This window comes from Heteronotia binoei, chromosome 5 (genome assembly GCF_032191835.1).
Source record: "Heteronotia binoei isolate CCM8104 ecotype False Entrance Well chromosome 5, APGP_CSIRO_Hbin_v1, whole genome shotgun sequence".
In the NCBI taxonomy this organism is placed as follows: domain Eukaryota; kingdom Metazoa; phylum Chordata; class Lepidosauria; order Squamata; family Gekkonidae; genus Heteronotia; species Heteronotia binoei.
The window spans coordinates 36545605-36617693 of NC_083227.1; the positions used below are offsets into that span (position 1 = coordinate 36545605).

A 72089-nucleotide genomic window follows, 5' to 3' on the forward strand; every position below is an offset into this window, starting at 1 on the left:
CTAGAGTCGGAAATGACTGGTGCTTGCACAGGGCACCTTTCCTTTCCCAAATTCCAAAACAGAGGTCATTGCATGACAGGTCCAGAAAATTCTTCATATAAAGAATGTTTGACCTAGAAAATGCAGGGGGTTCATGCCAGTGGTTCATTTTGACACTGTGGGAAAGAGTCCCTTGAGACAGGTTTGTAAGTCAGTATTCTATACCTTCTTTTATTGACTCATGGGAATTTATTTTTCATTAACTTCGGAAAGTCGAGGGAGTTAATATAAATTAAATTCCCTCTCTTTCAGACAACCCAGTTCTAGTTGTTTTTCTTGAGAACACAAGATTTGTGACTTGAATCTGTTTTTAGTTTTCATTTCTCCAGTCCCCCCCCCCTCATTTTTTATTTCCCCAGGACCGACAGTGTACAAACAGTTATTCCGCAGACAAATATCCCATTGATTAATTGACTGCCTGATCACCACTGGTGAACAGGCTGAATATGCAGGTTTTCTAGCATCCTTAACTGAAATTGTCACAAAAATAGGTCAAAAAAGAGAAAAATTCCACACCTCTAATGTGCACTACATTTCTTTAGGAAGTGTCATGGTTGGGTGTGGCCAAACAGCCCTGGATGCTGCCCAGAATGCAAAGAGGGATGCTGAAGCTGAAGTTGATCGCCATTCAGCAGATGTGAATCGGCACTGGGCTGAAACCAACAAACTCCAGGCTCTGATACAAGAAGCTGAAAGAGAAATTCAGAAAACTGAACGGAGACTCTCTTCAATTGAGTCACAAAAGCAGCAGCTGGCTTCTCAGCATAAAGAAGTAGTAACATTTCAGAACACCCTGAGAAAATGTGTGACCTTCTTAAATGTGTTGGCAGGGAAAGTAGACACAGCTGAATTTTTATCTCGTGATGTTGTGATCTTCAATGAGCTCGAAGGGGTTCTCAAAGAAATTCTCAGTCATGTGTTCCCCTTGATGGGGCAGGAAAAGGAAACATGGGTGATGGCCCTCTCCACATCTGAAATTCGAGCTCTCATTGAGAGGTTAAAATCTGCTAGGGAAAAACTCAGTTTAGAAGGACCAAGGCCAGGGTGGGGAAATTTTGCCATAGACTTCTAGTCAGCCAGTCTCAGCTAGCACAAATGCCTGAGATATGCTAGCTCGTGCAAGTGTGCGAAGGCACCACATCCACGTAGGTATGAAAGTCACTTTATGCTTCTAGTGAAAATAGCTGAAATAGAGAAAACCTATAGATGCAGGCTTTTAATTCCCTTGTTTTTCAACCCTGTACTTCAGACAGTCACTGGATTTGTACTGCATAACCCCCCCACACACACTTTTAAAAAATACAATAAAGAACAAATTGATGGGAAGACTTTTTTGCAACAAACGCCTGAGGGCACAATGCAGTCCTGCACCTGTCTGAGCAAGGAGAGATCACCATAGGGCTCAGTGTATTTCCTATTACCATACTCGGAATAGCCGCATATATGGTAGATGTGTGGCTATTTCCGAATATACGGCCCCATTATATCTATACCAGCCCAGTGACTGAGAAAGGAGAGATCATTGTAGGTCTTAGTATAACTTTGTGCATCACTCCACTATGTGTGCACTACAACGTGACATGTCCAAGTAGCATCCTGAGCTATAATGGGAATCCTGTGGGTTCTTCTCCTGTTGGCTGGGTGTAAGTTACTCACCTGGTAAGCCTATAGTGAATGGTACAGAGAGAAGGGCTTCTTAGCCACGTTGGGATGGAAAGTAGACATGGCTGAATTTTTATCCCGTGATGTTGTGATCTTCAATGAGCTTGAAGGGGTTCTTGAAGAAATGCAGTCATGATGGGGAAGCAAGGGAACACATACAGGCCTTCTAATTCCCCCTGTGGCCTGGCAATCAGCTAAAAGGGGAGTGAGACTCCACAACAGTGATTACCGGTGTGAGGGTAGCTAAGGTTTTTCTTTCCACCCATTCTCCAAAGCATCAATTGCTTCCTGCCAGCAAAGGACCAATTCTGGCTGTTCTCTACCTTGTTAGAACAGGAAGTGCTTCTGAAGTGTTCAGGAGGCATTACAGCTACCTATCAAAGGACACTTGACTGGGAACCACCATACATTTAGTGATTGGCCTCGTTCCCCATGGCAGCAAGTTTCTGGTTGACTGTGCACTCCCTTCCCAGCAGCCATTTTATGGTTGCCCATTCTCAGACCCACTGCTCATTCTCCAAATAATGCCTACAACTCTCAGCAAAGATGGAGACCAAATTTTCCACATGTAGACATTGTACCCACCAGGGACCAGGAGCTGCCTTTATAATATACACCTTCCCTCTGTCCATCTTTTTTCAGTGATTCCATTAAGGTTCAAACAGTTGTAACTAGAGCCAGATTCTCCACTTACTGTATACATCGTATGTTGCTTCTTCCACCTTTCTTGACCAGGAACATTGGAAAGCATCACCTCTCAGAAACCACACAATGTACAAGATGAAACTACAATGGTCCACTCCTGGATTGAGCTATGAGATCACCGATTGTAACTGAAGATAGGTGAACAGTACTACAATGGGGGTGTCCATCTGCCCTCTACTTCTGGCCAAAAAAGAGAAGGGAGTAATGTTCAGAGGCTTCTGACTTATGGTGACTATTAAATACTGGGTATGATGCATGAGGAGGCTCTTGCGTAGTAATTAAAGCTCTTTATTAGTGATTCAGCATGTCTACTAAATGACTACAAACTACTGCTAAGCACCAGAACATGGGGCAATATATAAAGTTGGGGCAAGAGAAACCCAGTCCCAAGAAGCAGAAACGCTTCTGTGATTGTGCCCTTTTTGGGTCCTTCATTAGACTATGCATCCTCATTGGCAGATCCCAGGATCCTCTCAGTCTCTTGTGATGCACCTCAAGCTCAGTCCTATAGCTCCAGTGAGCCAGGCAGGAGCTTACATCCAACATGTCCAGGCATGCCTTCACATACATAACGGTGACCCTATGAGCTAATGTCTTCCAAATCAGCCTATCATGAACAGCCTTGCTCAGGGGAGGGTCGTGGCTTCCTTGATTGAGTCAATTAATCTCATGCTGGGACTTCCTCATTTCCTGCAGCCTCCAACTTTCGCTAGCATTACTGTCATTTCCAGACAATATTCAAAGGAGGGGTAATTCAAATCCACAGTCACAAAGTAAGTCATGTTTGGTCAGATGGTTTTTCTCAATGAACATTACAGGAATGCTGTGAAGATGAAATTGGGATGTGTGTTCTTTGCTGGTGGCTGCATGTACTTAAAACTGGCAGGCTGAAGCAGCAAGAACCAAGATTCTACATAGTTAATTTCCTTTATTCTATATTTAGTGCTCACAGACCAACACACCATAAGTAAACAAATTCAATAGTCCAATGGCAAAGGATAAAACAAAAATACACAGAGTATATGTGCGTACTTACAAAAAACCCCACACATCTCTGAACAGAAAAGAAACTCTTAAATTGTAACCGAAGATAAGCACTTGAATACAGATGCTATGTAGGCAAGCAAGACATGTGGATGTGAAAGTACATGAGTGGAAGGAGACTGGTTGTCTATTATTTATTATTTTTTTAAAAACAGACATGGATGGAATCTGCCCCATCTCAGGGACTGACTCTTCTTGGAACACTTCGTTGAGATTATTTCTGTTCATCTTGAACCACATCATGCCAGTTCTTTGCTGTGCTCGTACCAGCTTCTGAGGAGCAACACAGGAGAAGGCTGTTATTAGTTCTATAGGTAACAAGGGGATACATACCAAATCTTTTCTCTACCAACTAGACCTGGGGTTCCCAAACTTTTCCAGGCCACCCCCCCCCCTTGTCTCCCTACCTTACTCCATACAAAGCATTTTTTAGAATAGCTGTTTGAATGATTCATAACATTCAAAACAGTAGCCATCGCACACTTATTTCAAATTCACATTTCTTTCAAATCCAACTTTTCAGTTTAATTTATTCAACAACACTGCTGAACTCGATCCAGTGATACTGGCTTTTCAAAGTAATTTAGCAAGAATCACAGATATCACACTTCGTGACTACCTCACTGTTGAGTAAATTCTTAATGCAGTGGAAGGGCTTGATGAAGCGATACCAGTTTCCCAATGTATATTTTACAGTCACTTAGCAAGAGTCTTAAATCACCACATTTAAGTAATCCGACATCAATTTCTTTGCATAGAAGGAAGTTGCATGACCACACTTAAAACCGCATTCTACCAAATATAATACTGGAAATGAAACAAAGAGCTTCTTCATCCTTGTCCATAGTGCAGGATAGTGATCAGAAATTTCCTTTTGTAACCAAGATTTCTTAATCTTTGGCTTTTGTTCAATGTCCTTTTACAGCTTCTCAAAACAAGGTATGTTGGTCTCACCAGAGCTCTTGTGGCTTATTTACTAAAAATCACTAAAGGTTCTGACAGAGCTGAAATCTGGTGGAAGCTATGCAGAGGCAGAAACTTGGAGTGAACTTTGCCAGTATCAGGGCTCTAGCGTGGTCAGCTGAAAATAAGTGAAGAACACAGTCAGAGGGGCCCACCTCCAGGGCCCTCTCTGCTGCCCCCTACCTCTTAGCACACCTTAGGTAATCGTATTCCCCCAGGGGGTGGTACCACTTACCTTGGGAACCACTGATCTAGACAATGCATGAAGCACAAGATATAAGAATTCTTATATCATTCCAACACATCTAATTTCTTTGCTAAGTGGTTTCCTTTTGTTGATTATATTACATCTCAAGAAATTCCTCCTTATACCTCTTCACAAATGTCTGTGCTTTACTTTTAATCTGCGGGTATCCTAACTCTTTCTCTTTTTCCTTTTTCTTGGCACAGGAGTGGTCTCCACTGTTTCATAACTATTTCTGGTTTTGTTTTCATCTGTGTTGTTGTTGTCTGTCTCTTTTTCTTTCTTTTTTTGCTCCTTTTACAAATTGTTTATGCTTCACCTCCCTCCTCCAAATTCTAAGGTGATCACATAATTATATCTGATATAAATGAATCCGATTTTATTTTCTTAAAGGTCTCATTTTGAGGTATGTCATGCTTTTTAACGACTTACAATATGCAATGCTCTAGATATGGTTCAAAATGTTATCTTTAGTCTCATTGTACAAAGCTATTTGTCATAATATTCACATTTTAGTATTCATATTCATCATTCAATCGTCTTCTCTTTATGTCTGTATTTAGCAGAAATATCTTAATAAAACTGTTTGAAAATTTAAAAAAAAAAAATTCTGAAGCGGTTGCCTCATAGCACTGCTTTAGACTGCAAGTCAAGGATGTCTGCTTTAATGCAGCCTTGTGTAACAACAAAGCCACCCTGCACTTTAAAAAAAATGACCTACCCCATTAGGGAGAAGGCTTTAACCAAGTCTGTTCTTTGCAGGGCTAGTTTTCTGCTTATTCAAAAATGCAGTCTTCAGCCCTGACTTGGATAGCCCAGGCAAGCCCCCTCTCATCAGATCTCAGAAGCTAAGCAAGGCGGACTCTGGATGGGAGATGTTCTTGGAATACCAGAGGAGGAGGTGGGGGCAGGCTTGATTCAGCCATCTCTCTGAATATCCTCCAGGCCTCTAGTAGAGGGTCAGTCACCAGAGGTTACCATGACTTCCAGGTGCGGACACACACACACACCTCCCCCCAAAAATGCACCCCTCCACCTTCAACCAGTTCTACCACCTCCTTCTGCTACCACCTCCTGCTGCATATTTCAACTAAGTCCAATTTCCTGCCCCTCCTACCAATCTAGTCACACAATTCCAACTGTATTCGGGGCTACTCTGAAGCAGGCATCCCATGGAGAGGAAGGGACTCATATTTTACTATCCACAGCCAGCTTCAGCAATCAAACAGAATGGCCAGAGACTATTGTCATGCTGCATAGAAAATGTAGGGATGAAGATCCAGGAAAAGCACAAAATGGCAGCCAGTCCTGTCCAAAACAGCCTCCAGCCCATTAATCTGCCTCCATTTCTTACGTGCCCACACACAGAACAGTAAAGACACGCCTTTGTAGAAGGCTTCAACTGGAATATTTTGCATTTATCCATCAGCATGTTTTCTGCTTTTATTTTAAAAATGTATGCCCCAAACTCAAAACCAAAATGGGTGGCATTGTAATATTATAAAAAGAGAATAAATAAAATCCCACTGGTAGGAAGATTCAAAAAATAATAATAAACCACAGGAGGATGAAAAGCAGACAGCCACAATAGCAAGAGTCAAGGAGCAACAGCAAAGCATCCAAATCAAACATTGTCACCTATCTGAAGACAGGTGCCTGTCCCCTCCCCAACACAGGTTGAACTGCTGTGATGTCACAGAATATTCATCCACATTCTGACTACCAGTGGTGATTTGTAAAGTCCCAAAGGTTGGTACAGCTAGTGAGAGGGCTGTCTTGCCACAGGAAAAACTTCACATAGGGCTAGGACAACATCACATACAGTTTTGTCCAACAACTGCATCTGATCTTCCAACCATAATCCAAGGTAAATGGTTTGGTCCAAAGAAGCTCTACGCTTTTCATACCTGCAGAGCTGTTTGATCCCTCCATGCCATTTCTGCCTCCACGTTTGCTAACTGTGCATTGCGCCTGAACGTTTGCTACGATGATGGAACATTTGGATGGCTGTTCTCAGATCCAGAGTCCTCTTGAACTTCAAAATCTCAACACCTTTAATAAATGATATAATGTTTAAAAAAAGGAAAAAAACCCAAGCAAGCATCTTCTGACAGTAGATTTTTAAGAAATCCTTGGTTCAGGGTTAAGTTTTTGCATATTAATAGCTCCAGATTACATACCCTATTAATGAATCACTGTAATCTGGGAAAAGGCAAGGCCAGCCGAGGGTATCTTGTCAACCCAACCAAGCTGCACCTACGACCTCTGTGTATACTGCCACCAGCTGAGTTCCAGCCTGCAGTAGTAGCACGTGTCGAGGTGATACATTTCACCTCCAACAACCCTGATGATTGAGAACAAGCTAAGCTCCTATGATGTGCCTGCAATCTCCCTCATTGTGCCATCTCAGTCACCAGACCCAACATACTCCAAGGTCCAGTCTGTACCTACAACAGATGAGTTAGTAACAGACTTTAGGGGCCATAATAGTTAAAGCCAGGAAAAGGGTTGTCATTAAAAGGATCAACTGGGCTGAATCAGATCACATCCAGATCGTGTGAAGTGATGGTATTGCTTTACTCTGCTCTAATTAGACCTCATCTAGATTACTGTGTTCAGTCTTGGCCCCCACAATTTAAGAAGGATACATACCAGCTGGAATGTGTCCAGAGGAGGGTAAAAAAGATGGTGAGGGGTCTGGAGACCAAGTCCTACGGAGAAAGATTGAAGGAGCTGGGTATATTAGCCTGGAGAAGAGATGACTGAGAGATGATATCATCATCTTCAAGTACTTGAAGGGCTTTCACATAGGGGATGGTGCAGAATTGTTTTCTGTTGCCCCAGAAAGTAGGACCAGAACCAATGGATTGAAATTAAATCAAAAGAGTTTTCAGCTAAACATTAGGAGGAACTTGCTGACAGAGTGGTTCCTTGGTGGAACAGGTTTCCTCAGGAGGTGGTGGGCTCTCCTTCTTTGGAGGTTTTTAAACAGAGGCTAGATGGTCATCTGACAGCAATCTTGATTATGTGAACTTAAGACAGATCATGAGGGGGAGAGCAAGAATGATTAATCAGTGTTCAGTTTTTATGGCCCTTTCTTACATGCCCAGGGAAATGTTGATAGCCACTTTGGAGTCAGGCAACAATTCTTCTCCAGGCCAGTATGGCCAAGGATCTTGGAAGTTCTTTGTCATCTTCTGGGTAGGGAACAGGGTGTGTGTGCGCGCGCACCCGCGCGAGAGAGAGGAGAGGGAGGTATTTGTGAATTTCCTGCATTATGCAGGGGTTGGACTTAATGACCGTGAAGGTCCCTTCCAACTCTATGATTCTATATATAGAAATCTAGTATGACAGGGAAAAATTCTAAGCTACCAATAGAGTATTGTTCATCCACCTTGTCCAGAATGATAAACCTATTCTGCATTTGCAAAGGAGTGTAGGACTAAAGACCTTGGTACAGCCTCCACATAGTAGGTGCATTCTCACTGCACGGTCTCATTCCTTTTGATCTACCTCCAGTTCTTACGTGCCTATACACAGGAAGTAAAGGCACGCCTTTGTGGGAGGCATCTGTTCTCAATCCAACTGTATCTGCTCAAAAAGTTTTCAACTGATCAAAAAGATGTCAACAAAACCATTTTTGCATGGAACAACTTTTGTTTATAACTGAAAAAGCCAGGGGAAGATGGCCAATGAATTCATTGGGAAAAGGCCATCTCTTTCAAGAACTACTCCTTCCTGCATGGAGTGAAAAATGCTTAAAATTAACCAGTTAATCTTGTACATTTGGGGATGAACATATATTCAACCAGTGAGTGTGTGCAGGGAGTGCTATTAGGCTTTTCAAAGTTCCACTGTCAACATTAAACTCAATAACTCTTGCCCATCAAGTCAAACCAGCCAAGTAGCCAAGTTGATGAAAGCTTACTACTACATAAGCATTTCTTATACTGTTCCTACTCCGTGTTTATAGCCTTGGTCAACTGAGATGGGGTGTATGGATGGACTAGCAATCCCTGACTGGGAAGAGGTTGACATAGATGGCCTTCATTCCCTCTCTGAACCCCTGGTCTCCTCAAAACAGTGTGGAGTATACGGGCCCCTCCCTCAAATATTACAATGCACCGGATCTCACACCACCACTTCAGGAAAATAAAAATATTACCTTTATAGAACACACCACTTTCTTAGGCTGAAGAAATTCAGGTATTTTTGGATCCAATATTGGAGGCCACATCTCAAAGGAACAAAGATGATACCTCGAGGTACTTCAACAGGGAAAGTCAAAAGGTAAATGGTTGTGTCCCACCTGAATAGAGCAGAGAGAAAAAAACAGAAGAACACGGGATTCTATTCTGTTTTCAAAGTTAGATTTGCATTCTTATGGTACTCACTGAACTTACAGGGCAAGAACCTGCCTTGAGCATACATAACTCTGTTGCAACACTGCATAGAATGAACGTACATATGAAACAATTCACAATCAAGACCTGAAACACCACATTTCCAAACCCTGTACCCAGGAACCCCCAAATTCTATACTAAAAAAAAACCCCTTAGCTTATTTTTGTGGGCACATGTATGCTTTATTCATAATCTCTACCGAGCTTCTGCAAGAGAAAACTGTTCTGCTAGGGATGTCACAACAGAAGATATCACAGTAGAAGCAGCTCTTGGTTTAGGACAGTGGAACACATGGAGTGGAAAATATGAAAGCAAGCTGCACCCAGAAAGGTACAGACATTCTGTCACACAAAGCAAAGATGCCATGTAGATGTTTTGAAACATAAAACTAGAAACCGGAGAACAAAGCGCTTGGTTTCTAAAATATTGATGCAGCTGGAGTGATGGAAGCTGAAGCGGGAAGTAGAAAGAGGTTACTTGTGAGGATGAGACAGATGTAAGGAGCTGGGTCTGTCAGAGAATGAGAGAGAAGTTGTGGATTATTACACTCAGGGAGTGGACGAATGCCAGCTCATACACTGCAGCAGCAGCTGTGTTGGGGTTAGTATATACCGAGGTCACTATCATGCAGGTAACCCCAGCCGTAGGTTTCCCCATCTCTCTGACCCCTCAACCCTTGGCCAGCTCATGGGAAGCACAGACCAGTCTGGGTTAAGAGGGATTTAAACCAGACACCCCCATCCTACGCCCTGAGCCTGCCTTGGCGGGGAGGGCGGGGTAGAAATAAAATTTTATTATTATTATTATTATTATTATTATTATTATTATTATTATTATTATTATTATTATTATTATTATTATTATTATTATTATTAAAACTGGTGACCAATACAGCCATGATTCTGTTGCCACAAGTTTATGGATATGATAATATAACCCCAACGCATCATACGCTGGGTGGGGGGGGGGGGAAGATAAAATATAATTCAATGAATTATGCTGTTTACCCAGGACAGTCACATACCCAAATCTATATGGACAGGTATTTGTGATGCAAATGGGTTGCAGGAAGGCTTGAAATGCATCCAGGCTGCTGAGCATGGAAACACCAATGTGTTTTAAATAAACAAAGAAAGAGTACCAGGTCTGGATCTCTTATCTGAATTTCTGAGCACACAGTTTTCCTTCAAGATGTAGCTGGTTAGACAAGTTCAAAGTCTACAAACAGCAGCAAGTATTCAGCAGCCCACCAGGAATTGGCCAACAGCTACAGATCAGTCTGCTTTCAACCCTCCCTGTTTTAGGCCACAAATGATTGGTTTAAGTGTTGGGTGCAGGTGTGGGCCAGGAAACATTTAATAGGCTGGCAACTTGAGGAAACAAATCTGCAAACTTGACTGGAGCAGCAAACCATCTTTCCCTCTTCCATATACATACAACTGATTTTAATAGGGCAAGTGAAAAATTCAGGGTGAGTCCATCCTGCCAAATTGTCTTAGGACCCTTTTTACTTTTGTTTAAACTCTTGATAATCTTGAACATTTTAAATCAGAAAGCAAAATTAACTTTCAGTAGGGCATTCTTTGCTGTTTTCTTGTTTCAAGCTTGTAGCAGATAGTACTTCTGGGTTATGGAAAGCTGATAACTGACAGGGATATACAGTATGTCACAGAAGTGAGTATACCCCCTCACATTTTGCAAATATTTAAGTATATCTTTTCATGTGACAACACTGAAGAAATGACACTAGGCTACAATGTAAAGTAGTGAGTCTACAGCTTGTATAATAGTGTAAATGTGCTGTCCCCTCAAAATTACGCAACACACAGCCCTTAATGCTGGCAACAAAAGTGAGTACACCAAGTGATAATGTCCAAATGGGGCCCAAGTAGCTGTTTTCCCTTCCTGGTGTCATGTGACTCGTTAGTGGTACAAGGTATCAGGTGTGAAGGGGGAGCAGGTTATCACTCTCACTCCCTCATACTGGTCACTGGAAGTTCCACATGACACCTCATGGCAATGAACTCTGAGGATCTGAAAAAATGAATTGTTGCTCTACATAAAGATGGCCTAGGCCAAGGGTGGCCAATGGCAGCTCTCCAGATGTTTTTGCCTACAACTCCCATCAGCCCCAGCCAGCGTGGCCAATGGCCGGGGCTGATGGGAGTTGTAGGCAAAAACATCTGGAGAGCTACTGTTGGCCACCCCTGGTCTAGACTATAAGAAGACCCTGAAACTGAGCTGCAGCACGGTGGCCAAGACCGTACAGCAGTTTTACAGAACAGGCCTCGCCATGGTCGACCAAAGAAGTTGACTGTCCGTGCTCAGTGTCATATCCAGAGGTTGGCTTTGGGAAATAGACGTATGATTGCTGCCAGCATTGCTGCAGAGGTTGAAGGGGGGGGGGGTTCAGCCTGCCAGTGCTCAGACCATATGTTGCATGCTGCATCAAATTGGTCTGCAGGGCTGTCGTCCCAGAAGGAAGCCTCTTCTAAAGATGATGCACAAGAAAGCCCACAAACGGTTTGCTGCAGACAAGCAGATTAAGGACATGGATTTCTGGAACCATGTCCTGTGATCCGATGAGACCAAGATAAACTTATTTGGTTCAGATGGTGGTGGCAATCAGATGAGGAGTACAAAGAGAAGTGTGTCTTGCCTACAGTCAAGCATGGTGGTGGGAATGTCATGGTCTGGGGCTGCATGAGTGCTGCCAGCACTGGGGAGCTACAGTTCATTGAGGAAACCATAAATGCCAACATGTACTGTGACATACTGAAGCAGAGCATGATCCCCTCCCTTTGGAGACTGGGTCGCAGGGTAGTATTCCAACATGATAGCGACCCCAAACACACCTCCAAAACGACCACTGCCATGCTAAAGAAGCTGAGGGTAAAAGTGATGGATTGGCCAAGCATATCTTTAGACCTAAACCCTATTGAGCATCTGTAAGGCATCCTGAAACGTAAGGTGGAGGTACGCAAGGTCTCTAACATCCACCAGCTACGTGACATCATCATGGAGGAGTGGAAGAGGACTCCAGTGGCAACTTGTGAAGCTCTGGTGAACTCTATGCCCAAGAGGGTTAAGGCAGTGCTGGAAAATAATGGTGGCTGCACAAAATATTGACACTTTGGGCCCCATTTGGACATTAGCACTTAGGGGTGTACTCACTTTTGTCGCCAGCAGTTTAGACATTAATGGCTGTGTGTTGTGTAATTTTGAGGGGACAGCACATTTACACTGTTATACAAGCTGTAGACTCACTACTTTACATTGTAACCAAGTGTCATTTCTCCACATGAAAAGATATACTTAAATATTTACAAAATGTGAGGGGGTGTATTCACTTCTGTGACATACTGTACCTTCTTGAGTTAAAAGTCTGCTCCTGGACTTGGAAGGAGATGAGAGCAGTAGGGTCTTGCCACTCCATCCCAATGCACCATGGTCACTCACCACTACCCCTCATCAGTACCACTGAGGCCCCCCCCCCCATTCACTTGCACCCTTCTGCATCCCATAAGCCAAGTGTGACCAAACTGCAGCTCAGGAGCCACATATGGCTTTTTCCACACATGTTGTGTGGCTCTTGAAGCCCCCCCACCCCAACCTGTTGGCTGGCTTGGAGAAGGCATTTGTCTTTTTAAAGCACTTCTCCAAGCCAAGCCAGTTGGCAGCTTGGAGAATGCATTTGAAGTTGCTTTCTTTCCACCTCTCCCTCCCTCCTCTATATAGTTTCCTTCCTTTCCACAAACATCTGCCGTTCATGTCTTGTGGCTCTCAAACATGTTTATTCTATGTGGCTCTTACGTTAAGCAAGTTTGACCACCCCTGCCCTAGGCCAGTGCAAGCTTTACAGCTCCCAAGCTGTATAAGTGCTATAGCAGATCCTAGTCTTCTCAAACACTGTACTCAGTCTTCTTACCTACAGCATATGAAGCAGCCTTGTACCTAAATCAGACCACTGGTCCATATACCCTATCACTGACACAACTGTCCCAATGTCTCAGGGCAGAGGAAATTTCTAGTCCTCCTTCCTAGTTATTTGAGCTGGAGACACCAAGGGCAGAACCTGGGACAGTATACATTAAATGGTGGTATATTTCATTTTAGAAAAAGTATATCCTGCTTTTCCACTCAGATGAATGAAAACACCATTGCAACAACAGTTTTAAGCCAACCAGAAGATAAGAAGCCAGAAGTAGTCCAAACTGAAAACTCTAGCTTAAAAAGAACAATTAAACATTTTCAGAAGCTTTCTAGAATAAATGAGGCTTCAAGTTTCTCTGGAGGACATTTGCCTGCGGGCCTCGTTTTTGCAAGTTTTTGTTATTCTGGCATCATATCTCTGGTTCTATCCAATACTTCTCAATGGACAATATCTTGGCATGAGGTGTGCCAGTGCAAAAAAGAGGTACTCTTAGAGGTGTGTACACAATATTAGTGTGTAACTCTGGGCCATCTTTCATTCACAGAAAGCTTCTTCTTGGATGTGTATGCTATTTTTTCAGGGTGTCCATTAGATACTCTGTCTGCTGTTACAATTTCTGTTGCAGCTGGGACAGCAGTTCCAGCAGAAAAAAGCTTCAGCATCTCATCCAGTTGTGCTTGATTCTACTAATGGATTTCAGTTTTCTGGAATGTGTCACCTGTCTCCTTGGGCCTTTGGCTGCTTGCCAAGTTCCACAAAGCCATCAAAATAAGCTTTTATTGCTACCATCACCCCTGAGAGCGCTTTCTGCTTGCTCTTCCCCAAGTAACAAACCTTCTCAGACTTTGGGTTCTGCCAGTTCAGAACTACATGACAGGCATTCTCTGAGGGCCAAGTCATCTCATCCAAGTGGGTCAAGTTGCCAGGACAACATTGTTTGCCCCTCTGCCCAAATTACTGTTGGTCCAGGATTTTTTTGTGAGGGGGGGGGAGTTGTGCACTCTCCTGTTCATCCTACTGTCTCCACATCTACAGGCAGCAAACCTCTGAATACCAGTGCTAGGAGCAGTGTTCCCTCTAAGCTGAGTTAGTGTGAGCTAAAAAGGTAAAGGTAGTCCCCTGTGCCAGCACCAGTTGTTTTTGACTCTGGGGTGACATTGCTTTCACAATGTTTTCATGGCAGACTTTTTATGGGGTGGTTTGTCATTGCCTTCCCCAGTCATCTACACTTTCCCCCCCAACAAGCTGCATACTCATTTTACCAACCTCGGAAGGATGAAAGGCTGAGTCAACCTGGAGCCGGCTACCTGAACCCAGCTTCCACTGGGATTGAACTCAGGTCGTGATCAGAGGGTTCTGACTGCAGTACTGCAGCTTTACCACTCTGTGCCATGGGGTTCTTCTGTGTGAACTAGCTCATAGTTTTTTAGCCTCTCACACATTTTTGTCTTAGCAAACAAAAAATGGCTCCAGAACTAACTAATTTATGCAGTAGCTCACAACTTTAATGCTAGTAGCTCATAAAGTAGAATTTCTGCTCACAAAACTCCACAGCTTAGAGGGAACACTGGCTAGGAGGCAACATAATGGGAAGACCTTGGCTTCTATGCCCTTTTTGGGTTTGCTCCAGAAGTAGTTTTCCACAACAGATTTTACTCTTTCAGCTGCAGATTCACCCCCTCACACTGTTCCTGGATGTTTCCTATCCCGCTGGAACAGTATTTTGAGCAACCATTTTGGACTACATCGTGTTGGAAGAGGGGAAGATGTTCCCTTCCACTGATGTAACTCTCTTCCACTGGATATAATCCCTTATATTGTACAGAATTACACTATTTGAACAACTCATTTGGGGGATGGGGAGGATAATTTTTGTTTGCTTGAAAAAAACAACAACCTTGAATGGCAACCACCTAAAGAGCCTTTGGCTAGGAGTGCTGGATCTAAACTCTGTAAATGAAATACAATCAAATTCATGTCTTCTATGCCTGAAGTAGAGCCCCTCCTCTTTATCAAGCCACAAGCTGCCACCACCAATCCACACACATGCCCAGATGATCAGAAGTGTTAGCTACTTACAAATTCCATGTACTATTCTTATTAGTTTATTTATATTCTGCCCCTTCCCCCTTTTGGGGGGCTCAGAGCGGAGTACAACAATTTGAATTAAAATCACACTCTAGTCTGCTTTCCTCCATTTGGAAGGAGGAAAGGGGCACTACATGAAGGCTGATGGTGAAGGCTATTGCTAGGAAACTCTCTGGGAGTAGAGGAAACTTTAACATCAGCCTCTCACACACAAAAGCCCTAGCTTCCAATGTGCTGCTGAAAAGAGAATCATTTAATAATAAACAAGTGTGGTAATTTTTGAATTTTTATCCTGCTTGCTAGATAGGGTGGGATACAAATCCAAAAATGAAATTAAATTAATTCAGCAGGCTGCACTGGAGACACCCCTGAATACAGGGCTGCTTGCAGCTTGCTTTCCATGAAAAGCAAACAGTGACTTTTGTAAGATTAAACTGGCATCAAAGACAGAAAATACAAGACTGTGGCCACCCATGCACTTGTAAACAGAATGCTGGTGCTTAAGAATCCAAAGTATTTTCCCCAAGGAATCCATGCTTAAAAATTCAACAGCAACTCTTAAAAAGTCAAGTCAGGCTCCTAGGAGTTTTAAACATTTTCCAGGCCTGGATATAAGCACCAGAGATGCACTTGACAGGCAGATGATTCAACTAAGTGGCATTTGGAGAGTCAGGGTGCCAAGGTGCTTAAAGTGACACGCTGGGATGGAAAGCATGAGTTCAAATCCCCCACTCAGTAACTAATCTCACTGGGCGATCTGGGGGCCAATAATTCTCTCAGCCCACCTCAACAGGTCGTTATGAGGATAAAATAAGAGAGCATCTCTAGAAAAACTGAGATGTGAAGACTCCTCAGTGAGAGCAGTCAGAGAAGACAAGGTGTCACAACAGACACTGTCATAAGCAGGGCTTTTTTTGAGCAGGAAAGCACAGGAACGCAGTTCCGGCTGGCTTGGTATCAGAGGATGAGCCCTAATAGGCAAATGAGTTCCTGCTGTGAAATAATGGTGGCACCAGGGAAATAATGAGCCTTTAATTTGCAAGGCTCATCCTTGCCAGAGGCAGAAGCTGCAGTAGAAGAAGCTGTTTGGATCCAGAACAGAGCTGGTAAGGTGAGTGAGACTTGATTTGCTTTTCTAAAAGTGCTGGGGAGCATTACCTAGAGGTAACTGTGGAGTGCTTGGTGCCTGCTGGAGAGGGGTTTCTGATTGCTTTTGTGTGTCTTTTGTGTAGCTGTTGCTGAGTGAGGAGAGCTTGTTTTCCTGGGGGTAATTGCTGGCCCCACCCTCTGCTGTTGCTCTGGCTGTTGAATCAGAGGTGGGTGGGGGTCTGAGCCTTTAATTTGCAAGGCTCATCCTTGCCAAAGGGCTCTTAGCCTGGGGATCTAGCCTAGGGGTTCTGTAGAAAGATGGGTAGTTACTCAAAAGTAGTTTCAAGTGGTAGCTGGTAGTGAGATTTAAAGAGAAGTGAAGATAAAGAAAATTTTGAAATGGATTGCAGCAGTATGGCTGGTGAGGGAGCAGAGGCAGTGATGTGTAAAGACTGTGGGATGTTTGTATTTCTACCTGAGAGTAGCACGAATTACACTTGCAGCAAGTGTAAGTTAGTGGCCCTGCTGAAGTAAAAGATACAGGGACTGGAGGCATGATTGTCCACACTGCAGGGTATAAAGGAAGATGAGGATTTTCTTGACAAAACATATGAGGCGCTCTTGAAAGGACAAGAGAAGGGAAAGGAAACGGTATCTCAGCAATTAGAAAAGGACCCAACACAGGAGGAGGGTTCCTGGAAAAATGTAACCCAAAGGAGAAACAAAATCAGGAGATGTTCTGAGCCCCTGTTGCTCAGCAATAGGTTCCACGATCTCCCCACAGTAACTGATTCTGAGTCATTGGAACAAGGGCTACTTCCCCAGCCTCCACGAAGCTTGAAGAACGTTTCTCAGAATCCTGTGGATAAGAAGCCTGGAGCTTCTGCTCCCCAATATAGGAAGAGGAAGGTGGTGGTGATTGGAGACTCCTTGCTCAGAGGAGTGGAGCCCAAAGTGTGCCAACCGGACTTGTCATCTCGAAAGGTCTGCTGTCTGCCAGGTGCACGCATCCAGCATGTGAGAGAAAGGATTGGAAGACTTATCAAGCCCACGGATTACTATCCTTTCGTGCTGATCCACATGGGAATGAACGATACTGCCCGTCATAGCCCTGAACGTATTAGAAAAGACTATGTGGCTCTTGGTCAGAAGGTGAAGGAGCTTGGCGTACAGGTTGTGTTCTCGTCAGTGCTTCCTGTTGAAGGCCGTGGCTTAGGACGAGAAAGAAGAATACTTCAAATAAACAACTGGCTATATCGATGGTGTCGTCAGGAAAGATTCGGATTTCTGGACCATGGCTTACGCTTTTGAGATGGTGGTCTTCTATTGGGAGATGGTTTGCACCTTACGGCGGTAGGGAAAAGGGTGTTTGGTATCAGCTTTGCTAACCTAATAAGGAGGGCTTTAAACTAAATTGTATGGGGGAGCGAGACAATAATTCAAAGCCTTGTATGATGCCAGAAACTGGGGATAAGAACATTAAAGATTTGCAAAGAGTGGTGCATACGTTAGGTAATGCGAACTTGCAGGCTTGTACGGAAACGAAATCCTCGGGATGCATAAAACATGGATTCCAATGTCTCTATACTAATGCACAGAGTTTGGGAAGCAAACAGGAGGAACTGGAAGTCCTAATAAAGGAAGGAGACTATGACATAATAGGCCTTACTGAAACTTGGTGGGATGACACTCACAACTGGAATATTAGGATTCAGGGGTACAACTTATCTAAAAGGGACAGGCAAATGAGAAAGGGCAGAGGCATAGCAGTATATGTGAAGGAGGTATATACTTGTGAGGAAATATGTGAATCTGAACATGGCAGCTCAGTCGACAGTCTTTGGGTAAAAATAAAAGAAGAAAGAAATAACAGTGATATTATTGTGGGGGTCTGCTATAGACGACCAAGTCAGGCAGAGGACTTGGATGAGATACTTCTACAGCAGATTGCAAAGTTCTCCAAGAGAAGGGATACAGTGATCATGGGAGATTTCAATTACCTGGACATCTGTTGGAAGTCCAACTATGCTAAAAATGAAAAGTCAAATATATTCCTAACTTGTCTTGCTGACAACTTCCTTTTCCAGAAAGTGAAAAAGGAAACAAGGGGATCTGCTATCTTGGATTTGATTCTCACCAACAAGGAAGAATTGATTGAAGAAGTGGAAATAGTGGGCACCCTGGACAGTAGTGACCATGTGATTTTGGAATTTACAGTCTTAGGGAAGGGAAAAGCTATATGTAGTCAGACTTATAGGTTGGACTTCAGAAAAGCAAACTTTGATAAACATAGAACTATGCTGGGTAAAATCCCATGGTCAGAAATACTTAGGAGGAAGGGGGTCCAGGAGGGGTGGGAGTTTCTTAAAAGCAAAATACTGAAAGCGCAATCATAGACGATTCCTATGAGAAGAAAAAATGGAAAAAGCCTAAAGTCAAAGTGGCTCCATGGACAGCTCTCTAAAGACGAGAAATAAAAAAGACTCTTTTAGGAATTGGAAGGAGGGCCTTATAACCAAGGATGAATATAAACAAATCACCAGTGCTTGTAGAGAAAAAGTTAGGAAAGCTAAAGCTCAGTATGAGCTTCGGCTGGCCAAAGATGCTAAAAACAAAAAAAGGTTATATTCTTATGTTCAGAGTAAGAAAAAGAGCAAGGACATGGTAGGATCTGTTCTGGGACCTGTATTGTTCAACATCTTTATCAAAGATTTGGATGAAGGAATAGAGGGAATGCTTATTAAATTTGCAGATGATACTAAATTGAGAGGGGTTGCAAACACAGAAGAAGACAGATACAGGATGACCCGGACAGGCTGGAAAACTGGGCTAAAATCAATAAAATGAATTTTAACAGGGATAAATGTAAAGTTCTGCATTTAGGTAGGAAAAATCCAATGCATAGTTATAGGATGGGGGAGACTTGTCTTAGCAGTAGTATGTGCGAAAAGGATCTAGGGGTCTTAGTGGATCATACGCTGAACATGAGTCAACAGTGTGATGTGGTGGCTAAAAAGGCAAATGCAATTTTGGGCTGCATCAACAGATGTATAGTGTCCAGATCACATGATGTGATGGTATCGCTTTACTCTGCTCTGGTAAGACCTTACCTGGAGTATTGTGTTCAGTTTTGGGCACCACATTTTAAGAAGGATATAGACAAGCTGGAACGGGTCCAGAGGAGGGTGACGAAGATGGTGAGGGGTCTGGAGACCAAGTCCTATGAGGAAAGGTTGAAGGAGCTAGGGATGTTTTGCCTGGAGAGGAGGCGGCTGAGAGGTGATATGATCACCATCTTCAAGTGCTTGAAGGGCTGTCATATAGAGGATGGTGTGGAATTGTTTTCTGTGGCCCCAGAAAGTAGGACCAGAACCAATGGGTTGAAATTAAATCAAAAGAGTTTCCAGCTCAACATTAGGAAGAACTTCCTGACCGTTAGAGTGATTCCTCAGTGGAACAGGCTTCCTTGGAGGTTTTTAAACAGAGGCTAGATGGCCATCTGGCAGCAATGAAGATCCTGTGAATTTAGGGGGAGGTGTTTGTGAGTTTCCTGCGTTGTGCAGGGGGTTAGACTAGATGACCCTAGAGGTCCCTTTCAACTCTATGATTCAGGGGTGTGGCCTAATATGTAAATGAGTTCCTGCTGGACTTTTTCTACAAAAAAAGCCCTGGTCATAACACACTTCCCCATTTGCCCCCATTTTCTGAAGTAAGGTGGGTGGTCTTTTGACAGACTTTTCTCTAATAGTACCAAGGCTCTGGAACTCCCCCCCCCCCCAAAAAAACACATACATATGCTTGTAGCCTTTCAAAGCTTCAGTGTCAGGTAAAACTGTTTCTTTTTACCTAACCAATGTGGGTGGAACTGCCTTGCCTTTAAGATTTAACACATTAATATTTGCACAGCTTTTTAATGCCCTGGTAGGTTACTGAATTATTTTTGAGAGGAGTTAGCCATTTTAGTCTGTTGCTGCAAAATAGTAAGAGTCCAGCGGCACCTTTAAGACTAACACATTTTATTGTAGCATAAACTTTTGAGAAACACAGCACTCTTCTACAATGAAATGTGTTAGTCTTAAAGGTGTTACTGGACTCTATTATTTTAGTTATTCTTATAGTTCACTTCTAGTTTTACACACAGTCATGTCTTAATTACTTAGCTGCACTTCTGCTGTGGACATTACTGATTGTTCACATTTTTAAGTATTATTGGGTTTGTTGTGGGGAGAAGCTTGGTAACATTTTATCTGTAATTAAGACTCCTGAACTACCTCAGGAGATACCAGCTTGAGAGTCATGCACATTAGTGTCTTAAACAAGAAAAAGGCAGTCTGCCTATTACTAGAATATAAGGGCAAAAAAGAAGCCATGTTGGATCAGACCAATGGCTCTTCCAGTCCAACACTTGGTGTCACACAGTGGCCAAAACCCAGGCAACATCAGGAGGTCCACCAGTGGGGCCAGAACTCCAGAAGCCCTTCCACTGTTGCCTCGCCAGGCATCGCAAATACAGAGCACAACTACCCAAGACATTGTGTTTCATCTATACCTTGTGGCTAATAACCACAGATGGACCACTGCTCCATATGTTTATCCAATCCCCCCTTTATATTATTAATGTTTATCGCTGCCACCACTTCCTGTGGCAGTGAATTCCAGCTGTTAATTACTCCTTGAGTGAAGAACTACTTCCTTTTATCTGTTCTAAACCTACTGCTCATTAATTTCATTGATGGCCCATCACTTCTTATATTGAGCGAAGAGGCTGTTGTACAATATACACCTGTATGGGACCCCTGGGGCATTCCAAGATGCATTCTTAGTTCATGCAGGACAGCAAGGAGGTCTGATAGGCCTCAGCCAGGTTTCACACAAACTAATTATGAACCCTAGTACAGTGGGATTCTACAACAGGTGAACCAATGTAAAAAGGATTCCCTGAAGACAGGCAGTTCTGAACCCCTGGTATAAAAAGTATGAACAAAATCATGCTAAAGCAGGGCCAGTTGAGTGGCTGAACTATAGGCTATCTGCTTGGCATGCAAATATTTCCAGCTTGATCCCCAGCATCTCCAATGGAAATAACCAGGCAGGTGATGTGAAAGGTGTGAAATCCTGAAGACTCCACTGCCAGTTAAGAGTAGCTAATACTGCTTGAGAGACCAAAGGTCTGACTTTGGAGTCCTGATCACATTATTGTGAACACACTTACCACCCATGTACAGTATGCTCTTGTTTTTCCTCTACAAGCCCACTGAGTGATTCTCATGTTTTGTTTAATGCATCTACAGCTGAATGTCTATGTTAGAGTTCTGCAGCACCTTAAATGCCAACAAGAACTGGGGATATAAACATTCGAGAGTCAAAGCTCCCTTTGTCAGGTTATCTTGTTGGTACCTAAGATGCTACTAGACTTGAATCTAACTGTTCTACTGCAGATCAATACAGCTACCCTCTGAAACCACAGCTGAACTTGTGATTGAAACTACACCAGATATTGGCCTAGACTATAAGAATATTGCCAAGACCCTGAAACTGAGCTGCAGCACAGTGGCCAAGACCATACAGCGGTTTAACAGGACAGGTTCCACTCAGAACAGGCCTCGTCATGGTCGACCAAAGAAGCTGACTGCCCGTGCTCAGCGTCATATGCAGAGGTTGGCTTTGGGAAATAGATGTATGAGTGCTGCCAGCATTGCTACAGAGGTTGAAGGGGTGGGGGGTCCGCTGAATGAAACTGGTCTGCAGGGCTGTCATCCCAGAAGAAAGCCTTTTCTAAAGATGATGCACAAGAAAGCCCGCAAATGGTTTGCTGCAGACAAGCAGACTAAGGACATGGATTTCTGGAACCATGTCCTGTGGTCCGATGAGACCAAGATAAACTTATTTGGCTCAGATGGTGTCAAGCGTGTGTGGCAGCAACCAGGTGAGGAGTACAAAGACAAGTGTGTCTTGCCTACTGTCAAGCATGGTGGTGGGAATGTCATGGACTGGGGCTGCATGAGTGCTGCCGGCACTGGGGAACTACAGTTCATTGAGGGAACCATGAATGCTAACATGTACTGTGAAATACCGAAGCAGAGCATAATCCCCTCCCTTCAGAGACTGGGCTGCAGGGCAGTATTCCAACATGATAACGACCCCAAACACACCTCCAAAACGACCACTGCCTTGCTAAAGAAGCTGAGGGTAAAGGTGATGGACTGGCCAAGCATGTCTCCAGACCTAAACCCTATTGAGCATCTGTGGGGCATCCTGAAATGGAAGATGGAGGTGCGCAAGGTCTCTAACATCCACCAGCTATGTGACATCATCATGGAGGAGTGGAAGAGGACTCCAGTGGCAACCTGTGAAGGTCTGGTGAACTCTTTGCCCAAGAGGGTTAAGGCAGTGCTGGAAAATAATGGTGGTCGCACAAAATATTGACACTTTGGGCCCCATTTGGACATTATCACTTAGGGATGTATTCACTTTTGTTGCCAGCAGTTTAGACATTAATGGCTGTGTGTTGCGTAATTTTGAGGGGACACCACATTTACACTGTTATAGAAGCTGTAGACTCACTACTTTACATTGTAGCCAAGTGTCATTTCTTCAGTGTTGTCATATGAAAAGATATACTTAAATATTTACAAAATGTGAGGGGGTGTACTAAGAACATAAGAGAAGCCATGTTGGATCAGGCCAATGGCCCATCCAGTCCAACACAGTGGGCACACAGTGGCCAAAAAAGAAAGGAAGTTCACAAGTGGGGCTAGTAGCCCTTCCACTTTGCCCCCCCTCTCCCAAGCACCAAGAATACAGAGCATCACTGCCCCAGACAGTTCCAATAATATGCTGTGGCTAATAGCCAGTGATGGACCTCTGCTCCATATTTTTATCCAAATCCCTCTTGAAGCTGGCTATGCTTGTAGCCGCCACCACCTCCTGTGGCAGTGAATTCCACTTTTGGGTGAAGAAGTACTTCCTTTTATCCGTTTTAACCCAACTGCTCAGCAATTTCATCGAATGCCCATGAGTTCTTGTATTGTGAGAAAGGGAGAAAAGTACTTTCTCCACTTTCTCCATCCCATGCATAATCTTGTAAACCTCTATCACGTCACCCTGCAGTCGATGTTTCTCCAAGCTAAAGAGCCTCAAGCGTTTTAAGCTTTCTTCATAGGGAAAGCATTCCAACCCATTAATTATTCTAGTTGCCCTTTTCTGGACTTTTTCCAATGCTATAATATCCTTTTTGAGGTGCGGTGACCAGAATTGCACACAGTATTCCAAATGAGACCACACCATCAATTTATACAGGGGCATTATGATCCTGGCTGATTTGTTTTCAGTTCCCTACCTAATAATACCCAGCACGGCGTTGGCCTTTTTTATTGCAATTGCACACTGTCTTGACATTTTCAGTGAGTTATCTACCACGACCCCAAGATCTCTCTCTTGGTCAGTCTCTGCCAGTTCACAACCCATCAACTTGTATTTGCAGCTGGGATTCTTGGCCCCAATGTGCATTACTCTGCACTTGGCCACACTGAACAAATGTCTTCACAAATGTCTATGGTCTACTTTTAATTGCCTTTGCCCTGCTTTTGTTTCTTACTCTCCTTTCTTGACACAGGAGTGGATACTACTGTTTAGCTGTGATTTCTGTTTCTTCTATTCGTCTTATTCCTACTGTATGCTCACTGTTTCCCTCCCCCCCTTTTCCCCTTCTTCATTCCTTCTTTCTCTCCTTCCCTCCCTTTCTCATCAAACATACTTTGTGTGAATGAATTTACTATACTGAGTGAATTTACTTTTATTTTTACATACTTCAGGGTCTCGTATTAAGTTATTGAACATTTTCCTAATAGTTTTACAGTATGCAAAGCTCTATAGTTTAGTATATACGATCTCTTTCAATTCATTTCATACTGCTGCTTGACATGTTACTTGCATTTTGAATATCTACTTGTTCACTGATCATGAGAAGGAGGGCAGAAATGGTCGCATCAGTTCTTAGTTCTTGTGGCACTTTCTTACACACACGAGGAAATGCTGACCGTCACTCTGGGGTCAGGAAGAATTTTTTTCCCCTCCAGGCCAGTCTGGCCCGGGATCTTGGAAGTTTTTTGCCATCTTCCGGGCACGAAGCAAGGGTCACTGGATGTGTGGGGGGGAGAGGTATTTGTGAATTTCTTGCATTGTGCAGCTTGGACTAGAGGACCCTTGGGGGCCCCTTCCAATGCTCCCTCTTAAGTTGCAGTCTTGTGAGCAAAAATTCTACTTGCATTAAAGTTGTGAGCTACTGCATAAATTGTGTGCTCTGGGGTTACCCTTCCTGAGATAAGACAAAAATCTGTGAGCTGGAGAGTAAAAATCTGTGAGCCAGCTCATGTTAACTCAGCTTAGAGGAAACACTGGTCTCTTCCAACTCTAATTCTATGAAAAGCACAAAGTGAAATGCTCTGTAAGAGGTAACATTGAATCTAATAGGGATGTGTTTCACAGTATCACCATTTTGTTATGTGAAGCACGAAGTGGCAACTCTTGCAACTGTAGCTGCCCTCCATCCTGAGACTTCACCCTGGAAGAGCTTCAGTCACCTTCTATCAGCCTCACAGTTCCAACTGAATTTCCATTCCACAGCCATGAAGAGCATTCCCCCCCCCCCGCCCCGACTAGACCTCAAATATATCTGGAAGGTGGCCATGCCACCTGCAGCAACGCCACACCGCATTTAGTCCACTTGTATTTACTTCTGGCTTGGCTAATTATGTCACAGAGCCACCTCTCTTCCCCACATTAAAAACAAAAGAATCCTGCACCCTGGACAAAGAAGCTTTATAGGAGGTATCAAGAAGCTTTATAGAAGGTATCATAACAATACAAAGGAGACCTAGGTTATACTTGCACAAAAACAGAATGAAAAGCCCCAAGATGACAAGAATTCCAGTACATTCAACCAATATTTCAATCAGTAATGTTCATAACAACTTCGCAGAGCACAATGTCACAATATAAACCGGAGAAATCATTCACAGTATTAATCACATACTAAACAGCCCCACAAAGAGTTCGCTGCTGTACAAAAATACATTAACACAGTATCACAATACTTGCAAAAGCTGTTCTGTCAAAGAAAACAGTCCAAATTAGTCCAATATAGCCATATTTGGACCTAATATTGCGAATGGTTTTTGAGGTTTATATTGTGACATGGTGCTCTTTGAAGTTATCATGAATATTACTGAGTGAAATATTGGTTGTATGTGCCGGAATTCTTGTCGCCTCGGGGCTTTTCATTCTGTTTTTACAGGAGGTATCAGCACACTTCTGAGTGAAATAGCATTACCTTTTGTCTTGACGTGGATGGCCCAGGCTAGCCCAATCTCATCAGATCTCAGAACTAGTCTGGGTCAGCCCTGGTTAGTACTTGGATGGGAGGCTACCAAGGAAGTCCAGGGCTGCTGCACAGAGGCAGGCAATGGCAAACCACCTCTGTTCATCTCTTGCCCATAAAGCCCTGTGGGGTTATCATATATTGACTACAACTCGATGGCACTTTCTATTACCAAGTCATACTACAGGAACATAATGGTGGTGAAAGGGCCATCATGTCACAGCTAACTCCACAGGGTTATCAAGGCAAGAGACATTCAGAGATGGTTTACAATTCCCAGGCTGATTCTACACTCATTGTCGATTCTGATTTTTTGAGCATTGAATTCGCCTGCTAGAAATCCACATAGTATTATTGGATCTACATTCAAAATTTTGCTCCTCGTCTTTTCTGGAGTTTCAACTCTACATCCGAATCTGCAGAAAACCCCTGCTCAAAAGTACTCTTGTAAAGTAGGAGCAACTCTGGGGTGAAACTACTTTTGGTGCCAATTCAAGAAAATGAATGCGAACGATTTCAGAAAATGCAAAGCCAGACAGAAGTGACGGCGGTATGCAATACAGATGAACATTTTTAAATGCACACTGAGAGAATCTTCTGCCCAGAGTAAAAACAGCCCCAGCCTCTACAAAGTGATCAAAAAATTAAATAGAACTGTGCACATAGAATCCTAGGAATTTGAGAAATCCACTTGTGGGTAAACTCACACTAGCATCTGACTAATCTTTCATCCCTTGTTCAACGATATAACTGCTTCTGCCACAGCCTTCCATTCTTCTTTGTAACTGTGTATTTCGGAAAACTATATCTCTGGCCTGGATGACCCAGGCTAGCCCAATTTCATCAGATCTTGGAAGTTAAACAGAGTTTGCCCTGGCTAGTACTTGGATGGGAGGTCACCAAAGAACTCTGGGACTGCTGTGCAGAGGCAGGCGATGGCAAAAGCACCTCTGGTTGCCTCTTGTCTTGAAAGCTCCACAAGGTCACCGTAAGTCATCTGCAACTTTCCACCAATCCATCCATTTGCTCATCTTGAATACGCTGCCTATCAACTGCACTGAGTCCTTGTGAATTCTATTATTTAGGGAAGAGGCAAAGAAAAGGGTTCACTTTTTCTGCAGGAGGATTAATTTCTATCATGGGAGGATTAATCACTTTCATGGGAGGGTCTGATGAAGTGTGCTTAGAGAGTACACAAAAGCTTACATTCTGAATAAAACTAAGGTGGTTTAAAGGTGTGACTTGACTCCTATTTTGTTTCGTGGGAGGGGTGAAGCTGTGACTCCATACTGGAGAATCTGCTCTGCATGCAGAAGGTCTCCATCCCCAGCACCTTCACTCAAAAGAATCAAATGGGTTGGAGGTGATGCAGCAGACTTCGACCTCAGAACCTGCTGCCTCTCAAAGCACAATACTAAATTTGATAACCCGATAATCTGACTCAGTACAATGCAGGTTCACATACCTCTTTTCCTCTAACACAGGGATGGTCAAACTGTGTCTCCGGAGCCACATGTGGCTCTTTCACACATATTGTGTGGCTCTTAAAGCTCTCACCACTCTGTCGGCCAGCTTGGAGAATGCATTTAAAGTTAAAGTTGCTTTCTTTCCACCCCTCTCCCCCTTCTCTATCTTCCTTCCATCCCTCTCCCCCCTCCTCTCAAACATCTGATGGCCATGTCTTGTGGCTCTCAAAATTCTGATGTTTATTCTATGTGGCTCTTACATTAGGCAAAGTTAGCCAACCCTGCTCTAACATAAAGGCCATGAATGGCTTAGCCTTTCATTATAAGGAAAGTCATTGATGATTTTGGTGACCCTGCACTGCACCCTCCCATCTGTACAATACCCTTGGAGAGACCTCTTGTCTTTGATCCCTTGCCTAATAATCCCAGTCATTAAAGGAATCCCTCTCCCCACCCCCAAGTGCTGCTGAACCTTTTCCAGGGGTGGAATTTTAGCAGGAGCTCCTTTGCATATTAGGCCACACACCCCTGATGTAGCCAATCCTCCAAGAGCTTACAAAAGCTCTTGTAAACTCCAAGAGGATTGGCTGCATCAGGGGTGTGTGGCCTAATACGCAAAGGAGTTCCTGCTAGAATTCCACCCCCAACCTTTTCACTGTGAAACCAACATCTCTTTTCCAGTCAGCCACTGCCAGTTCAAATGCCCATCAGTGTCTTCCTGGGCATCTTTGGCTCCAACGTACATTACTTGATATTGAACCTCATGTGTTGTAATGCTGCCTGCTCATCCAGTCTGGAGAGAACTCATGAAGCTGTCTTTTACTGAATCAAGTGGGCAGCTGTGTTGGTCTAAAGTAATAGAACAAAGAAGTAGACAAGTTGCACCTTTAAGACCAACTAAGCTTTATTCAGAATGTAAGCTTTTGTAAGCTCTAAGCAGGCATTTGGTCCATCTACTTAGACAGGCAGCAGCTCTCCAGGGTCTCAGGCAGGTTTTTCACAAAACATCCTACCAGACCTTTTAACTGGAAATGCCAGGGATTGAAACCTGGGACATTCTGCATGCCAAGCAGATGCTCCACCGCTGAGCCACAGCCCCTTCCCCTCTTCAGAATCAGCTTTGGGTTTACACCATTCACTTAGTGTCATCTGCAAATCTGGCCACTTCATTCATTCATGCCTCCCCTTCAAGATGATTTATGAACAAGTTAAAGAGCATTAGCTGAAGAAGAGCTGCAGATTTATACCATGCCCTTCTCTCTGAATCAGAGACTCAGAGCGGCTTACAATCTCCTATATCTTCTCCCCCCACAACAGACACCCTGTGAGGTGGGTGGGATTGAGAGGGCTCTCACAGCAGCTGCCCTTTCAAGGACAACCTCTGCCAGAGCTATGGCTAACCCAAGGCCATTCCAGCAGGTGCATGTGAAGGAGTGGGGAATCAAACCCGGTTCTCCCAGACAAGAGCCCACACACTTAATCACTACACCAAACTGGCTCTCTTCTACAAGAGACCCCCAGGGGACCCCACTCCTTACTCCTCACTACTTGCCAGAATGTAAACCAAATCGGCCAAGAAGAAATTCTGCCGCTGACACCAACAGAGAGACAAGCATTGTCAAAATGGAGAGCTGCAGCTACAGTGAAAGAAGACTGTTACGCGCACACATGGATGACTAGCTGAACACAAAAGATGAAGAACCTTTTTATTATAGCTACAGACAATGTGAGAGTGAATGGAAAATCTGCAGGGAGTAAGGCAGGGGAAAGCTGCTCCTTTCACATTCAGACACACCATCCAGTACATATGAACATATGAAGCTGCCTTATTCTGAATCAGACCCTCAGTCCATCAAAGTCAGTATTGTCTAGTCAGACTGGCAGCAGCTCTCCAGGGTCTCAAGATGAGGTTATTCACGCCTATTTGCCTGGACCCTTTTTAGTTGGAGATGCCGGGGATTGAACCTGGGACCTTCTGCTTACCAAGTAGATGCTCTACCACTGAGCCACTGTCATATTCCAAATTCTTCAGAGCAGGCAGTCTCAGATTCTGCACACACCTGGAGATCAGCAATCTGGGCACATTCACAGCACACATGTCCAGTTGCTGACAGACCTGAAGGAAAACATCTTTTCCCTTTACTAGAGACCTGATAGGCAGAAATGGACAGCTGCAGCTTTTCATGGTATGGAGATAAATATATTTTATTTTGAATAATGCTATGCTGCCTCCTCAGAGTCCTATCAATAACATTATTTGGTATATAATATCCTATTAACCTTCTACTAAAAGAACAGGGTATTTTTATCCAAGCGTGCCGGCAACCCTAAATACATGCCATGCACACTCACCTCAACACAGTACTGCCTACAATTCCTATCACGAATGCAAAGTTCAACTAAAGGAGGAGGACAGCTGCACAACAAGGGAAGAGATTCCCCTTGACACTTTTTCCTTTCGACAATGGGAAAGATATCCTTGGCTTGAGCAACTAGGTTTTTTTTTAAAAAAAAAATTAAACCTGGCATTCCTGCTAAGAACGGCAGGCATCGCTATGCAGATGTATGCTGCGAACGTGCCTGGACTCTTGATCGCGAGGTGTGCAGACCGGGCAAGTTCACAGAAAACATGCAGCAGCTACGCGACGATCTTCCAGCGTGGCTAACGCTCCTACCTTCCGGATCCCAACTGCGGAAAATGCGGCTGCCAGAAAAACGCCTTCTCCTGCTAACGATCGCGCTCAGCCATGATCACCGCTTCACCCGCAGGAGTCGAACACGCACGATCCCCTTGCATGAAAAATTGCTTGTGTCCGGCGCTGAAGTTCCCCAACGCGGCTTCCTTGCACGACAGTGACACGCGATCCAGCCTTCCACTTGTTCATCGTATCGCCTTTCCGATCTTATCCGTGGCGCTGATGGGAATAGATTCACAACCGGCCGCTGGAGAAAACGAACTGCAACTCACACCGCTGCCAGGCCGCGCTCCACTCTGCAGTGCCTGCCGGGAAGTTGCAAAAAAAAAAAAAAATCCCCAAATTGCCTTCCCTCCCTTCTTATTGGCTTGCTAGGCGAGCCCTGCTATTGGTCAGTCTGAGGTCGGTAGGCGGAGCGTTCCTGGTCCAAGTTTTCCTGGGGGGTAGCTGCGGGAAGTCGTTGTTCACGAGTAAGCATTGCTGTAATGAACGCGGAGTTGCGTCTCAGGATTCGTGAGGATTTGCTTCTAAGTGTGGAAAGGAAAAATATGCTTTATTGCCAAGGCTAGGGGTGGCCAAACTGCGGCTCGGGAGCCACATGTGGCTCTTTCACACACACTCTCAAAGGCCCCCGCTTCTTCAGACAGCTTAGAGAAGGCATTTCTCTCTTTAAATCACTTATCCAATCCAGCCAGTTGGAGAATGTATTTATAGTTAGTTTCTTTCCACCTCTCCCTCCCTTCCGCATCCATTTGCCTGCCTTCCTTCTTGCAGCTCTCAAACCTCTCACATTCATGTCTTGTGGCTCTCAGACATCTGATGTTTCTCCTCTGTGGCTCTTATATTAAGCAAGTTTGGCCGCCCCTAGCCATGGCCGACTTATCCACTGGGCACAGTGCCTAAGCCCATGATACTTTTGGGGGCTCATGAAAATGTTTTAATTCCTTTCAAAGTCAGAAGGGAGAAAAAAATAAACTTTTAGGGTCAAATAAAAGGTTTTAATTTTTTTCTCACATCAGAAAAAAAAGGAAATGTTTAGGCCTCTAACAACGTATTAAATGTCGCTGTAAAAACCACCTTGTAAAAAGTCTGCCATGAAAGTATTGTGAAAGCAACATCACCCCAGAGTCGAAACGACTGGTGCTTGCACAGTGGACTACCCTTACTTTTTACTTTTTTAAAAACGGGAAAATGTTTTTTTTTCTGATAAACAATTTTATTAGTAACATATGGTAGCAAAACTATATCTACAACTTATAAAAGCTTAAAATAAAAGAAAAAACTTTCTACCCCATATCTTACTTCCCCCCTCCCCCCCCGTTACTTGACCCTCGCCAGTGTTATTTACTTAAAGAAAGTAAATATTAAAGGTACCCTTAACTGTTAAAAAAATGGGAAAATGTTGAAGCATTTAAAATTATATCAAAAATAATTTCTAATATTGATATTATGGTGAGAGGGGTCCGCAAACTGATGGGCAGCAGGGCATTGGGGTCTAACCATACCTGGGGCTGGGGGATGCCAGTCCTCCACTGGGCTGTGTGTCTGGCAACCCTAATAATACTTCAGCTGTGTTGGTATAAAGACAAATATAATCCAGCCTGGGTTATTATTGCCTTTATACAAATGCAATCGTAAGATATAATTTTAAATGTTTAATTGAGGACAGGGTGGGGCCCACAAAGGCAAATGTGCCTAGGGCTCACAAAAGTCATAATGTGGTGGTCCTGTTTTTTGCATCTGATGAAATGAGCTGGAATTGAGGAAAGTTTATGCTGGAATAATAACCAACTCCAGGTTCAGAAATACATGGTGGAGCTATGGACAGTGAAGTTTGCAGAGGGGAGAGGCCTTGGTAGGGAATAATGCCATGCAGCCCACCTTCAAACGCAGTCATTTTCTCCAGGAGAAGTGGAATAAATGTTTTAAATAAAAAAAATGGACAAGTTATTTATGTTGTCCAGAGATCATTTATAATTTTGGGAGATCTCCATCTCCAGCCCAAAAGTTGGCAACCATTGTTTAGAAGGTCACTAGAGTCCTATTTGGTGGGAAGGTGTTCACAAGTTCACCTTTTATTTTACTTCCAAGTAAGCATGCTTGTTGGCTACAGCTCTCCTGAATGGCTTTTCTTCAGCTGTAGGTAAAGCGAAATGAGCTTCATTCAGGGTTCCTAGGGTTACCAACTGCCAGAGGGGGCCCGGAGAGCCTCGTTCTCCGGAATTACAGCTGATCTCTGGATGACAGCAATTGGTTTCCCTAGAGAAAATGACTACTTTGGAGGGTGGAATGTATTGTATTACACCCTGCTGAGATCCTTCCCTTTCTCTAACCCTGCCCTCCCTAGACTACACCTTCCAAATTTCCAGGAATTTCCTATCCTGAAGTTGGGAACCCAATCACGACAGCTTTGCTCTTTTAGCAGAGCTGCTGCACCTGAGGACCCTTTTCCGCAGCTATCCAAAAGGAAGTCTAGGGTTGCATTAAAGGGCCCATCATCTTCCTTTGTATCTGGTTTTTGTGTTAGCCTTACTTAGAAACGTATTCAATTGAGTGTCTGTCGGTGGGCAGTTTCCCGGATGTGATTTCTGTGCCCTGCTAGCACTCATCTCAGAATGATTGCCTCCAATTAAGTAACAAAGCCCCAATGCCCAGACTGCCTGATGTGGTTAAAATCCAAGTGCACTCTCTTAAATGTCTTTATATAACCCCTCTCACAGAATTTGCAATGATAGCTCAGCCAGTTGATGGGAGAAAAAATCATAGAATCATAAAGTTGGAAGGGGCCATACAGACCATCTAGTCCTTTTTTTTTTTTTAATAAATATTTTTATGTTTTATTGACTTTAGTACAATTGGCCATTACAGCATATGGATGTTGAAATTACAAATAACCCTCGCCCCCCCCAACCCTCCCCATCTTCTTTTAGTCTTTTCCCCTCAGCCAAGGGCACAGAGTCCTGATCTTCCACTGAATGTCCTTCCTTGCTTCTCCTGAGATCCACTCTAAATAAGGGTTCCATCTGGTCTCGATTTCCTTGACTTTATCTTCCCACGTGGAATCCTTGTTGATTGTTGCCACGATGTCAGACTGTATGTAATCAAACAAATAGCTGTGCCAGTTTTCTATTGACCATTTACTTTTATCTTTTCACCCCAAGGCGATGACCGCCTTCCCCGCTAGTATAATTGCCTTGACAAGGTTTTGCATGGGTCTACTTAGTGCCGGACTTCCTATTATGCTTAACAACATCATATTAAAGCCAATGGTTAATGGTACATTGCAGACTTTTCTAATAAATTGAATAATTTCCCCCCAAAAGGGTTTTACCTCTTCACACTCCCACCACATATGTGCAAACCAACCCTTAAATTGTTTGCAATGCCAGCACTTGGAGCTCACTCCTGAGAATATATTGGCTATTTGTGCGGGAGTTTTGTACCATTTTGTGAAAAATTTATATTCCAGTTCTTTAAATTTGGTTACTTTAATCCTTTCTAGACCATCCAAGATTTTCCCAGCCAACCCCTCTGTTAACTGACCTTCATGACTCCAAATCTTTTGTAAATGTACTATTATTTTATCTTTATTTGAAATCATTTTTCTGTATAATAACCCCACTAGACCCTTCCTTTGTTTGGCCATTACCTTATATATCTCTTCCATTGGAGTGTCTAACCAAAGCTCTCCCTTTTCACTGATCATCTTAACTCTCTTATGCAAGCCTGCTATGTTTAACCAGTATTGATTACCTAAATCTTCTATAATTTCCTGTAAGGGTTTTAGCTTACCACCCCTAAACATATCGTCCACTCTAAAATAGCCTTTGTTTTTAAGCCTTTCCCACCATTTTATAGCATGCACCTCCTTAACAATAGCTTCTAGGGGGCTCCACCTTGAAACCTTCCCTAGCCACTGTGGGTACCATTTCATCCAGGTTTCTAATGCTGCTCTTCTGGGCCCTATAGCTAATTTTAGATCTTTTGTCGACACTGTGGAAAAAAATCCAAATCTTCCAATGCCACTGTTGACCGCATTCTCGAAATTAATCCACTTCTGTACCTTATCCTCACTCAAATCAAGTAACGCTCTTAGTTGGAAGGCCTCATAATATTTACTTAAATTTGGGATTCCCCAACCTAATTCTGATTTAAGGTTGTATAGAATTCTCTTATGAAACCTACTGTTTTTATTATTAAAAATCCACACTTTGATTGCTTTATTCCATTGTTCAATTTGATTTTTCCTCAAACCTAAGGGTAACGTTTGGAATAAATACATTAACTTTGGTATCATGAACATTTTAAGAGATCTTATTCTAGATGATATCCCTAGTATTTTATGATTCCAATTATTCATATCCCTCTCTATTTTCTTCCATATTTTACCATAGTTCTCCTTTATCATTTTGTCCATATTTTTTTGAGGACTATCCCTAAATATTTTAATCTCTTGGCTCCCATTCCTATATTCGTAATCCTATTTATTTCCTGTTTTTCCTCTCTATTAACATTAAGGTATAGAATTTCTGATTTTGCCATATTCACTCCGAGCCCTGAACACTTTTCAAAATCATCTAAAATTATCTTAATCTCTTTAACTCCGTCTTTTGGGTTAGACATAATTACTATGATATCATCCGCAAATAAATTAATTTTCATTTCTTCAATACCTGACTTATACCCCTCTATTCTCCCGGCATTCCTAATTCGCTCTGCTAGTTGCTCTATAGCTATTATAAATATAAGCGGGGATAGTGGACAGCCTTGTCTTACCCCCCCTTGAATTAGGAACGCTTGTGAGTGGTCCGTGTTGACTCTAACTTTGGCCTTACCTCCGTTGTATATTTCCTGTATAGCGTGTAAGAACCGTTCCTCTAAACCTATCTTCTTTAATATTTGCCACAAGAATTCATGTGAGAGAGTATCAAAGGCTTTATAAACATCCAACTTTAACAGAGCTATTTTTTTCTTTTGGCCATGGTGCAATACATTTAAGATATTTCTAATAGGATGGGCAATAGATCTACCCTCAATAAAACCGTATTGGTCCCCTTTTATGATTGACGGGATAACTCTCTTAAGTCTATTTGCTAAAACCTTAGCAAAAATCTTATAATCTTGATTTAGTAAACTAATGGGCCTATATGAACCTACTTCTTCCGGATCTTTCTGGGGCTTTAATATCAAAATTATTTCTGTTTCCTTCCATGAGTCCGGGGCTTTCTTTCCTTCCAAGACTTCGTTAAAAACTACCTGCAATTCAGGTGCTATAATTTCTACCATTTCTTTATAAAAGTCAGAAGTAAAGCCATCCAGCCCTGGTGATTTACCCTTTTTGAGCGCTTTTATTACTTCCTTTATCTCTTGGAGTGTAATCTCAGCACCCAGTGAGGCTTTTGCTTCCTCCTCTATAATTAGCTTAGGTGCGTCCCACACCTCCATTATATTCTTTTTCATATATAAATTTTTATAGAAGTCTTCAAATGCCTTAGTGATTTCCTTAGAGTTTTGAGTTGTACTATTATTAATTTTAATAGTTCTAATTGATTGTTTTGCCTTTTTAACTTTCAAATAATTAGCTAATCTTTTTGCTGTATTAATGCTATTCCTCTGGAAGTCGTTCTTAACCATTATTTCCTTTTTCCACATTGTTGCCACATCTAGGGCCTACAACTGTTTTTGAATCTCTTTAATTCTAATCTGTAAACTAGGATTACACTTTCCCACTATTTCTTTTTGTAACTCCTCCAATTCCTTAAATTTTGTTTGCCTTTTTTTATACCATTCACTTTTTATGTCTTTTTCCTTCCTAACCAAATGGCCCCTTATTACCGCTTTAGCAGCGTCCCACAATATATTAGTTGACACAGTTCCTCTATTTTCCTTAAAATATAATTTTAACTGTGTCATTAAGTATTCCCTATCCTCTTCTTTTGTCATTACCAAGTTGTTATACCTCCAAGGTCTATTTTTCGAGGGAAGATTTAATTCTAATTCAATACTTAGAGGGGCATGGTCAGAAATCAAAATTGGATGGGTCTTGATCTCTTTAACCACCATATTATTATTTTTTTCCAAAATTATATAATCTAAGCGGGATGCTGTTTTATGTCTACAAGAAATATGTGTCGGGCTGGGTCTCGTATTGGTGAACTCATGAGCGTCCTTCAAGCCCCAATCTCTTAGGTTAATACTATTGTTCTTAGTTATGTCCATATTTAGATCGCCCACTACAATTAGTTCGCCCTCTGAAAACTGTTGTATCTTCTTAAAAACCAAGTTTAAGAATTTCCTTTGTCTTTTATTTGGTGCATAAACATTTACTATAGTGATTTTTATGGCTTCCAGCTTAAACTTAACTAAGAGGTATCTACCTTCCTTATCTACTAATTTTTCCATGTTCTCCACTTTAATATCCTTACGAATCAATGTAGCCACGCCTCTAGCTTTGGAAGACCCTCTTGCTTCTGCTAAAACCTGCCACCTCAGATCTTTTATCAATGGTTTTCTATCATTTATTTTTTTGTGAGTTTCCTGTAGGCACAACAAATCTATTCTTTGTTCTTTAGCCATTTTAATTACTCTGAATCTCTTAAGATTTGATGTTAGACCATTCGCATTCAGTGAAAGGACTCTTAAAGATCTATCCATTCTCTTTATATGTAACAGACTTGGGCCCTAATGGCTGAGGGTATTTTTCTATACTTCTTACTGAAACCCCCCCCCCCCCCCCTATTCCCTTCCCCTGTGGCACAGACAACTTCCTGGATGAAACCATCATCCTGTCTTCCACCTTCCAGGGGGCACGCATCCCGCCCTCCCCTTCAAGCTTATAGCTAAATTTAGCTCAAAATATTTTATACTTCCCTTTAGTAGTCCGTTCTTGGCCTTTTCTCTTGTCTACTTGAGCTTCCTTCTCCCGGGTCCACACCGAGCTCCACTGTTTCTTCTTCTTCTTCTTCTTCCTCTCTCGGGTCTCTTAGGTCGTCTGTGGCGATGCCCAGGCGAGTGAGGAGATCTCTTGCTTCTTTAGGGTTGCGGGCCACCAGCCTTTTTTCGTCTTTAAAAATAATTATTGAGGAGGGGTACCCCCAAGAGAATTTAATCTTGTTGTCATATAATTTTTGCCCAAAGGGTCTCATTAGCCTTCTCTTTCTGATGGTTTCCTGGCAGAAGTCTTCTCTCACCCAAACTTTCCTTCCTCTAAAAGAAAGGTCTTTCCTTTTTTTCAAAGTCTTGAAGACTGTCTGCTGAGTCTTTTCCCTTGAAAATTTAATTATGACTTCCCTTGGGGCACCCCCATCTTGTCTCCTTTGCAGTCTATGAGCTCTCTCAATATCCTGAGATTGCAGAGTGACTCCTTGCTCACCCATCCAGTCTATAAGGATTCCTTCCAGGAGCTTATTATTTATTTCCTCTGAAATTCCACCCAGGATCAGATTCGCTCTTCTGTTACGATCAGAGAGCTCTGTAAGTTGCGAATTCAGCTGGAGTATTTTTTGTTTATTAGATAAGGCCAGCTCATTAGCAGAGATTGCAATGTTCCGTGCGTCCTTGAGCTCTGCACTCAACTCTGTAAAAGCGTCCCTCAGTGATTTAATTTCAGATCTCATCTGGTCCTGGGACGACATTATTAAAGTCTGGAAAGCTGATATCTGCTCAGATAATTCTTTAATTGTCTTAGCCATGATGATTATTTTCCGGAGTTACCCGCGACCGCTGAGTAATTAACCAGGGCGTTGCCTCGTTAATTGGATAGTAAAAGTTGTTGTCTTACCCTCTGGGACCCCAGAAAGGAATTCTTATGATCTTCAGACCTTCGTAAGTAAGCTTGTTCTTCAAATAGACTTGCCAAAGAGCTATTTACATTCTTTTGAGCTATTTAAAATTCCAGTTCGAAGGGGAGGACGAGCACACAGCCAGCTTAGTTAACGCATGCGTACAACCCCCCCAGACCATCTAGTCCAACCCCTTGCTCCATGCAGGATCAGCCTAAAGCTTCTCCAAGGATCATCCAGACACATTTTGAAGACTGCCAATGAAGGGGAGCTCACCATCTTCCTAGGCAGCTGGTTTCACCTCTAAACTACTCTGACTATAAATGTTTTCCCTCTAATATCCAGCTGGTACCTTTCTGCTTGTAATTTGAAAGAGCACACACAAAGTCTTGAGAGACAGTTGGCTGCAACATAAGGCATCCTTTCAGTGTCCCAGCCCTGTCCACTCTCTTTTGTTTGCAAAGTTGCAATTTGGCCCCTGAGGCCTGTTATTCTTTCATTTCTCCCAAGCCTTGTTCCTCTTCATCCTTCATTTCCTTTGTTTCAGAGCTGGGCAACATCAGCTGCACCAGCTGCGGATTTTGATGTCGCCATTACATACCTTACGGGGAATGTACTTTAATTGTTTTTGACTCTGGGGCCTCTTGGCAGAGAAGATACTGAAACTACTAAACTCCCTTAATCCTCCTCAGCAGGGATGGTGCTCTGTCCTCACAGCTGTGGCACTAATCTCTCTCTTTGCCATGTCCCCATCTAACCAGTGTCCCAAGGCTCAAAGTAGGATCAAATCTGTGGAGAAAAAAGCACACACTTTTTTAAAAAAATCCTCTTCCAGCCGGAGTATGATTTATAAAATTAGCTGCAGCAGGAACTTACATTCCTGGGGCGCAGGGCCAGCGCTGGACTGCCTGGCACCCTAGGCAAGGTTCATTTCTGGCGCGCCCCCCCTGCATTGATAATGTCACCAAGTCACATGGGGGGTGCCCAGTTTGGAGCCCCCAGAAGGCCAGTGCCCTAGGCAATTGCCTAGTTTGCCTAGTAGCAGGGCCGGCCTGCTGGGAGGGAGGGGGGAATGTTTCAGAGGATAGCCCTGTAGGTGTGCAGTAGAATAGCTAAATTTGACTCTAACAGCTCCTTAGAAACCAGCAAGATTCTGGAGATGTTTTGCAACCACACTATAGTTGCCGTGAAAATATCTGAACCGTCCAAGTTGAAAAGAAAGAGGCAGGAAAGAGAGAGAAGCAAGGATGGTTGTACAGGAAAATGTGAATTCTTTGTGTGATACCCAAATTTGGAGTTATAACACACATTAGCCAGTAGGTGTCAGACTAGATCCTTTTTGTTTCCAGCATTGCCCCGCAAATTCATTTTAAATGTTCTTTGGTGCATAGGTTATTATGCTGCATATGCACCCAATTCCACTTTTCGTTTGTTTCAGTTTCCCTCAGATCAGATCTCTGGTTCTCATCTGGATGTTGTGCCATGCTGTACTGATGCTCTTTGAAATAACAGACTAAAAGAATTGGGGGGACATGCACAGAAATCTTGGGGCTCTTATTTATTTATTAATTTCATTTATTCCCCCCCCACCTCTCTTTCCAGTGGGAATCCCAAGTGGCTTAAATCATTCTACTTATCTCCATTTTATCCAGAAAGCAACTCTGTGAGGTAAGTTAGGCTAAGCATGTTCCCTAAAACCTACCCTGACACTTTAACTGCTGTACTGAAGTGAGCATTAAGACTTTATTACAGCATAGTCTTTAAAGGTTTCACAAGACACTGGTTTATATTTGCTGCAGTGTGTCTCTCCCCCCCCCCCCCGGGTAAGTCACAGCTGATTTACTGAAAACCCCTCAGAGGGGTTTTTCAAGTCAAGAGACATTCTGAGGTGGTTTGTCATTTCCTGTCTCTGGGTTACTCCCCTGGTATTCCTGGAAGTCTCCCATCCAGATACTTGCCAGGGGTGACCCTGCCTAGCTCCCAAGACTCCCTGTATTCTTTATCTCACAATGCCCTCTGTCCTGCTAGGCCAACAGAAGACTTGCATCTTCTGACCAGCCACTGAAACCAATTTGGATTTCACTCCCCCAGCTGCTCCCATGAGTCCCTTGGTGAAGCATCTGTTTTCTATGGGTGACTCATTCAAGGCTGACCCTGCCAATGAGAGTGCATTGCGCCACCCAAGATGGTTCTTTGGTCATGGCATCCTAGTGGGAATGGGCAGAATCAGAAAAGAGTGGGAGAAGAACTCTACTGCAGAACAGGTGTATATCTCTGGCCCATACTCTTAACAGTAATCCACTAAGTTCTGCTTTCCTCTCAGAGAAAGAAGGCATTTGTTTGACAATCAGGCCTTTCTTCCTTTGCTGTGAGATGCTCAGACTTGAACTAATCATCTTATTTTAAAATGGACACAGGGCTGCCTGTGCATTATGAATAAAAGTGTGTAACACAATAGAAGTGTGGGACAAGGACACTCTTCTCCCTGTTTTAAAATAAGCCAATTTGATTAGAGTATTGGACAGGGAGACTCAAATTCAAATTCCTCTTTAGTTGTGTAGATTTTCGGATAAACCTTAGGATAGCTCCTGTGTCCCAGGGTAATCTACCTTACAGGGCTGTTGTAAATAAAAAGTGTTTTTTTGGGGGGGCTGCTCTGGAGAATATGCTTGAAAAGAATAATAAAATGTGAATTCATCCATTGAATCTGACTAGTTGTCATTTCAGAGTTGGCAAAAATGGTCATCCTATGGGATTTGCTATAGCTGCTGGCTTTGATAGCTAAATGGAACTCATGTTTTACAAAGGCAGCATATCCTTAAATTGTAGGTTCTGAGAGCAAGTTTATTGTAGTGGTTAAGTGTGCAGACTCTTATCTGGGAGGACCAGGTTTGATTCCCCACTCCTCCACTTGCAGCTACTGGAATGGCCTTGGGTCAGCCACAACTCTTTCAGGAGTTGTCCTTGAAAGGGCAGCTTCTGTGAAAGCTCTCTCGGCCCCACATACCTCACAGGGTGTCTGTTGTGGGGGAAGAAGATAAAGGAGATTGTAAGCCGCTCTCTGATTCAGATAGAAGGGCGGGGTATAAATCTGCAGTCTTCTTCAAAGTAGGTGGACTATAGTGGTCTATATTATTTTAGCTGTCCCTTGAAAACAGTCCTGTTTGCCCAGGAATTTTGTTGTGTTTTTTTCATGCTGGATTTAACTTTTTAAGGTTTTTCCATTGCTGATCTCCAGTGCAGTTTTATTGAATTTTATAGTTGGTCTGCTGTGGCTTTTATTTTAAGACAGATTCTGTTTGGTATTATGGGTGTTCTTAATAAAGTGTTTCATTGTGTTCTGTTGCTTTTCTTATTCATTGTATAACTTATTGGAAAAGAGGGTGGAAGCCACCAGTGGGGGGGACCCATTTATTAAGTAAGTAAGCTGCTGCAGAAACCCATTGTGCACTCATTTTGACCACCCAGAGGAATCTGTCTGGGTTGCTGTAGAAAAACAGAAAGCTGGGCTTGATGGAGCTTGAACTGATCCAGTGGGGAAGTGTTTACACCAAACAATGTGGACTGAAAGCACGCTGAAACATGTTTTCTAGTTAAGAAATTTGCTATGCTTTTTAGCTTCCGGAAAGTGAGAATTCGTTCCGCTGATGCTCTCAGTTTTACTTAGCGTGCAGTAGATTTAATACCCAATGAACATGCTTGTTTCTTTATGGCATGCTTGGTGATGAATGCAGATATCGTAACACACAATAAAACTTTTTTTAAGGGGGGGTACTTGGTGAGAGATGAAAGTTCTATGTAGGTTGATGCTTAACACTCCCTTGTTTTTCTTGTCCCACAGTGTCTGAGATCATGAGAAAAACAAAAGGCAACTCAGGCATATCTATAAAGGACTTCTCCCTATTGATTCCCTAAGGAATCTATTCCAGGTCCTTGCGGTGAAGGCAGAGATGGAAACACTGCCAGCAGAAGTCTCACAAGCACAAGGAAGACAGAGGGAGGTGGACAGGGAGATACAAAGAAATGGCACAGGAAGGAAAAGGAAAATCACAGATGACTCCCCGCTGAAGGGTATGGAACGTCATGTGTCCAAGCCTGACCCCCAGAGGCAAAAATTAAAGGTATTGTAGATAGGATCCTCAAAACTCATTAAATAGTCCGTGTGGAAACCAACAACATGGCCAAAAACACCATCAAAAGCATTAAGGCTGACTATGAAGCTACTGGGCCTTAGAGGAGTCCCTTCTTCTCCTTCAGATATAAGCAGGGCTTTTTTTTTGTAGCAGGAACTCCTTTGCATTTTAGGCCACGCACCACGTAGCCAGTCCTCCTGGAACTTACAGTAGGCCCTGTACTAAGAGCCCTGTAAGCTCTTGGAGGGTTGGTTACATCAGGGGTGTGTGGCCTAATATGCAAAGGAGTTCCTGCTACAAACCCCCCCCCCCCCTGGATATAAGAATTATCCAAATGGTGGAGGGGAGTTGCTGAGTCTTTCTTTTCAAACTAGCCCTTCTACTTTGCCTTTAACCCACTACATTTCTGTGGATCAGGTTGCTCCTAAGGCGGATTAGAAATCTGGCAACCTTGTAAAGTGCCAGCAATCCCCCTTCCTCCTGTTTTGCCCAAATTTAGCCTCTTACATTTAGCCCAGCACATTTAATCTAATAACACCCAACCCAGCCGTGTAATAATTAATTTGATCTCGGTGACCTCTAGACAGTACTGTAGCCACCTTCCTTTTTCCCATGGAACAACATGGGCATATTTCTCCTTCAAAGCTTGCAGCTCTTGTTAAATGCTTAAGTCCTTCTCTCCTTGGATCCCTGCCATGACTTTAGTGGATGGGCAGGCAGGCAGGATTTTTCTTCAACTTACTCCATCAAAGGAGCACTTTTGGCCAGTGTTAGGGCCCTTTAAGAGCATGCTCCCTTCCTCCCCAACGCCAGATGCTAATTCATGCTTCTCAGGAATTTCTGTCCCATGACTTAACTTATAAGTCTGACATTCTGCATGCCTGAAACGCAGCAATTCTTGAGCAGGGAGGGAGGAGGGGGTGAGATCTAGTGCGGTAGAGCAGGTGTGGGGTTGAGAACACAGAAACAAGGCCAAAGATGGTGATTTATTCCCAATTCCTTCTGCATGATGTCCTGTTACATTCTGCAAAGTGCACTTTTTGTACGTGTGCTTAAACTGTTTTATTCAATAATTGCAAGCTATTTTTAGATTTTTTAAAACAAAGGTCTTTATTGAGGTCTTTAAAAGGCTTTTAAGTTGATGCAGCAGTGGTTACTTAGACACCGAGTAAATGTTCAGTAAAAAAACGTTAACTGTGGTTCCAAACTTGTAAATTCTATGCAGAAAATAATGTTTTTCTAGGTAGGCTGTATGTATGTAGATACACAGATAACATATTGACCCATACATTTAACAATGATAACAGGTGGCTATCATCTGGTTAAGTGTATACGATTAATCTGATTTTAACTGAGCAGTGATCAACATACGAGCTGGAATGTTTGGTATTTTTTTTCTTCCCCCCCCCCCCCATTTCCACCAGGGTGACAGCTGTTATAGCCTCAATTCATGTGTCATGAACAAACCCCAGTTTGTTTTGTGAGGGGCATGACCCTGGTCAGTTGTCAAGGTCACAAGCTGCCTCTTTCACCTGGTACACTGACAAACGTCTTTCTTCCTGACAACCAGGATACTTCATAAGGATTAAATCACAATTAACAGTGTAAATTCACAATGTAAATCCTGAAAAGAACTGTACCCTATGAGTTTGGAAGGGCATGAATCTATTTAGGATTGCTGTTTCTGGAAGGAAACCTCTACTTGTTGAGAAACCCTGTACTGACTCATGACCAACTGGCATTAACTGAAGACTTCATTCTATCTTCAGTCTCTGTATGTTACATGGGAGGAGAGAGAGAGAGAGAGCATGTGATCCAATAATTGACTAGCTTCAGACCTACCATGAGCAAACCCTGGTTCACCTGTGGCATCTGAAAACAGCCCCAGAGGCAGTCTCTTTTCATATTTGTAGATTTTCTTCACCAAATTTCCATCAGTAATCATCAGACTTTGCCAGTCTGGAAGAACATTTCCCTAAAAATAAAAATCACTGTTTTAATGACCCAAGATCATAAAACAGGCAGAAAGACTTAACTGTATTAAAACCTTTTTCCAGGTCAACTGTGAAGCACACCTGCTTATCTTTCATGTAGGTTCCTCTCAGTCTGAGGTAAGTATGTCCAGGAATGGACTTTTTGTGTGGGTGGCTCTGTGGGTGTGAACAAAATGCATTTGTGAGGGGAGAGTAATCTTCACTTAAAATACATTTTGGACCTACAGGAATTGGGAGCTTGCTTGCTGATTCTTCAGATTTAAATAATCTCTCTTCCTTTCCAATCAAAATTCCATAGGCTGAAGGAATTTTCATCAGTGTGTGAATATTAGTCTCCTTGTGAGAAGACAGGACTGTAGATTTGCCAGCAAGCAAACTAAAACCGGTCTGGTTGGTTGGGGGTTTGTTATTCTTGTTATTACTTTTGGGGCTAGTTGGCAGAAAAGCAAGGAGCAAAACTGTTTTCTTTCTTTGGCAAATAAACAGTTTTGTCCTTGGATCCTTGTCCATATCCGCCCAAACCAGATGCTCCTTTGTGTGCTCTGATCTAGTATGAGTTTGTGGCACTGGGGCAACAGAAAAGGGGAAGAGTTTGTACTGTGTCTTGGCCACAAATAGCCACCCTTTCCCAGGCTGTTATTGCTCACTATTTTAATTAATTATTACTTTTTAAAATCCCCCCCGTTTCTCCAGGGATCTCAAAACAGTGTACATGGTTTTCTCCTTTTGTGTTTTATCATCGCAACGATGCTGTGAGATTGGACAGGCTAAGAGAGTGTGTAACTGACCCAAGGTCACCCAGTGAGCTTCAGTGGCTGAGTGGGAGATTTGAACCTAAGTCTTCCAGACAGGGCCAGCCTTGCCACTAGGCAAACTAGGTGATTGCCTAGCGTGCCAGCTTTCTGGGAGTGCCAAATCAGGTGCCTTGCATGTGACTCAGTGACATTATCAGTGTGGGGGGGAGGGGGGCAGAAGTTAGCCTTGCCTAGGGTGCCAGACAGTCTAGGGCCAGCCCTGCTTCCAGATCCTACCTTGATCTTGCAACCACTATACAGCACTGGCTATATTATTGACTTGTATGTTTCGGTGACCACCAGGTGGTTTCTGTTGGGTTTTTGATGCAATTTCACTTCCTGTCATCATGAGTTAATTAAGTGTTTGTATATGCATGCTGATGTTTAGCCAGTGAGTTGGTAGAGACCAATGAGAGTGTTTGCACGTATTTCCCGCCAGAGGCTAGGTGTCAATATACATAATGACCATTAAGGAAGAGCCCTAATGGGCTAATCCATGGTTAGGGTTGCCAAGTCCAATTCAAGAAATATCTGGGGACTTTGGGGATGGAGCCAGGAGACATGGGGGCGGAGCCAGGAGCAAGGGTGTGACAAGCATAATTGAACTCCAAGGGAGTTCTGGCCATCATATTTAAAGGGACAGCACACCTTTTAAAATGCCTTCCTTCCATAGAAAATAATGAAGGATAGGGACACCTTCTTTTGGGGCTCATAGAATTGGTCCAATCCTTTTGAAACTTGGCAGGTATTTTGGGGAGAGGCACTAGATGCTATACTGAAAATTTGGCACCTCTACCTCAAAAAACAGCCCCTCCAGAGCTCCCAATATCCGCAGATCAATTCCCCATCATTCCCTATGGGAATCGTTCATGGAAGTGCATAATGGCTGTGGGGGTGGGGCTTCCCCCGCCGGCCAGCTGGCTGGGGGAGGGGGGAAGCCTGTAAAACTGGGGGATCCCCCGCTGGGACCTGGGGATTGGGAAGCCTAGTGGTGGTCTAGGGGAAAGCATTTGGTCAGTTTTACAGCCCTTTGTTTAAACCCTTAGATCTCCATGCAGTTGAAGTTAAGACTCGAGAGAGTGAAGATGTAGCTTAGAAACTAGATAGGATATTGAATCCTTTCTTTGTTTTCTAGAATTCCCAGCCATCCCTTTCGTCATTAGTAAAGGAAACTACTTTGTTTCTTAAGCCGTGTGCCTGGCTGTTATTGTGGTTCTCTCCATGTTACTCTGCTAATCGTATCTTTAAATTCTAACAGTTTCAAGTAGGAATAATAGACACAGGGAGAAAGGTGTTAAAATCCTTCTTCCTCTTTTCTGCAGGCCTGATCCCAATCAAAGCCCTTGCATTGCTGGTATTGGGGGTAGGGTTGCCAGCTCTGGGTTGGGAAGTACCTGGTGATTTTGTGGGTAGAGCCTAGAGAGGGCAGGGTTTGTGGAGGGGAGGGTCTTCAGCAGGGTACAATGCCACAGAATCCATTCTCCAAAGCAGCCATTTTCTCTGGGGGAACTGATCTCTGCAGTCTGATAGGATTGCTAGGTCCTTCCTGCCTGCTGACAGGGGGATCCTGGTGCTGCTCCAGGAGTCTTCTGGCACTTATGTAATGACATCATCCAGAAGTGACATCATCATGTCACCAACATCACGTACAACACTCTAGATTTGGGGCAAAAACTGGGGGTTTTGCTACAAAATCATAGTGTTTGCCCCAAAACCAGAGCATCGTCACATGATATCCTCGGCATGACGATATCACTTCAGGGTGACATCATTGCATCAGGGATGTTGTGTGACAGTATCCCTGTTTGGAGGTGGGGTTTCCCTCACTGGCTAGCTGAGGGCTGGTGGACTGGAGCCCCCCAAAGTGGGGGAAACCCTGCTAGCTCCTGGGGGTTGGCTACCCTGTCTGGAGATCAGTTGTGAAAATGGGAGATCTTCTGGCCACACCTGGAGGTTGGCAACCCTAATTGGGGAGGGCACTTTATTTGAGAACTGGTTTACCAAATTTGCCATTGTATTGTGCTGCTTCTGTAATTAAATGGATTTCTGAAGGCATGAAGCCACAAGATGATCTATATCTCCTGGCAGTAGCCCAAGAATTTGCCCAAGGGCCTCTCTGTGCATTTCCGTGGCTCAAGAAAAATGAAAGAAAAATGTTTTGGTGTGTGATACACAGTTATGTCCTTAACTGATATTTTGAAGGCCTGGTTTAGTTACCATAGTGAAAGTTCACTTCACTTTCTCTACTGGAGTCAGAAGTATGAAAAGGGTTTTAACTCAAATCAGATGTCTGGAAGACTGAAGAAATGGGGAAGAATTTAGGATTGACAGAGAATATCAGTTTAGTCAAACACAATAAGGTAATTCCTTATGAGAAAAAACTGTGAAAAAAGTGGAAAGGAATTGTCAGTATTTAGTTACTTGCAACTGAAAGTATTTTAATCACTCAAGGAAAAGGGAGGCAGTCTGGTAAATTAGTTTTGATTCCAGTTTCTAGTTGGTTGGGATTTTCCTTTCATCAGCGTTCATTTTCAGGGACCAAGCCACTAAATAAGACTGCGTACCGCTCAGAACAGCTGAAGACTGGCGACTGCAACCCCCCACCCCCCATAAGCCAATTATTTTCCCAGAGGTACAGGAAGAATGGATGAGTCAAACATACAGACACCATAATGCATCAAACCCTACTTCCCTCTTGGAACATCTAGGCATCTTTCCTTTCATTGCCCTTGACCTTAGATAATTTTTAAGAAAGCTGAAAGTTATTTTAGAGGGATTAATCATGGTATGTATATATTTATTTTGTTCCATTTTCATTTCTGGTCAAAGAGGTTTTTGAACCCAGTTATTACTAGTGAAAATGAGGATGAGTGTGACTCTCTTAACTCTCTTTGGGTGGGAGGGGACTTCCCTGTTGCCTATTGTCGTCCTTACAAATCTGTCCTCTGGCAGGAAATTTTACTAATTTCAGTGGCACAGAATATCAAGCTTGCAGTCTTAGCCTGAAGTCTCACTGTAAAGCTCAGGAAGGCTAAGACTCAGTTATGGATCACCTTCCCTGCAGGGCCGTTATTTGATTCACAAATCTGCCTTTTTTGATACTCATGCCTTTAGAACTGCCTCTCTTTCACAAAGCAGGAAAAGTGACAACCTTGTGAGTTCAGCCTTGTTCAGAAGGATGTAGGAATTGAGTGGGTTTGGCTCCCAAGATGCTGAGACTCAGGACTCCTTGGCTCAGGGGCTAGCTCCAGTCGACAAACCATTTTGCTTCCAGCAGGCGTGCTTGATAGATGGTACATTGTTAGCCTTTGGTAGTGTTATCTCTCCCCTGGGAACCCAGCAAATGCTGCAGCAAGTGTGACATTTACATCAACCGTGCTGACCTTGGAAGCAGACAGCCTTGTTTAAGATCTCATTAATATCCACTCAGGACCCACAGACACCAAGCACCCGCTCCTTTCCAGGCTGGGTTGTGTGAGCAGAACTGGAGAGGTCAGAGGGGTGCCCTCAGCACTAGGGAAGTGGACTTAGGCAGCGAGGCACTTGGGGTTTATTTTCCCCCTCCAGGCTAGAGGAGGGCATAAACCCTACCCCTGATGCTTGTCTCATGCAATCCAGTCTTCTGCTTACTCAAATATAAGGCTTGCTGAATTCCAGTGACGCTTACAACCAAACTTAATAATCCACTTAATGAATAAGCTACAGATAACAACTACAGTCCCATCTGTTTAAATGTGGGTCTGTCTTGCTTGTGTAAGTTAGAGGGGTCCATTTTTTAAAAAAGTAAAAAGTGTGTGCCAGTGAAGGACACTAAACCTTCCCATTCTCATCTCTTACTCCCCATAGCTTCCCTAAGTGTAAATTGTGATGCAGATAGGGTAGACACCCCATATCACATGACCTTTGAATGTAACCTTTCTGAGCCTAGAAATCTTTTAATTCTTACTTTGCCTCACAGTATAGATCATATGAGACATTACCTCTTTTATTAGAAGGTAATAGCAGATTTATCACTCTTTTATCTGCAACATTTTATGCATCTGTGAGAGATTGTCACAGCTGTTCAAATGGGGCCCAGCTTTTCCTATATTTTAGTAATCTGCTTAAAATGAATAAATTAAGAAACAGTATGTGATAGATAGATAGATCTCCCCCCCCCCCAACATACACACACACACACTTTTGTTCAGCTGAGCTCATTTTTCTTCATCAACTACCTCAGAAGCCATTAGCTAAAAGTTATGGCTTAAAAATCTGAAATAAATAAATGTTCCAGCATTGGAGTTCAGCTAAGGTGAACAGTGCTGGGGGGAGGGGGAAACTGTGAGGATATGTCATAGCTGTGGGGGATGATTAGAATTGGAGGAGAAAAATGGCCTGTCCCATTAATTGAGGCCCAATGTGTAGAAATGAACAGTTGAAGCTTTTTATGTCAGGGAAATAAATCACATCATTTGGCAAATAACATCCCATTAAGCCTGACTTAAAGGGCAGGACATTTTTCTCCAGGTTGTTGGCAACCCTAAGATTGGTAGGTCTGCAAATGCAACACAACATGTGAGCTGGATGGACAATTTTCTGGGTTTTTTTAACCTTAAAGAGCCACAGGCAGAGAGTGTCACCCATGCCAGGGCCTGCATCAGGAGTCAGCATTGTAGGTTTGAAACCCTTCAGGGACCATACTTTGAGGGCTATGGCTCAGTGGCAGAAGATCTGGTCTGCATGATGCGGAAAGTCCCACGTTCAACCCCCAGCATCTTCAGTTACAAAGATCAGGAAGGAGGGGATGGGAAGGACCTTTTCTTGAGATCCTGACGTACAGCTGCCCGTCAGAGTAGGCACTATTGACTTTGATCAGGAGTGGCCAAACTGTGGCTTGGGAGCAGGGCCAACCCTAGAGTGTTTTGCCCCCTCGGCAAAACTAACTTTGCCTGCCCCTCTGCAGCTGTGCAGCAGCGACGGCCCAACCCCTCCATTCTGTCATATGGGCCCATAGGAAAGAATGGACCAATAGGGTAGAATGAAGGGTGGGGGAGAGATCCTCTCCCTGCTTTTGCACCAGGGGGTGCAAAGGTAAGGAGAAAGCCCCTATCTTGGGAGGGGGGAGGGAAGTTCCTCTCCCTGCTTTTGCACCCCAGGGGTGCAAAGGCAGGGAGAAAGCCGCTGCCTCTGTGCCTCTCAGGAAACTTTCAAGAGGTACAGGGTTGGGGGGAAGATCCTCTCCCTGCTTTTGCACCACAGGGGTGCAAAGGCAGGGAGAAAGCCCCTGCAGCCCACACATCTCAGGAGACTCCAGAGAGGTGCAGGGAGACTCGGAAAGGCAGCCACTGGGTAGCTGCCTCATCGAGTCACGTGGGGAGTGCCCAATTCAGCACCTCCAGTCGGCTGGTGCCGTAGACAACCACCTAGTTTGCCTAGTGGCAGAGCTGACCCTGCTTGGGAGTCACATGCGGTTCTTTCACACAAATTGTGTGGCTCTTGAAGACCCCAATATCCTGCTGACTTGCTTGGAGAAGGCATTTCTCTCTAAATCACTTTTCCAAGCCAGCAGCATGGAGAATGCATTTAAAGTTAAAGTTGCTTTCTTTCCACCTCTCACTCCCCATCTATTTGCTTGCCTGCCTGCCTTCCTTGCAACTCTCAGACATCTAATGTTTATTCTGTGTGGCTGTTACATTAGGCAAGTTTGGCCACCTCTGACAAACCAATGGCGTAACTCAGTTTAAGGCAGCTTTGTATGTTCGTGTGCAAACTCGTGGAGTCCTCTAGCCCTTTCCTCCTCTTTACAGTCGCTGCCTGAAGGAATAAGCAGACATAGCCATTCATCACACTCACTAGACAGAAATAATCATGGGGACAGGAGGGATAGGGCAAATGAGTGGGCAGTGACAAGGAGGCAGTCCCACTCAGAGCAGGATGACCACTGACTGCATCTTGCCCTAAATCCCCCCCCCCCAAATATATTTTGGAGTCTATTCTGTCCGATGCAACCCACATGCCACTCAGTCTTTCTCTAAAGACAAGGAGTGAGTAGAACACACAGAGAGATGAATAATTCCTGCTTGGGAGGCTGGTCTAGGATGATTCTGTTTTATCAGTCTATCCATTTCTGGGTCCCTCCATGCATGAAAGTACAGAGAGCAGTATCTGGAATCCTTGCTACCCCAGGAAGCTCTTGAATCCAGGATGGTTGTCAGGGGTGATTTTATTTATTAAAGCCATTTATTAGCCACAGGCCTCAGATTCAGCGGGAGCTCACAAGAGCACAGCTCCTGAACCTTTCTGAGAGTTCCACCTCCTCCTTCCCACCTTGTCTATTGAATAGTAGGTGCAGCTGCATAACAATCCCTGGATAAGCTTCAGCACTTATTTTTCTACAAAATGACCCCTGATTAGCCACCTTTCTACATTTCGGAGTTCAAGGTGGCTTACTATGTAGTTAAGATAGCAATTATAAAAAAATACATGATGGTGGAAAGTGTTGTGAAGTTGCAGCTGACTCAGGGTGACCTTGAAGGATTTTCAAGGGATGAGATGTCCAGAGGTTGTTTGCCATTATCTGCCTCTGCATAGCGACTCTGGAATACCTTGGTGGTCTCCCATCTGAATACTGACCAAGACCCACCCTGCTTAGTTTCTGAGATCTGGCTAGCCTGGGCTATCCAGGTCAGAGTTGGCAACCCTAAGGATAATGAAACACCTGCTTCCCCAACCCTTTTGCAGCTCCACTGTATCTGCAACTGGCAGGACCAAGTTTCTGCTGTCATCCCATGCAGTTAGGATTACCAACAGGCCTGGAGAAAAATGTCTTTTCCTTTTAATTAGAGGCTTTGTTGAATGTAATTTGCCAGATGATGTTATTTATCTTCGTGCTGTGAAGTTTCAGCTGACAATCTACATGCTTTCGAAATCTATTCAAGGGGTGGGATTTCCACCACCCCCTCCAGATCTGTTGACCCACCCTACATACAATTTGGGATAGCAGACTGATTCTATAAAGGTATCCCATGACTTTTGGGTTTTGGAATTTGTCTGTGAACCAGAACAATTACTTTTAATTTTTGCCCATCTTGAGGTGTGAAAATCAGATTTAACAAGCAACTGACAGTTGGTGATTTCCAGTTACTAAGGAGTAAAGTGAATGCAAATACAGTCATGGAATGGGGGGGGGGGTCAAATGTGAATAAGAGGTCAATGGTAAACCTGAATTTTCTTTGCAGGTCACTTTAAAGAGGAATATTTTTCCTCCTCCTGTTTCTTGCAGTGTTCCCCCACCTGTTTTCCATTCAACACCAGTTGCCGTTTGCAAGCACATACTCCCTTTTTCACAACTGTCCACTATACAGTTGTCTCTTTATGGGAAGTTTTGAGAACAGTTGTCACACACACTATCTCTGAATCAGCATGGGTTGAGCTGGAGGGTCTTTGAGTCAGGCTTGGATGAAATCCTTTTCCCCTTTAATACTTCCGGATGGGGGAATGAGCGAACGAATCTCTAGGATCTGGGAATTAGCTGTAACATCGTCTTCCCTTGGCCCCCATTCAAGATCCAAGTGCATGAACACCATTCTGACTTTGAGAGTTTGCACCAAATTAGACGTGACATCTCCTGTGGGTTTTATGTACGTGTGCGTGTGTTGCTTGCTAAAATGATAATAAATGGTATGGAGGGAAAATATGCAGAGAGAATTGCATTTCAGCATGATTCTCAGTCAGAAAATTATATGGTGGAAGAGCTAGACAGATTTCTAGGCATGACATCTAGGCATACCTGGTTGTGGAGCTGTGGCAGAACGGCCTCACTGGTCCAAGAGCACAATTCCATTTAGTCCTCTGAAGTGCCTAGGCACCAGCAGCCAACTGAATTTCCACCTGGGGATGCAACACTCTCCTGGTGTACCTGATCCTCAGAGGGTCCCAGCCCATCTGATCCTCTCTGGCTCCTTCAGTATTCTGTCCTGCCACCAACTGGCTGTTTTAGGAATTACCTGCCAAGAGAGCGAGTACTCCCAGCTTTCTTTATACACTGCCATCCGAAGACTCCACCTAGTGCCTGTGTTTCCTGATAACCAGAAGTTGGTTACAACAGGGCTGGTTTACCACATTTGTGCACTTCCTGTGACATTTTTAACAGCATGTACAAATGATGGAGGTCTATATGGTATTCAGAATCAGCATTCATAATCGTAAAGAATTTATAAAAACTAAACAGAGCACATACGTACTCTATACACAGCAACAGATTGAGCAAGGAAAATCAAAGAAATGTGTAAATTCCCCTGCCCCTCGATCTGTAGATGTTCTAGCTCAGGGGTGTCGAACTTATTTGTTATGGGGCCAGATCTGATCATAACATATTTGTTACGGGGCCGGGCCATGTCTGATTGGGCCGAGCCATGTCGGGCCAGGCCATGTGTGTATCTATTTAAGGTTAGGGAAGGCAATGGCAAATAGGGTTGCCAAGTTCAATTCAAGAAATATCTGGGGACTTTGGGGGTGGAGCCAGGAGACTTTGGGGTGGAGCCAGGAGACATTAGGGGTGGAGCCAAGATCAAGGTTGTGACAAGCATAATTGAACTCCAAAGGGAGTTCTGGCCATCACATTTAAAGGGACGGCACAGCTTTTCAATTCCTTCCTTCCATAGGAAATAATGGATAGGGGCACCTTCTTTTTGGGCTCATAGAATTGGACCCCCTGGTCCAATCTTTTTGAAACTTGGGGGGTATTTTGGGGAGAGGCTCTAGATGCTATACTGAAAATTTGGTGCCTCTACTCCAAAAATAGCCCCCCAGATACCCGCGGATCAATTCTCCATGATTTTCTATGGGAATAAATCTCCATAGGGAATAATAGAGTTCCCAGCAGACATTTCCCTCCCTTCCCCCTGCTTTCTGACGACTCTGAAGCGGGGGGAGGGCCTCCAAACCGGGGGATCCCCTGCTCCCACCTGGGGATTGGCAACCCTAATGGCAAACCACCCCGTAAAAAGTCTGTCGTGAAAACGTTGTGAAAGCAACGTCACCCCAGAGTCAAAAACGATTGGTGCTTGCACAGGGGACTACCTTTACGTTTTAGCAGAGATATAAATTTTATAAAGAACACAGACAATCACAAATATATTTTTAAATTTTTTTTAAATGTGCTTAAAATGTTAACACTTATTGGTCTTAAAGATGCTTTTTTTGTATTTCTCCCATGGGATCCAGGGAACTGGACAAAGGAAGCTCTGGCTCTTTCCTTCTTTCCCCAAGGGAGGAGCCTCAGCCAATGGAGAAAACAGAGGTTTTGCTCTTTAGCTCCTGTGCAATTGAGTAAACCTTACAAAGTAAGCTGTGATGCTGAAGAAAGCAAGATATAGGGAGAAGGAAGCAGATGACAGCCAGTTGCTCAGGGGCCTGATAGGAGCCCTCCAGGGACCTGATTTGGCCCCCGATCTGCATGTTTGACATCCCTGTTCTAGCTGGTCTTATTGTAATGCAGGTTCTTTACTTTAGAAGTTACAGTGAACTAAAAGCTACCATTACCTTGGAGTCTTTGTCTAGGCAGGCAGCCCTTTGTCTGCCCCATATGGCAATGGTGGACATCAAGATAGAGCTCAGTTCTTAGAGTTCCTTTCTTCAGAGGGAATCAGCTAATATGGACCTGTAAAGTGCCCCCCTTCCTCTATGCCAAGGGATCTTGTCTCTTCTGTTTTCCTACCCATGTGAGTCCAGGAACCCCTGAGCCTGCTTTGGTGGAGAGGGCAGGATATAAATAGAATAAACTAACTTTTCCCCAAAATCTCCAGGAAGACACAATCTAGCCTCTCATGCCCTGAAAGTCTCTGTGTCAACTTCTGTGTGCCAGGTTCCACCTCATTGTCTCTGGCCAGGGCAGTCATTGGCATTTCCAAAGCTCTGGTGGCTGGCACCTGGTGAGCAAGGCTGGCACGTGGGAGTCGGCCAAGTAGGCTGCTGCCTAGGGTGCCACTTGGCCTAGGGGCACCATGGGGCACCCCCTCTCCCCGCTGCCGTCCACCTCCCCGCACCCACTGCCATCCGCCTCCCTGCGCCCGCTGCCATCTGTCTCCCCGTGCCTGCTGCTGTCCATCTCCCCGCGCCCACTGCTGTCAGCTGCCATAGCAAGGTAGGGGGGGCATGGCAGCGAGCGTGCTCAGAACCAGCTCTGAGCTTGCCCGCTGCCTTCCGGACTCTGCTGAGGCTCAGGAGGCCTTGGCAAAGTCCGGGGGCGTGTCAGTGATGTCATTATGATGCCATTTGGGCGTGCTTTGCGTGTGCAGAAATAGCAATGGGGGGCAGAGGATCAGGGTTCGGCCTAGGGGTGCAAGCACCTCTAGCCTTGGGCCTGCTGGTGAGGCTTTGGAGCAATTGATTTTCTCCTTCCTGTCTGTCTTCCGCTATGAGAGAGAAAAACTTTTAAAAACTCAGTGTAGGGGGTTTATCTTGCCCAAACCTCTAAATATACTGCAATTCTCTGCAAGAGCTTATTGAACCTAGAAAGCTGCCTTAGGACCCATTGGTCTATCAGTATTCCTTCTTTGCCTGAGAAGCGCATTCTGGCTTCTTGGGCCGAGAAAGGGTTTTCCCAACATTTGCTCCCACAGATCCCTTTTACTGGTAATGCTAAGTATTGCTCCTCAGACTGTCTGCATGGAAAGTCTCATGGTCTGCTAGTGGGTCAAAGCAGCTTGCTAAAACTGGTGGAAAGGGCCCAGGAAAGGAATGGTAGACAAGAGTAAATCCTTTATAAAGCCACTGGATTTTGAGGGAATGTATTAATGACTTTGTTGCATTTATCTGCTCATGCTTTTCTTCCTTCATGGATGGCAAGGTGGTATATGGAGAATCCCCAGGTGGTCTCCGGCTTAGCTATTGAGGAAGCTTGGTTGCTGCATCATCTTCCTGCCAACTATACCTTCAGATCATTAAGACTGCAGTCTTAAACAGAGCTCTGCCCAGACCCCTCTGAATGAGCCTCAGTAAAGTCTACCCCCCCCCCAAGCTTGAGGCCTGTCCCCCAGTTGACAACCTAGAAATAGTCTGAGGTAGGGTTGCCAGGTCTGTGTTGTAACATACCTGGAGACTTTCTGGGGGAATTGAGGAGAGGGTGGGGTTTGGGGAGGGGCCTCAGCGTGGTACAATGCCATAGAGTTCACCCTTCAAAGCAGCCATTTTCTCCAGGGGAGCTGATCTCTGTCAGCTGGAGATCAGTTGTAAAAGCAGGATATCTCCAGGCCCCACCTGGGGGCTGTGTGCAACAAGCAGAGAATCACAGCAGAGAGTGACAGGTTCCATGATAACCAGCCTCCCAAGAAGTAATCCTGGGTTTCCTCCTGTCACCCACCTGGGGGCTAGCAACCCTAGTGTAGACAAAGTGATTAATACCTATGTGTGTAACTGGAAACAGTTCAGCAGCTGCAACACTTCCAAGTGCAGGGATACAATGATGATTAAAATATTACTTGCTGAAGTTCAAACTGTCACACGGCTGTTAGAGGCTGAGGAATCTTGACAGGAAAAAAAGTGGCAACTTCAGTTAACATTGAATGGGGCAGTACAGTCCTAAACAGAGTTACAGCCTCCTAGATCCATTTGAAGTCCATGGGCTTGGAATGATATAACTCTGCCTAGGATGGCACTGTGCACCACTCAAGTGAATTTACATCTGAAATTGTCAGAAAGGGAAAACCAAATGTTTGTGGGTTTCCTCTCCTTTTCCTATTTGGGTGTAGTTCTTTTGTCATCTAGTCTCCTGGGCATGACTGTGGAACACTTGCTGCAGGCCACGAGGAGAAGCTGGTAGGCATGTCTGACCCAGCAAAACCATGACAGGGCTTGCTCGGTTTCAAAATCAAATGGGTGGGGGAGAGGAACATTGGTAGCTGGTTTCCACGATGCATAATTACCTCACTGCCACAAGATGCCAGTTATTTCAGACAGCTTTTTAAAAAGTGCTCGGCAAAGACACAGTGGCTAGGTTTATTCATGGCAAAAAATGGACCCTCTATGGTTAGAGCCAACCATTGTACTTCTAATTATCAGATGCTGATAACAACACAGAATAGCTTTCTCATCCTTATCTTGAAGTATCTGTCTGACTGCTGTTGGAGATATAAAACTGGGCTAGATGGACCAAGGCGGGCTTCACTTCATTATTGGGCAGGAGGCTTCACTTCATTATTGTATGTAAAGTGCCGTCAAGTCACAACTGACTTATGGCAATCTCAGCAAAAGGGCTCCCAAGGCAAGTGGTTAGCTATTGCCCTCCTCTGCAGAATCTTCCTTGGTGGTCTCCCGTACAAGTACCAACAAGGGTTGTCCCTGCTTAGTTTCCGAGATCTGGCAAGATTGGGCTATACCAGGAGTGGCCAAACTGTGGCTCAAGAGCCACATGTGGCTCTTGAAGCTCTCACTACCCCATCAGCCGGTTTAGAGAAGGCATTTATCTCTTTAAACTTCTCCAAGCCAAGCCAGCTGGCAGCTTGAAGAATGCATTTACAGTTGCTTTCTCCCCCCCCACCACCCATTTTCCTTCCTTCCTTCCTTCTCCCAAACGTCTAATGTTCATGTCTTGCAGCTCTCAAACATCTCATGTTTATTCTATGTGGCTTTTACATTAAGCAAGTTTGCCATGGCACTCTCAGGGCAGGATGATAGAAGATCCTTAATGGATCCAGAAATACTATTTCCTGTCAGCCACCAATGCCCCCTTGCCTAGAAAGTACCATCAAATTGCAGCTGACTTACAACAACTCTATAAGTTTTTCAAAGCAAGAGTGGTGATTTGCCATCGCCTGCCTCTGTGTAGCAACCTTGGACTTCCTCTGTGGTCTCCCGTGCAAATACTTACTAGGGCTGACCCGACTTAGCTTTTGAGATCTGGCAAGATCAAGCTTCTTTGAGCTATCCAGGGGCATGTGTAGGCAGAGTGTGGGGTTAGTGCACTCATTCCTACTGCCCCTTTACACATGTACATGATATTGAGCCAACAGGGCTAATTGCTAACAGAAGAACATGAGAATGGCCAAAATCTGAAATAGCTGATAGATTTCTGCCTGTGCTCTGTTGCTTTGAGCTAGAGGGCAAAAAGATTATTAAAATGAAATTTATCCTGTTTTTTTTTTTTTTTACAAATCCTTAATTTAAAACAAAGAGCCCCGTAGCGCAGAGTAGTAAAGCTGCAGTACTGCAGTCAGAGCCCTGTGCTCACGACCTGAGTTCGATCCCAGTGGAAGCTGGTTCAGGTAGCTGGCTTCAGGTTGACTCAGCCTTCCATCCTTCCGAGGTCAGTAAAATGAGTACCCAGCTTGCTGGGGGGAAAGTGTAGATGACTGGGGAAGGCAATGGCAAACCACCCCGTAAAAAGTCTGCTGTGAAAACGTTGTGAAACTAGGGTGACCATAATGTCTGAAGGCCAGCCAGGGACACCTTGGGGGGGGGTGAAGGTAGGGGTGTGCGCGCGCCGCCGGAAACAGGAAGTGACGTCACTTCCTGTGACATAATTTCCCCCACGTCACCTGCCGGAAACGGGAAGTGACATCACTTCCTGTGACATCACTTCCCCCAAATGACATCATTTCCCCCAAATGCCACTGTCGGAAACAGGAAGTGACTTCACAGCACTTCCTGTGACGTCCCCAAAAATCCCCCAAATATCACCGCCGGAAACAATTTTGTTCTCAAATCCTGTATATACTTCATCAGTATATGGGATAAGGCACTTTCTCAACTGTGCTGCATAATGCAGCCTATTTATTTTGTCCTGTTTGCTCTGTTGGCTCTATCTGCGCCACCTTCATCACTTTCGGGGTGGGACCCAGGGGGCCGGCGCAGCAGCACGCCGAAGCAGCCTGTCACTAATAACACAGGACGAGATGCAGGACAGGAACCCGGAAGTGACCGACAGGCTGCTTCAGCGTGCCGCTGGGCCCCACAACGATGGGACCGATGCCACAGGGACGGGCTCGAAACACTCTATAACCCCTCAAAAGAACAGCAGTCTAGCTCGCTTCCCCCGAGCCCTGCCGCCATAAGCCTCAAAGGGGCTCATTTTGCGGCATCTCCCGGCGGGAGGGTGGCACCCGCACGGGACACATATCAAATGAAAGAGGGGGCGCAGGGCTATCAGAAACAGCCGGCGGAGGGAGTCGCGAGACCACCCCACTGGGGGATCCACACCCTGAAAGTGATGAAGGTGGCGCAGATAGAGCCAACAGAGCAAACAGGACAAAATAAATAGGCTGCATTATGCAGCACAGTTGAGAAAGTGCCTTATCCCATATACTGATGAAGTAAATACAGGATCTGAGAACAAAATTGCACCAGAAGACACAAACACAAAGCTCCCTTACACTGAATCAGTGCTTGGGTCCACCAAAGTCAGTATTGTCCACTCCAGTCACAAACACAAAGCTCCCTTACACTGAATCAGTACTTGGGTCCACCAAAGTCAGTATTGTCCACTCCAGTCACAAACACAAAGCTCCCTTACACTGAATCAGTGCTTGGGTCCACCAAAGTCAGTATTGTCCACTCCAGTCAGAAACACAAAGCTCCCTTACACTGAATCAGTGCTTGGGTCCACCAAAGTCAGTATTGTCACATAAGAACATAAGAGAAGCCATGTTGGATCAGGCCAGTGGCCCATCCAGTCCAACACACTGTGTCACATAAGAACATAAGAGAAGCCCTGTTGGATCAGGCCAGTGGCCCATTCAGTCCAACACTCTGTGCCACATAAGAACATAAGGAGGGAAGCGGGGAAGGAAGGGAGGAAGGAAGGAAGGAAGGAAGGAAGGAAGGAAGGAAGGAAGGAAGGAAGGAGGGAGGGAGGAGGGAGGGAAGGAAGGAAGAAAGGAAGGAAGAAAGGAAGGGAGGAGGGAGGGAAGGAAGGGAGGGAAGGAAGGAAGAAAGGAAGGAAGGGAGGAGGGGGGGAAGGGAGGTAGGGAAGGAAGAAAGGAGGGAAGGGAGGAGGGAGGGAAGGAAGGAAGGAAAGAAGGCCGCCCCCTCCCGCCAGCCCCCCCCCTGCTTTCGGCCCCCACCCTCCCAGAGTCCCAGCTTACCTTCTTCCAGGGGGGCGGCTGGTGCTGCTGGCGAGGCTGGCGGCGGCTTCGGAGGCCGGGGAGGGCCTGCGCTGGTCTCTGGAGGGCCTCCAGGGACAGGCGGAGGCCACAGAGAGGCCTCAGCTGTTCGGCGCTGGTCGCGCCGCGGCCTCTCCGCGGCCTCCGCTGGTCCCTGGAGGCCCTCCAGAGACTCTGGAGGGCCTCCAGGGATCAGCGGAGGCCGCAGAGAGGCCTCAGCTGTTCGGCGCTGGTCACGCCGCGGCCTCTCCGCGGCCTCCGCTGGTCCCTGGAGGCCCTCCAGAGACTCTGGAGGGCCTCCAGCGACCAGCGGAGGCCGCAGAGAGGCCTCAGCTGTTCGGCGCTGGTCGCGCCGCGGCCTCTCTGCGGCCTCCGCTGGTCGCTGGAGGCCCTCCAGAGTCTCTGGAAGGCCTCCAGGGACCAGCGGAGGCTGCAGAGAGGCCTCAGCTGTTCGGCACTGGTCGCGCCGTGGCCTCTCCGGGGCCTCCGCTGGTCGCTGGAGGCCCTCCAGAGTCTCTGGAGGGCCTCCAGGGACCAGCGGAGGCCGCAGAGAGGCCTCAGCTGTTTGGCGCTGGTTGCGCCGCGGCCTCCGCTGGTCGCTGGAGGCCCTCCAGAGTCTCTGGAGGGCCTCCAGCGACCAGCGGAGGCCGCGGAGAGGCCTCCGCCACCGCCGCCGGGCCCCGCGCGCGGGCGGGGAAGGGGGCGAGTGAGGGAGGAAGCGTCCCTGCGCGTGCGCAGGGGCCCTGCGCACGCACAGGAATGCTCCCTCCCTCACTCGCCGCCTTCCCCGCCGGCGCCCGCGGCCCACCGCCTCCGGGGCTGGCTAAACCGGGACCTTTAAATGGTCCCGGTACAGGCAGCCCGGGAGGCGGGATTTGGTGGCCAGAACCGGGAAAGTCCCGGGAGACCGGGACGGTCTGGCCACCCGTCACCCCAGAGTCGGAAATGACTGATGCTTGCACAGGGGACTACCTTTACCTTTTTTATTTAAAACAAGGAGTCCCTTTGCCACGGAAAATGTTACCCTATAGCAGTCTCACCACTGTATGTGTTAATCTGAATCCATTTTCTCAGTCAGGGACACTGGCATAAAGATGACTGTTCAAAATAGGGAGAGATTGAGTTCAGAACTACCTAGTCATCCTTCCATAACCTGATCCCCTCAAGAAATACCTGAAAAACATGAATCTTAGCCTTAGAGAGGGCTTTCTTAGGAATCACTCACACCTCCCTAAGCCATCTCATTTCCCACTTTGGAACCCGGCTCCCATAGTAGATACGGCCCACCCCATGAATTCCACAGTGCTGCTGCACATTCCTTGTCTCCGGCTGGCACAGATGTGGGGATTGTCCATTATGATCTGGGTGTGGTAAAGAAGCCTCATGAAATTCCGTCTCCACAGCGTGGTTTACATGGCAGCTGTCACACGAGAATTGATGCTACAACAAACAGGACAAGTTCATTCACGATTAGATAACTAGAAAGAGGAATAAATTGAAAGGAAGGGTCCCCAGGAACTGAGTTTGGTCACTGAGGATGAGTTGAGCAGTGGTGGCATATGGGATTTTGTTTGACCCTCACCAGTTCAGTGACCCCCCACACACACACACTGCTATGTCTGGACGTAGTGAAATGGCTCCTGCTAGAAGCATTGTGCTTCACTTGTAAATTGCCTTCAGTTTGTAAAACGCAACATACAAATCAATTAGGATTGCTAGCTTTGGATTTGGAAATACCTGGAGGTTTGGGCATGGATCCTGGGGAGGGGAAGGACCTCAGTGAAGCACAATGCCATAGAGTCCACCCTCCAAAACAGCCATTTTCTCCTGCTAGGTTTCCATATCCCCTCCACACCAGCGGTGGGATCTGGGGGGCATTCCAGGACATCCCAGATGTGATGATGTTTGGGATGTCACGTGGCAATGCTCTGCTTGTTGGGCAAAACTCTATGTTAAATTGGCTCCAAACCATAGAGTTTTGTCCTCAAACCAGAACATCACCATGTGACTCCTCTATGTGATGATATCACTTCCGGGTGCTGTCATTATATTAGGGATGTCCCACAGTGACATCGCTGTTTGATGGTGGGGTTTTCCTGGGCAGCCAGCCGGCGAATGGCAGGTAGAAGCCCTGATAACCAGGAGAACCATTGGTGGAACCTGGAGACTGGCAACCCAATCTCCAGGGGAACTGATCTCTGTTGTCTGAAGATCAGTTGCAGTAGCCAGAAACTCCAGGTGCTTCCTGGAGTTTAGCAGCCCTAAAATCAGCTAACTAGCTAAATAATCCAGATCTACCAAGCAGATATCTGATACAAGGAGTTCAGGAGGAGTCTTCAGGAGGAGAGCCAGTTTGGTGTAGTGGTTAAGTGTATGGACTCTTATCTAGGAGAACCGGGTTTGATTCCCCACACCTCCACTTGCAGCTGCTGGAATGGCCTTGGGTCAGCCATAGCTCTGGCAGAGGTTGTCTTTGAAAGGGCAGCTTCTGTGAAAGCTCTCTCAGCCCCACCCACCTCACAGGGTGTCTGTTGTGGGGGAAGAAGATAAAGGAGATTGTAAGCCCCTCTGAGTCTCTGATTCAAAGAGAAGGGCGAGGTATAAATCTGCAATTCTTTTTCTTCTTCTTCTTCTTCTTCTTCTTCTTCTTCTTCTTCTGGGAAGATGAAAGGGACTTTTCCCTCTGTTTGGAGTCTATTCCTCAGGAGCTATTTAATAATTTGCCAACACACTCCCATCAAAATTTTGGACTTCCTCATCTTAAAAAAGGTAAAGATAGTCCCCTGTGCAAGCACCAGTCGTTTCTGACTCTGGGGTGAGGTTGCTTTCACAACGTTTTCATGGCAGACTTTTTACGGGGTGGTTTGCCATTGCCTTCCCTAGTCATCTACACTTTCCCCCTAGCAAGCTGGGTACTCATTTTACTGACCTCGGCATCTTAGGCAGTGGTTAATTTCTAAGAACAACAGGGCTCAAACTTTTCAGGTCTCTAATCCTCTATGTAAAGGGTGGATGGGGCATTTTGTAAGGCAGGGGTCCTCACCATGGTGTCTGTGGGTGTCACCGTGCCCTCTGATACCTTTTGTAGTTGCTGTCAAACATTTTTAGAAAATGGATGGGGATTTTGCCCAGCAGGGCTTCTGGCTGGCCATTGGAGATTTAATTGATAGTTCAGATTTGTTTTTTTTAAATGTTGCTTTGGTGGCAGCTACTACCGCAACACAGGGACCTTCACTGTGTGAATGAAGGCAAACTCTGAGTCTTGACAGACATTTTATGGCTGGCTCTATAACCTGCAGCAGCCATTTTGTGGAAGCCATTTCATGGCTGCACCCACCAGACTGTGTCAGAATTTCAAAGGGACTGAAGGTTCAAATAGTTAAGGACCTTGTTCTAGGGCCTCTTGGGCCCTGCAGATGAATACCAGAAGCACAATAAAGTACGCAGAACCTATGCATATTTGCTTAACATATACAGATCATATAACTGGTTGGGAGGGAAGTATATTCTGCACATGCTCAGATGTTAGACTGCTATTGGATGATGTCACAGTTGGTAGGTTTTGCAAGACTGGATTTGGCTGTAATCTAGTTTATGGTCAGCAAGCCTGGCATATCGATAGGTGTGTTGTCTCAATACTATTGTACTTAGAGCCCCATCTTTTAAAAAACAAGCCAGGCTTTTAATTTGTTACGTAATTGCTACCATTTAATTAATGATAGTTTTTAGAATAGATACCTTTGGAGTGTCTTTTTATATATAGCCACGATTGATTCCCCCTTCCCCCTTTCCTTCTGGTTGGTGGCAGTGCATTACAGTCTACCAGACTGTTCTGCTCACTTAAGATTCCCCCCATGGATTTTTTTTTGTAATCATCACCCTTATCTACTGAAATGACCTTCATCTACTGTGTGAGTGTGACAGGGTGCTCGGAGAAGGCCAGAGGTTATTGTCTGTTTAAGAGAGATCTTCATTACATCTGGTTAAAAGCTTCTGAACACAGCAGTAGCAGTATAGCCTTATGAAAAAATGTCTTTCCTAGTACATGGGATTATTAACTTTGGTTAAGACATTGAGAGGCAGTATAAGAAAAAAAAAACATGTATGAGTCCTTACTCTGCCTTGAAGCTCACTGGATGGCCACTCTCAACCTCACTTACCTCACAGCTGTGAGGCTAATAGGAAGAGAGGAGAACCAAAACATGCCACTCTGAGCTTCTTGGTGGAAGGGTGCGATAAAAGTCTGGTATAGATATAATTAAACTTATCCATTTAACTGAGCTGAACAGTTAACCAGATTCGTGCCTGTCACAAAGGGAATCCTCTTTTCAACTGAGCCTGAGGTGTCCTGAGTCTACAAAACAGAACTGACTCTCATGACGTCTGAATGAAGCCATAGACATGTGGACTTTAGCGAGAGGTTTCTAGAAGTTTCTGTTGTTAATGTGGAAACTGTCGTTTTTCTGATGCCCCAAACAGAAATGGGCACAGCCCAGTTGAGAGCTACAATTCCTGATCAGAGATGGACCAGGAATTTTAAAAAGGATGCCTTGAGTGACAGGAAATCGATATGATAATCTTTGTTCATATCACTACCGGCTCCAGTCAGGATGATCCTATTGTGTTTTAATGGATGGGCTGGGGAATAAAGCACAAACGTCGTGGTGGTTTGTGGGTAGATGGAGGGATAGCAAAAATCCATAAAACAAGGGGCAGCAAGACCTCCGGGAACCCCAAGCCTTAATGTAAATCAGGCTTCCTTAAGACACATTCACTTTCCTAATGCGTGAAGAGGAAGAGGAATCATGGATTTGATGAGACATGGGGATTTACTGCATGTTAAGTCTCTGAAGAAGTCTGAATGGCTGTAATGCATCCGGTAACAATATATAGCGCTTTTATGAGTTGACATTGCTGGTGTAATCACTATTTTTATTACATGTATGTGTCTGTGGCTTAGGTGTTGGGAGTACATTCAGGTCTAAAGTATAATAATATTTAGCATTTATATTCTATTTTACAGTGGTCAGAGCCCTGTTTCATGTACTTAAGAACCCTTAGAAGAGTGCTGTAAGGTAGGGTGGGGCCAGGTGCTAGGCTTGCCAGCTCCAGCTTGGAAAATTCCTGGAGATCTGGGAGGTGGAGCCTGGGGAGGGTGGGGTTTGGCAAGGGGCACCTCAGCAGAGCACTGTATCATAGAGGGCAGTGGCACCCTCCAGTACAGCCATTTTCTCCAGAGGAGCAAATCTCTACAGTCTGGAGATCAGTTGTAATTCCAGGAGAGCTCCAGACCCCACCTTGAGGATGTCAGCTTGGGTTGCTGGTCACCTGTTATGGCAGGACACCTTTCACCAGCAACCCTTGCTGCCTGATGCTGTTCTGGCAGCCAGCAAGAGAAAAATTTAAATACCACAGTTGGCTTGATGACTCAGCATAACTTCCAGGAAAAATCCAGAAGTGATGTCATGCCATTCTAGGAATCACTGGAAAGTCTATGGTTTGACCAAGTGAGTTTCATGGGAAGTGGTGACTGAACCTAGATGTCTCCCAGCCCTAATCCAATACTATACCCTTTATACCTCACTGGTTTCCAGTGAGTGGGTGATTTGAGATTTGAACCAGAGACTGCCTCGTGACTCACAACTATTCTACTGTGTCTGACAAAGGAAGCTTTGACTCTCGAAAGCTCATACCCTGAAACTCTACTGTGCTCCTGGACTCAAATCTGTTTTACCAACAAAGCTGCCCTCTGAAATTAAAGTTAAAAGAATTTCCCAACTAATTAAAAAAAGAGAGAGTCAGATTTACCCCAAAATTCTGTCAGGCGGACAAAATTTCTGGTTTTTGCATCATCAATGAAATCCTACAGAACACTTTTTTGGGAGTATGCCCTGTTGAATAGATTTGAGCAGGATTATGAGAAGACCTGTTTAGGATTACTCTCTAAATTCATCTTGACCTCTGTGTCCCAGGCTAAACCGATCTTGTCACATCTCAGAAGCTAGGCAGAGTCAGCTCTGGTTAGTACTTGGATGGGAGACCACCAAGGAAATTGGGGGTTGTTACTACACTGATGATAGTCAGTGGGAACCCACCTCCTTTCGTCTTTTGCCTTGAAAACTCTACAGGGCAGCTATACACTGGCTGCGACTTGACAGGACTTTGCACCCCCACAGTAAATTCTGGCAGCCAGCCCCAAGGTCCAAAATAATCAGCTCAGGCGTTGGGGTGGGGGGTTGCTGTTCTTGTTTGGCAACTCCAAGGGGATTAGGGGATAGACTTCTAAATCAGACAATGCAATTTGGAAGCAGTGTCTCTTTCTCTCTCGTTTAGCAAATCGCCCACTGACTGCCCAGTGGCTATGGGTCAGGACAGAAAGACCCTGTCAATGAACATATGACAGCAACCCAGTAACACTATATCCGTTCTCAGCACATTCTTGGCGCTGTGTGCTGGCTCCAGGCGGGTGTCACCCGAGCTCCTTGCCGCTTGCACTGCCAGAGTAGGGGACTGTTTACTCCAGGCTGGCCTCAGTTGAGTATTATTAGCTCTCTCCAGTTTCTTGTTTGCATTTGAAGATGCGAAGGTCATCGCTGGAAAAGACACATTAGGTCATGTCTCATCCATCTCTTTCTCCCCCCCTCCCCCACAAATCCCCTGCAATCCATTCCTGATGGTGGCCATGGAAACTGGTAGCTGTGACTTCTGGCTTCCTTTGGAAAGGAGGAGTAGGGCCTGAAGATTCCGAGAGGGAGCTGTATGGACACAATCCTCCTACTACAGGAAGGGACTAGAAGCACACATTCTTGTATGAGTGGCTGGAAAGAAGTTGTTGACAGACATGTGGGTCCAAAAATAAAATCTCAAAACCAAGAACCTAATCCAGGCAATACCTTTTATTAGAACCAGCCCAATAAGGTTGCAAGGTCCCCTTGGCTGCTGGCAGGAGATTGGGGGTAGGGTACCCAGTTCCAGGGTGGGGAACTCCTGGAGATTTGGGGGCGGAGCCTGGAGAGGACAGGAACCTCAGCGGAATACAATGCCCTAGAGTCCACCCTCCAAAGCATCCAGTTTCTCCAGAAGAACTGGAGTTGAGCTGTAATTCCAGGGGATCCCCAGGTCCCACCTGGTGGGAGGCCAAGACAATGACATCTAACAGTGTGCAAGCTTTCAAGCTCACCAGAACTCTTCTTCAGGCTGGATTTTACACTAAATGTTTAGACGGAGCTTTGGGAAGGGAGAAGGCTACAGGACATGGTATCAACTTGTTAAAACCTGCCATGTCTGTGTGTGTTAGATGTAGAGCAGATTCCAATGAAGCTGGTTTCAAATTACCTACTCCGAAGCAAGAGGTAATAAAAGAGGCAAAGTCCAACAAATGTCTCTGATGCTTCTCTAAAACAGCAGACTTCAAAATTTCTCTTTGGAAGAGAGACTATAAGTAATTACATGAAAGCTATTGTATTAACTCAGGAAATAAATTTAAGGTCTTGCACATGGTATAGAGTCAGTTGGAGCCAAATGAGGCCCTTCTACCTTGTGTTGCATTTCTATGGTCACATGCCAGACATCATGTACTCTAAGTACATGAGTGGTTAAATCAGGATTTTAAATCCCCCTTCTAGAAATCTTGGATCCAGCACACTGCAGTGCAGGACAGGTTTAGAATTTGAGTGACAGCATTTTGGAGGATCATTAATAGGAAACAGAGAAGGTGGCATGACCTTCCCAGGTCTCGAAAGCTAAGCAAGGTCAATAGTAGGATGGGAGACCACCAACAAAAACTCTGCAGAAGAAGGCAATGGCAACCCACCTCTGCTTCTCACTTGCCTCGAAAACCCCTTGCTGAGGTTGCCGTCAGGGCTGAATTATCCAATAGGCAAACTAAGCACATGGTTAGGGCAGTAACAAAGAGAGAATTCTTTTTAAAGGATTTGTTTTTAAAAAAAAAAATAGAAAGAAGCTATTTTAATTTCAGCATACATGTAAGTTTCAAGGCTTGGCAAAAATCTATTTTATGGGTTAGTATTGTTTTTAATTTTTATAATAATAATAATAATAATAATAAATTTTATTTCTACCCCGCCCTCCCCGCAAAGCGGCTCAGGGCGGCTAACAGTAAGTAATATATTAACATAAATAGTAAAACATTAGATTAGCAATTAAAATTACACATATAAAAACCCGTTAATTCAGTTAAAATACTTAATTTTACATTACATTATATATATATCTGGCAGTAATAGCTGTTCTGGCGCTGAATCTGCCAGTTTAAATGGTGTTAGAGATGGCGGTTCTTCGTTCATTGCAACTCAGCAGTCCGTATCCTTATAGGCGTGTCTAAAAAGGGCAGTCTTGCAGGCCCTGCGGAACTGGTCGAGGTTCCGCAGGGCCCGCACCTCCTCCGGGAGCTGGTTCCACAGTGCAGGTGCCGCAACTGAAAAGGCTCGTACTCTGGTGTTTTGGAGTTTGGCCTCTCTCGGCCCAGGGATGGTCATTTTGTTTTTACTTGCTGACCTCAGTGCCCTCTGGGGTTCATACGGGGAGAGACGGTCCCTTAGGTAGGCAGGTCCTCGGCCATATAGGGCTTTAAAGGTAATAACCAACACTTTGTACTGGACTCGGTAGATAACTGGCAGCCAGTGCAGTCCGCGCAGCCCCGGCTGTATGTGCTCCCATTTTATTTTATTACTAATTTTTAATTAGTAATAAAGCCTGTTGTGAAGAAAACTACAACAGGCTCTAGAAAGAGACTCTGGGTGAGTGCCTCCCCACCCTTGCTGACTCCCCACCCACCCAAGTGAAAGCACTTATTCCTTCACCCACCTCAGGGGGAGCTGATCTCTGCCATATGGAGAGCAGTTGTAATTCTGAGTGATCTCCAGACTTCACCTGGAGATTGGGAACAGTGGTTCCCCAGGAGGAAATGGTATTGTACCTGTCTGAGGTCCCACCCTTCTTCAAACCCCACCTGCTCCAGGCCCCACCCCCGTAAATGACACAAAACAATCCATTGGCAAACAGCTTCTAAAATGTATTGCAAAGGCTGTTCGAAAGACACTTCAGTTGTGAAGATCACCAGATTACCCAGGGTCAGCTACTCACTCAGCCTAACCTACTTTACAAGGTTCTTGTGAGGGTAAAAAGGGTGAGGAAGGCCATCCTGATCCTACCCATGGGGTAAAAAATGTAACATTATTTCTGTGGGAACCTGGCAACCCTACTGAGCACTGAGTGGGTCCATGTTCCCCTTTTATTGTAATTATGAAGACTACTTTCTGGGGTGGTATCTAGCCAGATTTCAGCTACACAACCAACAGTTCATCACAGCAACTAATATTTATCAACTGAGCTGCTTCCTGAAGGTGCAGAAAACCGCACCATTTTGCACCCAAGAGTACCTGGAACGTCATGCACTCTGGGCAGATTTCTCTGTTTGCCACTGCCAATCATCTCTGTCTAAAAACCCATTTACACAATTGTGCTACCTGGGTAGTGTCTATATGTTTTAGAAGAAGAGATGGATACTGTTGAATTTCACATCTAGGGAGCAAATATTTTACAATCCATACACTGCAGAGACTCCCCTCTCAACAAAGTACAGGCCAAGTTTTGCTTTGGAAGGTCCAACAGGACACCTGGGTTCTCCAGGAGCTGAATACTGCACCGCTGATTAGGGCAACATCATCCATTTCTCTCCGTATTATCTGTTTCCCTAGTACCAACATGCTCTGGTAAACCACTGTCCCTGATTTGCCTTTTAGGGGATGTTGAAGGTGCCTTTTTAAAAAAAATTGAGAGAAAACACTCGTGCAGTAGAGTTTGCAGATTTTCATTCTGTAGAGGTAAAATTTCTGAATAAGGAGGTAGATGCATGTTGGCAGCTGGCCTGTATCTAAAGCACATGCATAGAAATGAACAGATGTGAACATGAAATGTCAGGGCGCTGCTCCACTTCCATTGCTGCTGCAAATGCTGATGATGACTGCATTTGAGTTTGGACTGTTGTGTCATAAAGACTAGATTATATTTCTACATGAGAGAGCCTGTTTTGATATAGTCGTTAAGTGCACAGACTCTAATCTGGGAGAACCGGATTTGATTCCCCACTCCTTCACATGCAGCTGCTGGTGTGACCTTGAGTCAGCTACAAGTCCTCAGCAGAGCTATTCTCTCAAGAGCAGTTCACTGAGAGCTCTCTCAGCTCCACCTACCTCACAGGGTGTCTGTTGTGGGGACAGGAAGGGAAAGGAGAATATAAGCCACTTTGAGACTTTGAGTGAAGGGTGGGGTATAAATCCAATTATCTCCTCTTTATTTACATTATTTATAGTCTGCCTTTCTCATTGACACTCAAGGTGGGTAACAGAATCTTAACCAGTGCAATCAATAGGATAAGACATCTGGTCATTGAGGTATTAGGATTACAGAAATCTGAAAACAAATCATAAGTATTAGGCTTGATATGATAACAGTGCCAAGAAGTGGAATTACATAGGTAGAAAGCAATGCAGTGAGAACAAGAGAATACAAATGGCAAACAGATGATATATATCATACACAGTCCCATTCCCTTTACTAAACTGCCTTCTTGAACTATTGCATCATAATATAGTCCTATTGCCTTTATGAAAATGCCTTCCTGAACAATTCTGTTTTACATAGTTTGTGGCAGGGCTTTTTTGGTAGAAACAGCCCAGCATGAACTCATTTGCATATTAGGCCACATCCCCTGACACCAAGCCAGTCAGAACTGCATTCCTGCTCAAAAAAAGTCCTGGTTTGTGAAATGACAGGACATGAGAGCCCTCCTGACTTCCTCAGGCAAGGTGGGGGCCACAACAGAAAATGAACATGTAAAGGCCATTGTGGATCTCACCCACTTGCAGGGTGGTGCCTACAGAAACCCTGCTCAGATGATCGAATCTGTTGTGGCATGGGATTTTTTTATGTCTTTCTTTTTAAAAGGGAACTGTTATGTTCACCTTCCTGACACCTTGCTTCAGAATGAGCTAGGTATTGATGTTAAGTGGGAGGCTAGGATTCTTGCCATATATGGTACTTAAACTATTCTGAAGCCTCTCTCCTAGTTGCTGCATGAACGTGTCATGGATGAGTGCTGTGCCAGTGAAAATTCTGTGGCTACAAGCACCAGTGACATTTGGGGGAAAGTGGCCAGTCAGTTTCAAAATTCTTGGTTACAGGGGCTGGGGTTGGTGTGAGGTACTCCCATCCTCTTTGAGGAGAGGAAGGAAGGTGGCAGAAATAATAACATATAGTTAGATATGTTTGTGACTATATTTAATTGTAACTTGTGTTGTTTGAATTCACTTCAATATCTAGGTTGCCCCAAACCATTTAAAGCTTTATTTACATGAATTTATCCCATCTGTTTTCCTGCTCATTTTTGTTGTAATACTGTCTGACTCAAGGTCACACCAGCAACTGCATGTGGAGGAATGGGGAATCTAACCTGGTTCTCCCAGATTAGAGTCTGTTATGATTCTGAGAGGAGGGACTCAGGAGACGAGGTGGCTTCTCGCACTTGTGGCTGTGCAGGCTTGCTATAGAACAGAGAAAGGGAGCCTGAGGGATCCAGGATCCTTCTTGAACAAAACCCAGAAAGGGAGGTAAGCCCAGGTGTTCCCCCTCAGTTAAGTTAAAACCTTGGTAGTGGCAGGTAGGCTTGCTATTCCTGGAGTCTGGAGAAGTGGATAAGGGGTGCCAGCATAGGTGGGCCTTCCCCTTGCCCATGGCAACCTCTCTGAGAGGCAGCACTGTGGACCACGATATGCCCAGCAGAGGAGGTTGTTTAACATGTGCAAGACCAAAATAGAGTTTTAGATGCACTTGTATCAGACCTTGTAATTGTTTGACAGCTGTGGAAGAAAAAGGATAATTATTCCTTTCCTTTCCTTTGAATAGCTGCATCCTTTATTCCCAAAGCACCATTTCTAGTCTTTTTTCTTCATATATAGAGTTGCATGTATTTGGGAAGGGGATTTATTCTTGTACATTTTAACTTACCCCTTAGACTAAGGGACTTTGGCTCTACAAGGTTTGTATGGCCAATGCTAGTGGCCATAACAATGAATCTTATGACAGTTAATCCCATATGTCAGTTATACTTGCATAAATCAATTCCTTTTTAAAAATTGTTTACCTATTTCCAATTAACTGTTTCATGGGGAATCAAATAAATCCCCTCATTTGGGGTTTGAATCATGGTATGGGGGGAAGCAGGAGCCCTTCCTCCTCCCACACTTCAGTCCCAACAAGAAATGGGCCCCTGTGGTGCTTCTAAATTGAGTTGCCACAAGGAACTCACAGCTGCCATATGGCTGCCAGTCCCTGGGGCAATCACATCTAAAATGTAAGTTTGGACTTCCGAAATGTGGAACATGGCAACATTTTTCCAGAAACCCTTTTGTGGTCTAGACTTGGCAAGCCTCAGTGACTTGCCAATTCTAACCTGGGAAATTCCTGGAGATGCCTGTGGAGGGGAGAATTTGGAGGAGCATTTTACCTAGAATGTATGGCATACCATAAACTTTGCCCTCTGAAGCTGCCATTTTCTCCAGGAAAATCTGATCG

At 44.6% G+C, this 72089-nt stretch overlaps 1 long non-coding RNA gene across 1 annotated transcript; it reads right to left on the bottom strand.

The window, feature by feature from the left end:
- Nucleotides 1-3319: 3319 nt before the first annotated feature.
- LOC132572282 (uncharacterized) lies at nt 3320-30048 on the bottom strand. Its single transcript, XR_009555422.1, has 4 exons — nt 29693-30048; nt 8823-8966; nt 6565-6709; nt 3320-3723 (listed from the first exon to the last, which is right to left on the bottom strand). It is a non-coding gene; the product is annotated as an uncharacterized LOC132572282 (long non-coding RNA).
- Between the last annotated feature and the right edge of the window lie 42041 nt (nt 30049-72089).